Genomic DNA, 72,089 nt, shown 5'->3' with positions numbered 1-72,089 from the left:
AAGCTGCCTGACCTTGATTCTGAGTCTCTGTGTATCCATATGTAGAATGGTGATAATAATTTAGACTTCCAGTGTTATGAGGAGGAGCATAGTCAGGTTAAACACCCTTGATTATGTTATGTAAATGTCTTGGCAGGTAATAAGTATTTACATCTATTTCTTTCCTACAGATTTTTCTCCACAAATACTAAATTGATATGACACCACCATAAATTGCAAAGTTCATCTAGAAAACAAAGGAATAATATAATAAAATATTTGTGAAACATGATACATATTATTTATGAAATATGAATTGAAACTAGAAAGGAATTGGGAGAAGTAAAGAGGAGACTACAGAGATATCTTTGAAGAAATACAGGTATTCATCATCCAACTGTCTGGATTCTAAATCACAGTGTATTAACTGGATAAAGAAAAATAGTATATAGGTCTTTATTCTACTCTGGGAATCTCTGGTTCTGTCTAGAGAAGAGAAACTTGCCAGATTCTCCTTACATTGGTGGCTTTGCTGCAATCAGAACAGAGAACCTCCCATTCCACATCCAGGATCACCTCCATGCAACACTGCATACCTTCCAAACAGAAGGCTGGATTGTTCATTATGGTCTTTTGTTTTTGCTTTTTTGTTTGTTTGTTTGTTTGTCAGTAGTGGGGCTTGAATTCAGGGTCTGGGCACTGTGCCTGAGCTCTTTCACTCAAAGCTAGCACTTTACCACATTGAGACATAGCACTACTTCTGGTTTTTCTGGTGGTTAATTGGACATGAGAATCTCATGGACTTTCCTGCCCAGGTAGCTTTGAACTGGATTCTCAGCTCTAAGCCTCATGAGTAGCTAGGATTACAGGCATAAGCCACTATACCTGGCACATTATGTATTTAATTTCAACATTTTCTTGCCAAGCAATGATGTGATAGGAGCTCTGAATGAATTTGAATTTAGTCTGTGTCACTTAGAAGGAAGGTGATGGTGGCCAACTTTCGGATTATGTTTCTCAATAACTCTGCAGGATAGTACTTACCCCATGAAAAGTTGTTTAGCAGCTAGAATCAGGCCACTGAATCTTTTTTGTTGTTGTTCTTCCAGTCCTAGGGCTCAGGGCCTGGGTACTGTCCTTGAGCTACTTAGAGGTCAAGACTGGCGCTTGACTCCTTGAGCCACAGTGCCACTTCCAGCCTTTTCTGAGGAGTTTATTGGAGATAAAGGGCTCACAGATTTTCCTACTCCAGCTGGCTTCAAACCTCGCTCCTGCCAGGCACCAGTGGCTCATGCCTGTAATCCTAGCTACTCAGGAGGCTGAGACCTGAGGATCACGGTTCAAAGTCAGCCTAGGCAGGAAAGTCCAAGAGACTCTTATCTCCAATAAACCACTAGAAAACTGGAAGTGGCGCTGTGGCTCAAGTGGTAGAGTGCTCGCCTTGAGCTGAAGAGCTGAGGGACAGCACACAAGCCCAGAGTTCAAGCCCCATGGCCGACAAAAAAACTCAAACCAAAAAACCTCGCTCCTCAGATCTTAGTCCTCCAGAGTAGCTAGGATTATAGGCATGAGTCACCAGTGCCCAGCTTAGGCCACTAGATCTTTATTTCAATCAGTTACTATCAAATTCAGCATCTGCCTTGACCTTGCAAATCTGCCCAAATATCAATTTTCCCTTCGGCAAATTTGGTTCTTTACCTGGCTTCAACATTTCCTAGATGAAATTGTGCACTTGGCTTTGTCATTCTTTGCATAATGTTCTAATTAAGTGTCTACGTGTGTGTGTGTGTGTGTGTGTGTGTGTGTGTGTGTGTGTGTGTGTTTGCATTCATGTGTGTGCATGTGAGTACACCCACCCGTCTTGGAGCTTGAACTCAGGGCCTGGATGCTGTCCCTGAGCTTTTGTGCTCAAGGCTAGCACTCTACCACTGAGCCAAAGCTCCACGTCTAGCTTTTTGGTAATAAATTGGAGATAAGAGTCTCATGGACTTTCCTGCCTGGACTGGCTTCAAACTGTGATCTACAGATCTCAGCCTCTTGTGTAGCTAAAATTACAGATGTGAGCCACTAGCACCCAGCAAGTGTACACATTTCATGTCAAGTGTGTGTATATATGAACACACATGTGTGAAGCTGTAAAGGGATTTGACTTGTGATCAAGAATGAAATGTGGCAGTTGTTTGGGAAAACCTGCTTATAACTGTTAGTCAGTGGACCAATGAATTTAATTTAGACAGTTCTAAAAATGTGGACAAATGGCAACTAAATGCATTCATAGCCATAAAGGAAATGCAAATCACAGCCACTATGAGATGCCATCTTTCCCCTCCAGAATGGGAATCATTATAAAACAACAAGTCCAAAAACCAAAAAGGAGTCCTGATATACTGCTGGTGGGGATGTAAACTAGTGCAGGCACTATGGAAGTAAGTATAGAGGTTTCTTAAAAAAAAAACTAAAGATAGAACTATAATGGAATCCCTGTCTTCAACTCCTGGGCATATAACCAAAGGAGTATAAATCGACACAATAGAGATACACCTAAGTTTATTTCCATTCTATTCGTGAGAGCCAAGCCATGAAATCAATCATCGTGCCCAACTACTGAGTGGAGAGCCTTCTAATAATCATATTGAAGTGTTACCCAGATATAAAGAGGAATGAAATTATGTCATTTACAGGAAAGAATGGGAGGAACTGGTCATGGCCATCCTGAGTGAGATAAGTTCAGAAAGACAAATACCATCTTTCCCCTATCTTGGTCTAAATATTATTGCTATTATGGTTAGTAATAATAATACTATACAATTGTCAAAGAGGGAGACTTTAGGGGTGGAAGTAGTTGGTAGGGGAGGGAAAGATGACAGATAAGAATGTGATTGAAGTGTGGCATATATAAAAATAGTATAATAAGGCTGGGGAGGTGGCTCAGTGGTAGAGTGCTTGCCTTGCATGCATGATGCCCTGGGTTCAATTCTTCAGCACCACATAAGCAGAAAAAGCTGGAAGTGGCGCTGTGGATCAAGTGGTAGAGGGCTAACCTTGAGCTGAAGAGCTGAGGGATAGCACCCAGGCCCAGAGTTCAGGCCCACAACCAACCAAAAAAAAAAAATAGTATAATAAAGCCCAGTAGAAACTTCAGAAAAAAGTGGAAGAGAGAGAGGAAAGGGGGTTCAGAGAAAGGGGTACAAATTTGGTCCAAGTGCAATTTATGCATATATGGAAATATCACAAGGAAACCTTCTTGTTCAATTAAGTTATACTAGTTTAAAAGATCAGTGTTGACCAAATGCAAAACAGAATGCAAATCAATCATTATGCAATGTACCTGCAGAATATCATTACTAAAAGTTATTAATTTGTATTGATAATTTTTCATCCAAAATGATCAATTATTCTTATCTAATTGGTAGTCTACATTAAAAAATTCTTCATTTGGATTTTGAGTTTGTTTGTCCATAGCAACCTGCCATGAAATTTGCAGGTGTGTGAACAATAAGAGAATAGGGCTCTGGATTTTAAATATATCTTTGAAGTATAGTCTGCCCTTTTAAGAAAAAAAACTACCTAATTATCTTAAATAGATATCTTTTCTCAACTGTCACACAATTAAAGAGTATTGTGCTTTTTCATCAAAGAAAGAGATGGAATAACTGAAATATAGAAGCAGAAACTAAGCAGGAATCCCTTGAAACTTGAAGAGAACTAAAAGTATGGGACAAGAGAGGAGTGGAGGGGAAAAGAAAATAGCCCTGAATCCACTGCTTCCATGTTGATGAGAAATCAAGTGATGACGTGACAGCACCCTCACTGAGAAAACACGAGGGGCTCTTGCCAAACAGCGAAAAGACCCCATGTGAAATCCTATACAGCTCCCTTGTGCTGAAAAGCAACCTTTAGTGGCAATGTTTCATAGCAGTTTACACAAAATAAACCATGAGTTGACAAGAGGAAAAGAAAGCTCACCTTATTATACCACATCAATAATCCATTTTCCTGAGGCTCCTCATGGCTCATTCCATAAAGGCCAAATAATGCAGCAATATCATCTTTTGTGTCTGCTCTGCCTTCCTGTCCAGGAGGATCCCATTTGTTATTCTGTTGAGGCCCTACCTATAAAATTTCTCAAGGGCACTCGATGCATACAAATCCAATCAATCGATGTAGTCATCTGGAATAATTCAGGAAAAAAAGGAAAATGTATAGTAAATAAATCAGCACTATTTTCCCTCCTAATCCTTTCCCTCATACCTATGTGATTTTGTTTCAATTACCTGGATACTTAGTTTAATTATTCACCCCATCTTTCTTTAGAGAAATGGCCATAGACTAGGTATACACACTATTCCAAAATTTTCAGATTTTTTTGTAGGTCCTGGAATTGAACTCAGGGCCAGGGCACTGTCCTTGAGCTTCTCTGTGCTCAAGGCTAGCACTCTACCTCTTGAGCCACAACACCACTTCCAGCTTTTTCTGTTTATGTGATACCGAGTACGCGAACCCAGGGCTTCATGCATGCTAGGCAAACACTCTACCACTAAGCCACATTCCCAACCCCCAATTATTCAGATTTTTAAACTCTGGATTTTGGTTTCTTCATCTAGAAAAAAGAATAATAACTTTGATTGAAAGAGATAAAGGATATGGGTCACAAAGGAGACTGAGTCTACTTGTTTCTTTCTTGCCTCTATTCACAATTTTTACCACTTTGTATATATAAAATGCATATCTATATGCATTTGCTTATATTTAAAAACCGTTGGGATGTTAAAGCTAACACTAAGAAGAAAGTTTTTCTCTAGGTTGTAGAAAAATATTATGGAAAGGATAAAGTTAGAACATAGACATCTTAGCATGCTTCTTATTGAGCAACTTTGACTTTGGAATCATGCTCATTCTTTACATAATTATAAAACAACATTGACTAAATAATAAAAGGCAAACTTATTTCAATGAGCTTAACTCTAGATCTAGTTATTTTTGTTTTTATTTGTTTTTTGGTTGGTCATGGGGCTTGAACTCTGGGCTTGGGCGCTGTCCCTGTAGCTCTTCAGCTCAAGGTTAGCACTCTACCGCTTGAGCCACAGCGCCACTTCCGGTTCTCTAGTGGTTTATTGGAGATAAGAGTCTCACAGACTTTCCTGCCTGGGCTGAACCACGACTCAGATCTCAGCCTCCTGAGTAGCTAGGATTATAGGCGTGAGCCACCGGCACCCCCCTTCGGTTGATTGTTTTATCAAGTGATTATCTTTTTTCTTAATTAACTTATACCTGCTATTCAAGGGCAGATTTCACTGTTACAACTCCACACATATCGATGCTATATTCCAATCAATTCCATCCCCTCTTGTCACCCCCACCCATCTTTCCCACTAAGAAACAGCATCAGCATCAGCCAAGAAAGATCATCTTAAGAGATTTTAAAATACAGTGAGTTGATAAATGTATTCCTGGTGGAATATAACCTAAGGGCCACCATAACGACAATGTAATTATAGGCTTTTCAGCAATATGGTATTACTGCTATTGAGATTGTTATTTTAAACCAGTATTTGTGTGTGCATATATATATATATATATATATATATATATATATCTGTATGTGTGTGTGCTTACCTATACATATTAGGGTAAAGGAAATTATATTGTGTTAATGCTGTTAGGATTCAATACTTTCAGTGTAGGGAAAAAGAGAAACAAATATGAAGCCAAAGAATTTGCATAAATCAGTGTAGCTTTAAATTTGAATGGTTACATATCAGTGAGATTTTTAAACATCTGATCCTTTTGCTTTAAAAAAAGTGGATGTTTTCTATTTGTCCCCTGAAAGTTTCTAGTAAAATTACAGGCTCAGAGCAAGCAGTGGTCCAAAGTAGCCAGACTATGGGCCCTAAGTCCCAATCTGCATAAAAGAGAGCAGAGCACCTTGGAGAAATTGCTGACTTCAAGCCTGTGGTCACAAATGCACAAAATAAGTCCACATCTTCCATTGGGAAAGTCAGGAAGTCACTGCAAATCACCAGGATTAGACCTAAAGGAATGAGAAGAGAACTGGAAGGGGCCCCCACTTGTCTTCAAAATGGGATAATGGAACTATTGACAAGGGCAATAACTGCAGTGCCTTGAAACCTATGCAACATGTTAAATCCAGGAATGCATAATGATTCTGCTGAAAAGCAAAACAATGCTTAATGAACCCCCATTGGAGGATGCTAAGGAATCATCCTGACCAAGAAACATTAGTTCTGTGACCTTATGCAAACTGTAAGTCAAAGCTCCAAATGTACACATACACACATACCTACACACACATTCCTACATACATATGCACATGTTCCACTTCAGCTCATGAATATGTTCTTTTGTGACAGGACTCCAGGTGGTGAGCGCTGATGACCATTAAAATCACTGGCAAAAGGTTACTGAAATGCTTGAAATGGGTAGTTCAGGTTGGCAGTAATCTGATCAGGGAGAATCTAATTTTTGCAATACATCAAAAAAAGACAATCAGGCTAGGTGTTGGTGGCTTACTCCTATAATCCTAGGTACACTGGAGGCTGAGATCTAAGGATTACAGTTCGAAGCCAGCCTGGGCAGGAAAGTCCATGAAATTGTTATCACCAATTAACTAACAAAAAACAGAAAGTGGAGCTGTGGGTCGTGGTAGATCAATTAGCCTTGAAAATATGTCAGGAACAGTGCCCAGGCCAAGTTCAAGTCCCAGGAATGGCAAATAAACAAGCAGCTATCACTGTCCCAATGAAGGCCTCTATGGAGATGATAGTTTTTTTTTTTTTTTGGTCAACCGTGGGGCTTGAACTCTGGGTCTGGGCGCTGTCTCTCAGCTCTTCAGCTCACAAGGCGAGCGCTCTACCACTTGAGCTACAGCGCCACTTCCGGTTTTCTGGTGGTTTATTGGAGATAGGAGTCTCACTGTCTCTCCTGCCCGGGCTGGCTTTGAACTGCGATCCTCAGATCTCAGCCTCCTGAGTAGCTAGGATTACAGGCGTGAGCCACCAGCGCCCGGCTTGGAGATGATAGTTTTTGTTTTGTTTTGTTGTGTGTGTGTGTGTGTGTGTGTGTGTGTGTGTGTGTGTGTGTGTGTTGCTCATGAGGACTGAACTCGGCCTGGGCACTGTCCTTGAGCTTCCTTTGCTCAAGGCTAGCATTCTACTACTTGAGCCATAGCGCCACTTCTGGCTTTTTCTGTTTATGTGGTGCTAAGGAATCGAACCCAAGGCCTCATGCATGCAAGGCAAGAACTCTACCACTGAGCCACCTTCCCAGCCTGGATATGATTGTTTTAATGAGTCGTTATTACTAAAGCTTTATTCAACAAATGCCCATGAATTTGTACCAGGCATGCCAATTAAATCAGTGATACACTAGAGAGGAAAGAGGACTGTGTTGTTCAAGCAATGCCTTATAGAGATGTAGAAATGGTAACTCTCTGTCAATATCCACTCATAGATATATAGATTCTTTAAGGAAAATGTACAGTTCTTTCACTGAGAATAGCTATTCAGGAAGTCCTTTGCTTAGCATGTGGTAGAGAGCTGGAGGCTGATAGGGTCTTAGCTAAGAGAATAGGACTGGGTGGAGACTGAGGGGTGGCTGGTGTATTGCAGGTGGGTAGACAAGAGCATTGGAGATGAGAAAATAACCAGAGCAAAGGCACTGAGGGGGAGAACAAAGGGCCGTGTCTGGTGACACCATTTCAAAGGTATTGTAGGAAGCAAAGCTAATCTTCTGGGATACATAATCTAACCATACCACAATGCAACCTGCGGAGTTCAGGTGTTAGATATCCAGAGTGAGGCAATCCTTGGAGCTGATCAGGAAATATGGTTACAAGAGAAAGACTGAATTTTCAGAAAGTCAGGCAGAGTCAGGGGAAGGCTTGGCCACTCTAGCCTCATTTTCCTTTTGTGTGTGTTTGTCTCGCAGGTGAGGTGAGCAGCAGTCTTGAGCTTCCAAGCGCTCAGAGCTGACAACGATTCCTAAGCCACCATTCCTCTAGTAGCAGACAGGAGGTGATGAATCCTGTAACCGTTCAAAACACACTTAGAATCCAAATCAAAATGGAAGAGATTTCAAAGCTACCTTAGCATTTGGAGGAAAATGAGGTTGAAATCAAGTAGGAGTATATAGAACAAGAAACCCTAGCATTTATTGTGTTTGAATAAATGAATGGATGCATAAATATTGTGTTAAACGCTTTATGTGCATATTCATATATCATATTTATATACTAATAACTTTTGTACATATTATATTAAACCATATATTGGTACAATATACATATCTTTTTAGGATTGACTGATGGATGGCTGTATATTTAATGCTAGTATGGGGCTTGAACTCAGGGCCTCAAGTTCAAGCCCCAGTACCATGATTAAATTTATGTCTAATTGCTCGGATTTCTCAGTCACAGATAGTGCTCTACCACTTGAGGCACTTGTCTCTTTCCATTCTCTATTTGGAGAGTAAATACAGATGAAGTGTCCTGAGGACTTGTCTGCTTGGGTTGGCTTTAAACCAAGATGCTCAGATCTCAGACTCTTGGTTATGTAGAATAAAAGATGTGAACTGCCAGTGTCTGATGTCTGGGATACTTTACAGGGAGGAAGGGTTTGCTTTGGCTTTTTGTTCCCATCACTTAGCCCCAGAGCTTTGGCTCTGTTGTGTCATGGTGAAAACTGCACATGGAAGACATTTATTTGCCTCAATGTGGCAACAAGAAAAAAGAGAAAGAGAGACTGAGGCAGAGAGGTCCCAGCATCCCCTCCACGGACAAGCTCACGACAACCTAGCTTCCCTCAATTGTGCCACACCTCCTAGCAGATCTGCTGCCTCCTACATCCTGGGGACCATATTTTTAACACAGACCTTCACGGACTTTCCAGATCCAAACTAAAGCACTGTGTATAAAAATATACGGTATCTACATCAGGCATGAGACACACATAGTCAAATATCCCCTTTCAGACACACTTGCAAAGCTCATCATCGTGTCATTATTTTTTAAAATCATTCCTTTATCGAGAACATGTGAGTCAGCATGTGCCACATTGGAACGAGGATGACACAAATGCCCTCAGCTCTTCCACCTCCACAGCCCATGTGGAGGGTTGGCATCTGGTACAGGGAATCGCTCCTACTCTGATGCTCATAACTGCTCGTGATCTCTTCAGCGGAAGCCACACAGTGGTCTTGGGTCGTCACTCTTCTTGCACTGATTTCAGGAGGAGGCAGACTGTGCTCCAGATCTTGCTTTTCCAGGTCCTTCCACTTCCTCTTCTGCCTCACACACCTGCAGGACACGTTCTGCTGTCAGTCTGTTATCATGGATTTTCATCAGAGCTCACTACCCTTTAAGTTGCAGGCTGAAAATTAAACTAAATGAAACCAAAATTAAGATTAAGCAGTCTGCTAAACCCCAAATGCATCTTTGGTTTTGTTTTTAGAAAACATACCCGAACCAAGCAGCCAACCAAACAAAACTCAAGGGAAAAACTTCACACTGCAATCCCCCATGAACTTAAGCCCACATAAGAAGAGAGGTACTCTTTTTTTGTTTTTTCTTTAAGTAGTTGTATAAAGGAATTCCCCTTTAACACATCAATTCATGAATCCAAGGTATTTTGATCAACATCAATTCTTTCATCACAATCCCTCCCCTTGTTTAATTTTGTAGGGTAGATGTTGAATTTTATGACTGCTTTCTCCTGGGCTTCTTCTCTATACTCAACCCTTCTTGACATCTTCCTCTCCACGATCACTTTCCCGGTATTCATTTTGTTGGACTGTGAGTCTTTCTATTTCTATCAAGCAGCATTCTCCCAATCTCCCTGGAGACCATCAGGAAACAAAAAAGCCAGGGTTCATGGAATAACAAAGGCTGAGTGTGGCCTCTTAAGGTGAGGAGAATTCCAGAGAATTCTGAGTCTGCATGACTCAGACCCAGGAGCTATAATTTCCACCTTACCACTCACTGTGAAAGGAGACCTTGAAGATCACTAAGCATTTTGTGATCCAGCTGCCATTTCTAGAAGTTAAAAACAAAAAACAAAACAAAACAGAATAAAAACCCACAAAAGCAAGATAAGATACTCCTGTGTGTGTGTGTTTAACCTACACATTATTAGAACTCTTCAAAGACATCATTTCCCAAATTATTAAATTTGGAAGGTATCCAGGGACCCCAAGGATTTACAGTGGTGAAACCCTGTAAGTCACGAGCATTATTAGGTTATGATTTCTACTTGGAAGTTCTGGTCTTTGAATTTAGGGCCCGGAGCCATCATGCCTAGCTAATAGTTGAACTTCCCAAGCCTCATATACAAAATAATACTTAGCTGAAATGAGACTGTGTATTTGAAACATACACCTTGCCAGGTGCCAGTGACTCATGCTTGTAATCCTAGCTGAGATCTGAGGATTATGGTTTGAAAGTAGCTGGGGCAGGAAAGTACCTGAGACTCCTATCTCCAATTAACTGTCAAAAAGCCAGAAGTGAAGCTGTGGCTCAAGTGGTAGAGTGCTAGCCTGAGCAAAACAGCTCAGAGACAGCACCTAGGGTCTGAGTTCAAGCCCCAGGACTGGCACACACACATTAAAAAAAATAAACCCACCAAATAACATATAGATTAATCAAAGAGTAAACTTATTGGCATCCAGTCATATTTGGTTTAGATTTGAAACTGTAAGACAGAGTATGGTATGATAATGTTTAAAAGCACATGATTTAGAGACAGAGCACCCAGGCTGAATTCCTACTCTGTCCCCTTCTGACCTTGGTGCTATAATCAATCTTGCTCTTCCAACAGTTTTTAAATCCAGGGAAACAGTTCTATTGTGAGGTATAAATTATGCAAAGCAGCACCATGCACATTGTGTGGCAGGTATAAGGACTCAAGAAGTGGCTTCAATCTAGTTCAATATTCACTCACCCACCATGTAGGCATCAGTATCAGCCCTTGTAGCTTGTGTTTTATAATTCCTAAGACTGAATTGCTGGATATATTGACTGGGTGAATTTATAGCACCAACTTCTTCTGAAGAAGGAAATTCAGACAAGGACATACATTAAGAACACCTCCTCTTTTACTTGAAACACTGCCAGTTGGAACATTAAGAATCCCATACATTTGTGGTGCTGTGGGGTGCTTACTCCTAGTGATATTTGTGGGTAATGTATATTATCTCAGGGCTTTGCTATGTATCTGGGAGCTTAATTTTATATTGGTGGTAATTACACCTGAACAATTTTGAAGTTAAACATGTTCTCGCTTTTACTGACAGGACAATGTGGGGGAAAAAAACCTCCAAGTTTCTAGTGCACTAAATGTCTAAAATCCATCTATGGACTTAGGCCCAAGTTCTCACCTAAGCATAAAGTAACTAATAATTGTTCTCTTTCTCCTTCAAATGGATTTGGTTGGCAAGGAAAAACAGTTGAGTCATTTGATCCAGAGCATTGTTATTCAAGAAGACAAGGTTTTATTCCACTCAGTATTAATAGCCTAATGGTGATAATTGGAGGGAGGGAGAGAAAAAGAGGGAGTGGGTAAAAAGACAGAGAGACAGAGAAAGACAGAGAGAGAGAGAGAGAGAGAGAGAGAGAGAGAGAGAGAATAGTATTTGATTTAAAAATTCAGAAGAGAGAGGGGCCTTATACAGATCTATTCCTTTCTTTCTTTATTATCCAGTTCTCCTGAATTTTATTCACCTAGAATTTTATTTACTTTGCTATTTGTATGTTATAAATACAAAACTGTCTGTCTTTTCTTTTTGTGTATGTGGGGGGTCGATTTTGGGACCTGAACTCTGGCCCTGGGTGCTGTCCCTCAGCATTTCAGCTCCAAGTTAGCACTCTACCACTTGAGCCACAGCACCACTTCTGGCTTTTTCTGCTTATGTGTTGCTAAGGAATAGAACCCAGGGCCTCATGCATACAAGGCAAGCACTCTACCACTGAGCCACATTCCCAGCCTCCAAAACTGTCTGTCTTAAAGATACCTGATATTCAGATGCTGACATTTTCTTAAGCACTGGCAGAAATTATTATATTAAAATGGTTGCAATATGTTACTGCTGTTAAATATAAAAATACATTTGCTTTTATGTTAGTATTGAATCCAACACCAACTTAGCAGAACTATTATCACCAAGGGACACAAAGTGTCCCCTGGTAATAACAAAAATAACTGATACAGGGAGCTTTGACTTCCATGAACAGAAAATCTAAGCATTACCACAGATGACTAAAATTCTTAATAACCAGTATCAACTGCCATTGTCAGCACAGGACTTTTTTAAACAATTTTTTTTAAAACTGTTAACTCAGTAAGACATTTTTCCCTTTAGGCTATTCAGTTCTAAAAAACAAACCAAACCAGATGTTAAAATGACATTTGATCAAATGAATTTTAAGCAAGGTAAGTACAAACAATCCAAGTTGGCACATTGCGCAAAGGACTTAATAATTAGAGGGAAACTCACAAATCAAAAGTGGATTTGGGGGGTTGGGACATTGGCTTAGTGGTAGAGTGCTTGCCTTGCATGCATGAGGCCCTGGGTTCAATTCTTCAACACCACATAAGCAGAAAAAAGCCAGAAGTGGTGTTGGCTGTAATAGTAGGGCTCTAGCCTTGAGCTGAAGAGCTAACGGACAGCGCCCAGGCCCAGAGTTCAGCCCCCACGACCAACCAAAAAAACCCAAAAAACAAAAAACAAGTGGATTTTGAAGGTAGAAGAAAATCTGACACCGGAAGTAGAGGATGATAATCTAAAGGTAAAATATACCACTAAAGAGCTTGTGATTAAGTGTACCTCAGGAGATTTGAGTTTACCCCCTGAGCATGAACTTATATCTACAGAAAAATAATGGCATCTCTTCATTTCATTCTTGCCATCTATGCTAGTAGGTTGAAGATGAAACAGAGAGGAAAAAAAACGTGTTTAAAAATTTACACCTCTATTGCAGCACTGTTCGCAATAGCTAGGATATGGAAACAACCTAGATGCCCCACCACAGATGAATGGATCCAAAAATTGTGGTATCTATACACAATGGAATATTATGCAGCCATTAGAAATGACAAAATAATGGCATTTGCAGGGAAATGGATGGAGCTAGAAGGAATCATGTTGAGCGAGGTAAGCCAAGAACGAAGAGACAAACGGTACATGGTCTCCCTGATAAGTGGATGCTAAATCCAAAATGTTAGGTGATATGACAAAACTAATAGGACTTAAGAAACAAAGAACTCCCGCTCATCTGGTTGAACCACTACTAAATATCCCCATGCTGCTGATCACAAATATGGTATATAACATGTGAACACTGTTATATATTACAGACTGTGATAGACAATTTGCTCCAGGAAAGTTAGAATGAACTTGTGACTTTGAAATTATGTAATCACTTAATCACAATCAAAAAAAAAAAAAAAAGAACCTCAGGGAAGGGAGGGAGGGAGGGGATGGTAGGGGGAAAACAATGGAGGGGGTAACAATGTTCAAGAGGAAGTGTACTCATTACCTCACTCATGTAACTGTAACCCTCTGTATAGTATCATTACAATAAAAAAAAAAATTTACAACTCTGTTCATTGAACCCTTTAAGGTAATAATCTAACAGCCTTAAACTGCTATTCTCAAATAACTGGACTGTGACTTGTTATCAAAAGTCTTAAGCATCTATGTGGATTTTTCCTCCTCAAGTCCCTCATAGGGACTCTACTCCCAGGACAGAGATTTTTTCCTCTTCAAGGCCCTCACAGGGACTCTACTTCCGGGTAGGAGATTTTGGAAGAAATGGTGAGACCTGCTGCTTTGTAAGAAAACAATTGACAATTTCCAAGCAGTTGCCAAGAGCAATCAAGAAAATTGTATCATTTTATGCAGAAGACACACTGAATAGTTTTGTGTCTTAGCCACAGAAGCAGAGTCTCATTCTTTATTTAGATTTATCTGGCAGTAATTCTCTGAAGAGCTCATTAGAGGAAATTATTTGGAAAGCATGTCCATTTTCCGATTTCTGTTTCCATTTGCACATTTTCCCCCTGGCCTGTCCCTTGAATGGAGTCTCATCTCTATACTTGCACTGGAGACCCTCAGCATCCTTCCTTAGCTGGGTGGTCTCACCGTGAAACCTGCTTCCCCTCTCCCCAGTCTCCTCCTGCATCTGCTCTCTACTCTGGTCTCCTTGGAGCTTTTTATTGGTCCCAGTCCTGGGGACCTGGAACTCAGGGCCTGGGCACTGTCTCTGAGCTTTTGTATTCAAAGCTGGCCCTCTTCCACTAGAGCCACAGCTTCACATCTAACTTTTTGGTGGTTAATTGAAAATGAGTCTCAAGGACTTTGCTGCTCAGGCTGGCTTTGAACTGTAATCCTCAAATCTCAGTCTCCTGAGTAGCTAAGATTACAGGAATGAGCCACTGGTGCTTGGCTAGGCTTCACTTTTAATTGTCCATTATAATGTTTAAACAACTCTATCATTTGTTTAGAAAAATATAAAAAATACATACAGGTGTATATAGACACATATATTCCATATGATATTATTACAGTTGTAATACAAATTATATAGTATGCATAAAATATGTATACTATATATAGTGTGCATAAAATGTGTACATAGACATAAATTATGTACATCATATACATGATACACATATATATGTATAGATAGATATGAGAATGATAAAGCAAACACACACTTTTTTTTGTTTTCTCTTTTTGGTCTGAGACAGGGACTTGAGCTCACTACCTGATGCTTTTGCTCATTTATTAATGCCATTCCAACTGAGTCATGCCTCTAACCGCTTGAAGTTTGATTATTTCTTTGCTTTCAAGTATAGTCTTCTGTTAAAAAGGCTAAGTTGGGTGGAAATGTGGCTTAGTGATAGAGTTTTTGCCTAGCATGCATGAGGCCCTAGGTTTGATTCTTCTGTACCACACAAACAAACAAATAAATAAATAAAAATTTAAAAGAGAACCTGCTTAGGTTCTTGAAATTTCTAAGTGGGAAGATACAGCACTTCATACATATTTTCTCTTCTGTCCCAGAAGTCTTCAAACTATATCAGATAATTATGAAAAGCTAGTCATTGGAGCAGAAATCTGGAAGTGCTGCAAACCTGGAGGCATAAGAGCTTTGGGAACACAGCACACATACAAGTTGGAGAAAAGCTATCTCATGTGGGAATCTTTCTTCCTTGAAGACTTGTAGGGAAATGGAAAGGAGTTAGAGATAGAATAACAGCAGACTCCAGCTCATCACTTCCCCAGTCAGGCTTGGGAAACTCTAGTCGCTGGGTCATATAGGCCCTCACAATCACTTGGTCTAGGATGAGGTGGCCCCGTTTGCTTCTTGCTGGGTTTGTGCCCTTTCTGTACATACTGATAATTTTGCATAGCTTGTCAATGATGTAATGATATCCAAATAGTTCTTAGCAAAAGAAAGATTCCCCACTCCCGAGTGAAAGCCAGAGTGTGAGTTCATGCAGAGCAGGCCCCGTGTGGACACTCCTAGACAAACATTTGGTCTGTAGGAAAAATGGAGAATCCTCTGCTCATGGGGCCTCTTGTGTACTCTGCCCAGGCTCACCTTGACTCCTCCTCTCAAAAACACAACCTGCTCCAAGTAAAGACTTCCATTCACAAGCAAGTGAAATGGAATTGTCTTTTGAATAATAAAAATAATAAAATGTAATAATTAAATAATACAAATAATGTTGGTTTGTGACCAACATTATTTTAATCTATCAATTTAAGAAGAGGGCATGGGGCTCCTGGATGGGGAGGATCAACTTCGTGAAAATGGCAATACTTCCCAAAGCTATCTACAAATTCAATGTGATACCTATTAATATTCCAAGCTCATTCTTCAAGGAAATAGAAGAGGCAATCCAAAAATTCATATGGAACAAAGAAAGATCCCGAATAGCAAAAATGACCCTTAACGTAAAGAACAATGCTGGAGGAATATCAATACCAAATTTCAAACTCTACTACAAAGCCATCAAAACAGCTTGGTACTGGCACAAGAAGAGACCTCAGGACCAATGGAATAGAATTGAAAACCCAGAAATGAACCCACAGACCTATAGCCACCTAATCTTCAATAAGGGAGCTAAAAAAAATAGAATGGAAGAAAAACAGCCTCTTCAGTAGATGGTGCTGGAAAAATTGGTTAATCACTTGTAGAAAACTAAAGCTAGATCCTTATATATCACCCTGCACCAGAATCAACTCCAAATGGATCAAAGACCTTGGAGTCAAACTAGACACTGTGAAAACATTACAGGATGGGATAGGAGAAACCCTAGGTCTCCTTGGCACAGACTGAAATTTTCTTAATAGAGACCCAGAAACACAACAAATCAAAGAAAGGTTGGACAAATGGGATTGCATGAAATTGCAGAGCTTCTGCATGGCAAAGGACATAGCTAGCAAGACCAATAGAAAGCCCACGGACTGGGAGAAGATCTTCACTAGCCATACAACAGACAAGGGTCTCATATCTAAAATATACCTGGAACTCAAAAAATTAAATCCCTCAACAACAAATCCTCAAAGAAACAACTGCCCAATAAATAAGTGGGCTAAAGACTTAAAGAGAAACTTCTCTGAAGATGAAATAAGAATGGCCAATAGACACATGAAAAAATGCTCAACCTCCCTAGCCATAAAAGAAATGCAAATCAAAACAACATTGAGATACCACTCATCCCAGTTAGAATGGCTAGAATCAAGAACTCTAATAAACAACAGATGCTGGAACGGATGTGGCCAGAAGGAAACCTTACTGCATTGTTGGTAGGAGTGTAAACTTGTTCAACCACTTTGGAAAGTAGTATGGAGGTTCCTCAAAAGACTCCACATAGAGCTCCCCTATGACCCAGCAATCCCACTTTTGGGCATTTACCCGAATGATCAAAAACAAGACCATACTAAAGCTACCAGCTCAACTATGTTTATTGCACATTATTTACCATAGCTAAGATATGGAACCAACCCAGATGCCCCTCAGTAGATGAATGGATCAGGAAAATGTGGTATATATGCATAATGGAATTCTGTGCTTCCATCAGAAAGAATGACATTGCCCCATTTGTTAGGAAATGGAAAGACTTGGAAAAAATTATACTAAGTGAAGTAAGTCAGGCCCAAAGAAACATAGGTCCCATGGTTTCCCTTATTTTCAATAACTAGTATATATCTGAGACAAGCAGAAAAGGTCAGATAAGATGATGTTAAGTGAAATGAACCCCAAGATAAGGATTCAAATGTTTTTTTTTTCTTTCTTGCTATTGTTTCAAACATATTTATAAGGTACCATGTGATTTTTTTTGATGCTTTGTATGTCCCTCCTCCTCAGTATAACCCCTGTTTTCACTGTATTTGATGTTAGTATAATTTGGGGAGGGGAGGGGAAAAAACAAATTGTTTAAATAGGGATATAGGTTGACCCATTGCAACAATGAGATATACAAGACGTTATGTCGAAAAACAAAACGAACTTTACAATTTAGGTGCCGGGAGGGGGGGCGGAGGGAGGGAGGAGAGGAGTGTAGTTGAGGAGATGGGAGGGAAGAGATGGGAGGGGAAAAACAAAGGAGGAGGCAACAATGCTTGATAAGAAATGTACTCATGACCTTGCTCATGTAACTGTAACCCTCTGTACAGTATTTTCACAATAAAAAACTTAATTTAAAAAAAAATAAAAGGGAGCATGGGGGCTGGGAAGGTGGCTCAGTGGTAGAGTGCTTGCCTTGCATGCATGAGGCCCTGGGTTTGATTCCTCTGTACCACAAAAGCAGAAAAAGCCGGAAGGGCGCTGTGGCTCAAGTGGTAGAGCACTAGCTTTGAGCTGAAGAGCTGAGGGACAGCGCCCAGGCCCAGAGTTCAGGCCCCATGACCAATGACAAAAAGAGAGAGAAAGAGAGAGAGAGAGCATGGGATTCTAAATGCTCAGGAATTTTAAGAAAATGACAACATGAAACAGAGACAGCAATATTACAGAAACTCAAGAACTGGGTGAGGAAACATTGCTAATAGGGGAGGACAGAGAAAATTTCACATTCTGGATAATTCAGCAGATGCTAAGAGTATGTTCTGCCAGATTATCAGAGCCGAGCTGGGCAGGAGTGTGTTCTGGGAGCTACCTGCCAAACGCAGCTACGTTAGGGGCCTGTTTGGGCCTGACCCCAAGATAGAATTTATGCAAGAGAACTTTCTCTAAAATGACAAATAGGAGCATTCTTTCTAAACTTTGACAATGTGGATAAAAGAGATGGTTTATATTGAAAACTATTGAATTACTGTGAAAGAAATATTTTTGAAAGAAACTTCCTATTTAAGGAATGCCAAAATGGGAATCATTTTTATTTTAGGTTAATTTGAGGAAAAGGATGAAAAATTGGTCAATTTATCAGGGAATGGGTTTTAAACCTTCTAAAAGTATCCTTTTTTTTTTTTTTATTTTTCCGGTCCTGGGGCTTGAACTCGAGGCTTGGGTACTGTCCATTACCTTTTTTGCTCAAGGCTATTGCTCTACCACTTGAGCCTCAGTGCCATTTCTGGCTTTTTCTGAGTAGTTTATTAATGGTAAGAGTCTCATGGACTTTCTTGCCTGAGCTAACTTCAAAATGCCATTTTCAGATCTCAGCCTCCAAAATAGACAGGATTATAAATCTGAGTCACCGGAGCCCAGCATTTTATTTTATTTTTTAAGGCATTGAGTGAGATCATTTTGTCTGATTCAGTTAAGTTAGGAGTTGCTGAATTGTTTAACAAAAGTCTAAAACTTAAAATGAGTGAGTTTTTAAGTGTCCTTCAGGATTTTATGACTGGTTAGCTGAGCATCTCAGTGGCTCATGCTTGTAATCCTAGCTACTCAGGAGGCTGAGATCTCAGAATTACAGTTCCAGGCCAGCCTATACAGGAAAAGTGTGTTTGACTCTTAATTCCAATTAACACCAAAAAACCTGGAAGTGGAACTGTGGCTCAGGTAGTAGAGCACCAGTCTTGAACTAAAAAGCTCAAGGATGGGGCTGGGAAGGTGGCTCAGTGGTAGAGTGCTTGCCTTGCATGCTCAAGGCCCTGGGTTCGATTCCTCAGCACCACATAAGCAGAAAAAAAAAGCTGGAAGTGGCGCTGTGGCTCAAGTGGTAGAAGGCTAGCCTTGAGCTGAAGAGCTGAGGGACAGCGCCCAGGCCCAGTGTTCAGGCCCCACAACCAGACCCCCCAAAAAATAAATAAATAAAAATAAAAAGCTCAAGGACATCACCCAGGCCCTGAGTTCAAGCCTTATGACTGAAACAACAAAAATAAAATAAAGATTTTATGACTGGTTGCAGACATTCATCTTCCCTGAGGACTAGGAGAAGGCTTCATGTGTCCTGAGGAAAATACCTTGAGAGATTTGGGAGGTTTTATGCATCATAGCAGGAGTGAACCTTAGTTGAATCCTAAACCTTAGCTGAATTGTGAATACCCCTTGAATAAATTAGTGTCATTACATTGAAGGAGAAGCTGGAGAAGTCTTAGGAGCAACATTCAGATGGGGTTAATTATTGGGGCAAAAGTTTCACTATGGGCTCTGTCAAATTTATATTCAAAGAGTGCAGACTTTTTTCATATAACATTTCTTTCTTTCTTTCCTTCCTTCCTTCCTTTCTTTCTTTCTCTCTCTATTCTCCCTCATTCTACTTTACTTTGTTAAGAATAATAGTGTTGTATTGAAGTATACTTTTACAACATTGTATATTTCCAAAATGGTTCTTTTTTAGGGAAGTGGTAACTGCATTTCCTCGGCAGATGTGTTCTTCATTTTCTACTATTTCTACAACCATCTTTCAGGGACTGGAAGAGATACTGAGCTGGATGACAACTCTCTAGGACTAAGAAAAAACTTCCTTACCCCTAGCAGACTCCTGGAGATGTTGAGGTCTCCCTTTCCCACTCAAGTCTTGATCATTGCAGATTTGCACACTGATGAACCCTTGAGGACACATCCCTTTCGAGAGTTGAAGGTGGTCTCCAGGGCTGTGGAAATGAGACCATCAGGGATATCTGTCTGAGTGTTTTTTCTCCTTTCTTTAGGTGTTTGCAGGAGTCATCTCAAAGGTCCTGGCTTTCCATCATGCCCAAGACACACCCGGGCTACCTGGGTTTGGGAGGGGCTGGGGCAGCTCTGTGCAGGAATGTTCTCTTTTTAGTGAAAATATCCATGCCTCCTAAGGGAGGAACAAAGGAGTCTGCTTGTAATTACTGTACAGTGTAATCATGGATCCATGTTTATGTCTATTGTGGTAAGTCCAATGGTGGCTGCCAAAAAAAGCTATGTTTGCCCAGAACCACCAAATGTGAGCTCATTGGCAATAAGTTCTGCAGATGGAATAACAGCTAAAAGTCTTGAGATGAAGTCATCCTGCAATGCTGTCACTCTAACAGACTGAAGAAGAGTCACAGGGGTCAGGCAGCATCTGATGATGGCAGGGGAAGATTCAGGCCATGTCCACAAGCCAAGGATATCCGGATTGTCCCCAAAGTTGGAAGCGACAAAGGATTCTCCTTGAGTTCCAGAGGAGCATGCTGGTCCTTCCAGCAGAGAGTGGGGTCTGACTTCTGGCCTCTAGAAATGGGAGAAAATGCATTATTGCTTTTTTTAAAAAGTCATCTAGTTTTTGATGATTTGATATGGATACCCATGAAATGAATACACCTTCAGAAAGTGCCTTTTGAGGCTTTGGTACATTATGAATAGGTATCAACAGTAATAACAAAGGTGCTTGGGTCATGGATGTCTGGAGACTACCCCTATTTAGCCCCAAGAGTTTTGAAATTTAGCCAGGACTTTTCCTTCTCATTGATGGGGTACTTTTCCTTGTCCTGGCAATAAACCTTGTAAGCAGTGTTAAAAACAGGGATGATGAAGTTTTTTTTGTTCTATTGTCATGAGCTCTGTTGATGCAAACATTTGCAATGACAGTGTGTATGCACATGCAGGCAGAAGTTTATCACTAAATGCTATAAGAAGTCCTCCCAGAGAAGGCTCCTGACAGTTCCCCTGCCACTAGATGTACTGGCCAACTAGAGGATCATTTTCTCAGATGCTCCTGATAAAAATCACCTGATATTAATTTACCAGATGAATCAGGTGACTTATTTATCAGTTAATCAGATGATTTTTCTTTGAAATTCCCGGTAATATCTCATTTCTGGATTTTTTTTCTCTCTTCCATAGCTTATCGCAAAATAGCCTTGTCACCCTCCTAAATTAGGGGAGAGTTAAGAAACCAGTTTTATGTAAGGACCAGTTGTCTTGGTGTGGGGGTAGCAAAGACGGCTCTGAGAGGAAGTTGAGTGGACAGAGCCGGATTTGTTCAGTTTCAGTGTGTAAACAACTCATGGAAGCTTAGGTGCATGTTAAGGTGTGGCCTTTCAGTGATTGGTTGATCCCATTTCCTCTCCTCCCACGCAGTCTTTTGCTTTAAAAAGGGGATGCTCCCTGTTAATAAACGAGCTCCTGCTTGACTTGACTCCCTGCTGTGTCTGCTTGTCTCCTGGGCTAAGGGAGGCTGGGGAACTGGGGAGCGGCTGGCCGCACTTACCTCTCCTCGGACCCGTCTGTCCAAAGACGGACAAAGACCCAACATCTTGGAATACCAAAAGCTCAGGGCGAGAATGTGTTTGAAAGCCATGAGCCCCCATGCGCTGTTGACATTCCTCTGCCTATTTTTCCATATAGGTCATCTCCCAAACATGCGGGCAGATGTACACGCCCGTTTGGTGAGGTAAACAAACACAACTTTTCCAACCATCATTTGGGTGTGTTCTTCAGCTTTGTGCAATGGTTTTGAGCTCAGGTACAATGCTAACTTTAGTGGACTAGACGCCCTGATGAGTTGAGCCACCAAGAATCAGTCTCTGCAATGTATTCTGGGTACCAACTCACGAGCTACTTCACGGAGCAAGTCAGCTCCAGGGTGGCCTCAAGTCTCTGCTGCAGACTTTTGTAGATGCATGCTGAGTTAAAGCAGGCAATGCTAGTTTAAATGCTCTCATTAAGTAAGTAATTAAAAGGAAACTCACCCTTCCCACAAATCATAGCAGTGCAGTCATCTGTGAACTAGCAGCACGATTCAGCACACACAGAGAGAAACAGGAAGTGGCCGTGCTCTGTACACATCCTCACTGAGCGATGTTGGAAATACTGAACTGTAGGGCAAATTTCCAACTGAGGGAGATGAGAAATCACTTGGCAATCTGCCTCCCATGGGTTCTAATACATCTGTTGGGGATTTAAAACAAATCCCCTACAGGGTGATAATCCTGGGGACATTAAGTGTTCTGGCATAGGCTCTCAAGCCTCTGGGGACACCAGAAGTCTCTTGTTCATAGCTTTGGAGCAGTTACTGAAGAGCTAGATGGAAGTTTCTGAATAAGATCAAACTTGGCAAATCTCAGCACCTCATTCTGTGGCCCTCTGTGTCAGGTTCTGTGTCAGCCATTTTTCCTATTTGTGGGTTATACTCACTGTCAGAGGACCTCAACACAGTTGACCACAGGTGACCACCAACTTCCCACAACCCTGCGGTATGCTATTTGAACCTTAATGTTTGAATTCAGTGATATCTGCATTTATTCACCAATCCACTCAGAGTCATTTGATAGCTCAATAGGAAAAGTTGTCTTCACCTGGGCACCAGTGGCTCATGCCTATATTCCTTGCTACTCAGAAGGCTGAGGATCTGAGGATCATGGTTCAAAGCTAGCCGGGGCAAGAAAGCCTGTGAAACTCATATCTCCAATAAACTACTCAGAAAGAGCCAGAAGTAGCACTGTGGCTCAGTGGTAGAACACTAGTACAAAGAGGCTCAGGGACAGTGCCCAGGCACTGAGTTCAAGCCCCAGTAATTAAATAAATAAATAAAAAGTTGTCTTGAGCATTTTTCACTTTTCTCTCAAATGAAATTTTTTTATTTCACTTGTCAAGTTCCAAGGAAAGAAAATGTTAGGAGTTTGATTTGAATTGCTTTTAATTTACAGAATTAACAACTTTGCCGCATTTATTCTCTGTATGAAGGATCACAGTATGTCAGGTTTTCCTCTATTTGAAAAGTTGCTTTCCAATAACTTTGAATAGGTCTTCAAGTCTTTGTATTTCTAGGTGCATTTGTTTCTGGGCCTCTTAAGGTTTTAATTTAGTTTTGAATGGGAATGTTTTGTATTCTACTTTCAAAGAGGGCTTTCTCTTATGCTCAAAGCTATAATTCTATAGCTCCTTTTTCAGAACCATTACTTTTATTAACTTGCAAGGTAATTTTCTGAGATTTTTCTCCATGCATCCATTCATCCATGTCACGAGAAAATAATAACTTAAAAAATTCTTTTTCAATCTTTATACTCCTTATTTTTTAAATCCATTTTTCTTCTTCATTTCCTAGCAACAAAACAATAGTATCCTTGTATTTTTACAACTTTGATAAGAATTCTCCCAATATTTAAGCATTGTAACTCTCTAAAAGCAAATTCTATTTTTAAGTTAAGGACATTCATTATTTTTATTCCTTGTTTCCTGAGAATTTTCACTGAAAGGCTGATTTTTTTTTCCTTTTAGGATTGATCTAGCAAATGTTCCCTTCTTTAGTAATTTATGAATATTGTGACTACCTACACAAAATTCTAGATGTGGTACTATCCTTGTATCTTTTTGTATGTGAATGTGTGTGCCAATCCTGGGGCTTGAATTCAGGGCCTGAGTACTGTCTCTGAGCTTTTTTGCTCAAAGATAATCTTCTATCACTTGAACCACAGTTCTTTGGTAGTTAATTAGAGTTTTTAAACCATTACATTTGAAATCCTTAGTTTAAAGAGTTTATGATTGGCCAGTTGGTTTGTGTGATACTAAACCAAGAAGCTGTGATAACTCCTCTCTTTTTGCCACATCTGATGCTGGGGTTATGCATATATTCTTTGTCCTATAAGTGAAATGTGAAATTTTTACGTTTTCCCCCTCATTTTCTAAGAGGAACAGTTTAGGTATCAAGATATATGTCTTCCTGAAGGTCTAATAGAATGTGCTAGAAGCTTACATGTTCTTAAATGTCATATCATGTTTGACATCCATTTGAACTGAATGAAAACATGTGCAGAGTCAGCATTGTGTGGTGGTAATAACAAAGATGGTGGCAGTATTAAAGCAGCAACAACAACCCTACTGAGGGATGTTCAGGTTTTGGTTTGGGTGAAGGTTTGTACTCAGGCTCTCACACTCACGAGGCTGACCCTCCTCCAACCACCGAGTCAGGCCTGCAGCCTTTTCTGTGCTGGCCATGGTTGAGAAAGGGACTTGCGTCTGCTCTAGGCATGAGCCAGAGCCTCCATCCTCCTATTTTTCACTTCCTGTCTCCTCTGGATGGCAGCCATGCCTTCCTATGCCCTCTCCTCCCCTTGACAAGGACTCTCGTGCACTCTTTGCCCAGGCTGGCTTCAACCTTCACAAATGGCTAGGAAGACAGACAAAAGCATTGTACCCAGACTAGATCATAACCCATAAAAATATGAAATAGCAATCAGTCCACACAATGCACACAAGAAACACTTTTGGCATAACACACACACACACACACACACACACACAGTAAAGTTAAAGTCAAGTAATGAGTACCTTTCTTTTTGAACAGTGTCAACTCTTCCTCCTCTCTCACTCTTAGTTTTTTCCTCTCATGTACTTTTTTATTATTACTAAAAGTGTCTTTTAAGCCTTGGCTTAAGTCCTGAAAACCTACCTCTCCAGGAGGCTGAGACCTAAGGATGGTAATTCAAAGCCAGTCTGGGCTGGAAAGTCCCTGAGACTCTTTTATCTCCCACTGAGCACTCAAAAGACAGAAGTGGAACTGTGCTTTAAGTGGTAGATCACCAGCCTCGAGGGAAAAAACTAGGCATACATGTGAAATAAATGTCCTTGATGTCAGACACTGACATGATCACTATGATCACTATGGCTCTGAGTTCAAGCCCAGGACTGGCACAAAAAAAAAAAAAAAGCCCTAGCTACTCAGGAAGCTGATCTATCTGGAAGAGCACAGTTGTATTCTAGCCTGCACAGAAAAGTCACTAGCCTCTATCTCCAAAATAGTTAGCAAAAAGCAGGTCTGGAGGCATGAGTTACGTGGTAGAGCACTAGCTTAGCAAGCAAGTTGAGCAAGTGGCCCTGTGTTCAAAATCTAAATAAATAAATAAATGTAAAATAATGTATCAAATTCATGTAGTTTACAAGTCAAGGATGTAAAAGCAGCTGGAATATTTGAGAGTGGAGACAATGAAGTTTCAACTGATAAAATAGTTGCAAATATTTTAATATTCGTGCCAATGAACTGAATTGTACCTGTCTTTTTGTGGGGGGGGGGGGCTGTCAGTCATGGGGCTTGAACTCTGGTCCTGGGCATTGTCCCTCAGCTCATCAGCTCAAGGCAAGTGCTCTACCACTTGAGCCAGCGCCACTTCCGGTTTTCTGGTGGTTTATTGGAGATAAGAGTCTCACAGCCTTTCCTGTGCAGGCTGGCTTTGAACCATGATCCTCAGATCTCAGCCTCCTGAGTAGCTAGGATTACAGACGTGAGCCACTGGCACTTGGCCTAACTTCTTTTTTGACCTATAACATTTTAAAAATGTATTTGGAACAATTTTGTCACTTCAATTTGTAGTAAGTAATTCTTTTTTCAAGCAACTTTCTGAAGTAGCAAGTAGATGGCATTTTATCACTGTTCTTACTACAAAAAGATTGTGCCATAAACAAATTTTCCTTTTGAGTTATCAGAATGCAAAGATTTATTCTAACTAAGGAGAACTCATGATGATGCTGGTTCAAGGAGATAATGTGGCTTGTGATTTCCTAAAATAATAATAATAATAATAATGGCTAAAATAAAACACTGTGCATACTAGCATAAGAAGCTGCAATTAGCAACATAGAAGAATCGCATGGAGTATAAAAGAAGGATGGTTTCTTGTGGTTGGGGTGACTGGAGACTGGTTTTCATTTTCTTTCCCTTTCCTCATATTGATATATGACTGTTCAGAAGTTCTTCCGTGGAAGCGAAGCTATGGCCCAAGTAGTAGAGCATCAGTCTTGAGGAAAAAAAGCCAAGTGAGAGTTTGAGGCCTTAAGTTCAAGTCCCAGTACTGGCACCAAACCACCAAACAAAAGATTGTTACAGAATAAGAAAACAGTGAGTTTGTTTGATTGTTTGTTTATATATCCTTAAGAAGGTTACTGGTCTAAAGAGAAACCTCAGAGACAGATGCCCCAGATTTAGGCTTTTTCCAGGCTTGGAGAGAGTAAAAGAAAGAGGTTCATGGTTGTGACACAGCAGATCTCCTATGTTGTCCTGGGGGGGCAAGGTACAAAAGGAAAACATTGCTCCTTGCTTATGAGCACATGGGGTTGTGGGAAACCTGTTGACACTGTGTTTCTTGTCAGGCTCCAGTGATGGAAACTGGGATATTTTATTAAATCCACTCAGGTGTAAGTGCCGCTGGATAGCAGCTTGACCTAGGCAGCACTGAGACCTTAGCAAGAGTCACTAAGGCAGAGATGGGCTCTCGAGAGGTTTTTCATCTCAGTGTTTTCATCAGCCTGCTGGCATGTGGTCTTGACATCAGAAAGTACTCGACTGGAAAACAGAACACGTTTCAGAGCCCGAGGTGTGAATTGAGAGTCCTCTATGTTCTATGACTCTCTCTTTTCTTGAGCATTCTTTGTTGTTGTTTTTTCCAAGTGCATTTGAAAGGTTATTCTCAAACACTATTCAACAATTTTTCAATCCTGTGAGTAATTTCCTCTACGTTCAGCAAAAGCGATTTTTAGTTTGATAGGCCACTGTTGGTTCACATTGAAGAATATGTGATTGTCAGACTATACCACAGAGACAGATAAGGCAAAGGAATCCTTAGGGAGTTCCAACGAAAACTCCAGACTTGGTTCTCCTAATATCCTCTTGGGGTAGCAAAGATTCCCTTCCTCCAGCCTCCTCCCATCTCTTATCCCTTTCTCTCCCTCTCTTCTCCTCCTCCCTCCCCTTTCCTCCTTCTTGTCCCTCCTCCTCCCTCCTCCTCCTCCTCCTCTTGGTATTCTCCCTCCTTCCCTTCTGCTCCTTACTCAGCCCTTCTCCCGCCCTCCCTCCTCCTCTCTGTTGCCCCTCTCCCTCCCTTTCTCTTGCTCCTTGTCTGTCATTTTTCTTCTTTCCTGTGTTTTCAACCTGACACAAGTTTATGAAATCACAGGGAATAGAAGCACAGGGGTTCTGTTCAAGAATCTCAGGAATAGCTTCCTGTTGATAATGGTTCGTGGTAGGAAATGATTTAGGATATACTTACTGTACATTTTCAGGGACAAATACAATGTGGATACTGATAGGAAGTGAGAGAAGGCATAATAAGTGTTTAAGATGCAGAGAGAAAGGAACAAGCAACTGGTTAGCATGTAAGATATTGAAATAACAGGGAAAGCTAACTGCTCCCATCTCTTTTATTATCTCCCCATGACTGGATTTATAGAGACAAAAGATCCCAGGAGAGGGAAGGGAGATGATCACCAGTAGAAAGCTGATTGGAGACAGTGTATGCGAGCCAAATGGATGCTCTGATTTCATGGCCACTATACCATATCAGCAGGAAGGATTCCGGATCGCAGATGCCCATCTTTGGCACCTGGTAGAAGAACAGGACTATATCTTCCATATGTCTGGGGCTTTAGATGAACTCGTTAGCTCCATCCTAAATAGAAATGTCAGCCACCTAGTATTCGCCTAATTCACCTAATTATTCGCACCTCTGTGGGCAGGACTGGGATGAAAACTCATCTTTAGACACTGTCTCATATTTCTCTGGTGTTTCTTGTCTTCATTTAGCAGGTTTTGTGCTGTTTCTCATCTTCACACAGGGGAGATGATAATCCACCAGCACAGTTCTGCTTCTACCTCTAAGAGGCTGCTCCTCTGACAGCCACCATTGCTTGCCTGGTGCTTCTCTAGAATATCTTGTAACAAGACTTTGAAAAGTGTCAGAAAAAATTAGATAAATTAACCCACACCCAGTCAATTTTCAAAACCCATCATTGTGCTTGCTGGATTACCCTGCAGACAATGTAGTGTCCAGTAACATTATTAGATAAAGGCTTTCTGAACTGAGAACAAATGATACCTTCAGAATGCTGATTTGGAATATAAGTATCGTCCAATATGATAACCCAGGAGTGAAAATTCAGTCCAAAGATTAGATTCTCTTGCAAGTTAAAATCCAAGCACAAGTAAAGATGCAAAGAGACAAGGAACGAAATTCAACTCATTTGGCTCAAAAAGCTTAAGGAAAAGTTCCAAATTTATCTTACTCATTTAAAAAATATATTTCATTCCAGCTGGATGGGCTTTTGATATGAGGTAGAATTCGTGTATTTTGTCTGAAGTCTTGAGCCTCAGAGTCCTTTCTAAGTTATTAGTTCAAAGTTAAATATGGATTGTTTTATATGATTAAAGGTTGTGCTACTACTTACTCCTCTACCACCAAGGCATTTAGGAAAATAATCTTTCCAAAATTTACTTCTCAAACTTACTCTGGGTAAAGTATGTTTCTATAAAGTATTACGTGTGTGAAAAATCAAAACAAAGCAGAGGATATGAGGTTTGGATCACATGAGTGCAAAGCTGCCTACCGTGTCTGCCATATCTTGCAAGTTTAACAGGTTCAAAGTATGCAGTCAGAGAACTGCAGTCACAATGAATATTCTTCATTCAATTCTCCCCAGATGACTTCCTGAAGCTCCCAGTTCCCTAGGGAAAAAATGATGAGAGAAAAAAAAATCAAACCAAACGTGAACACCTGGAATTGTCACGAACACCTATCTACCACACATGCCTTGTGGTCTTGTGGTGTATTCAGTTTTCCAGTAGAATTAGCCTGATGTTAGAAGTCCTGGTATTGGTTGGGCATTTTTGTTTAGAGGTAGAAGGCCTTGTCCATGAATTAGGACAGCAGAAGTTGAAATAATAAATGACATCCATGATAAAGACTTTTGAAAGTTCTTGGGAAGGTCCTTCAGAGATGTTTCTGGGAACAGAAATATGATTTACCTGCATGTCATATCATTTTTATCATACAATGAAAATTCACGTTAAGGACAACGGAACAAGTGGTTGTCCAGAAAATACCTTGCCTATCTTCTGGAGAGACAAATCTAAAGAAATTAAGGAAATTAGCACACATTAGCTGCCTGACGTGACATATCAGACACTGTGTGTGTGAAACACATCTCCTTTCACAGTCCTCTTGTGAAGATACGTGAAATGTTACGTTCTTGCTTTTTCCTGAAGACATTTCGGCCCCATTGGAAGAGGACAGAGGCAGTCTAACACTTTACCTTTCACGGGGCCCTGACTACTGTGGGCCAAACCTGAACTCAAGCTGCCTCCAAAGAATGCTCACTCTGTCTTCTTTTTCCTTCAGTTGCCAGTAGCAATGCATATTGATTAAAGTTAGGGCTTACTTTGAACTTAAAGAAACCGGAAGTATCCAGGCATAGTGGCTTAAGCCAGGGGTCAGGGATCATGGTCATGGGATCATATCTAAGTCCATGGCTGGGTGTGGTGGCGCATACCTGTCATCTCAGTGCCAGAAAGGAATACAAGTAAGAGAATTACAATCCGGCCTTGGCTAGGCATAAAGCAAGAACCTAACCTTGAAAATCACCGATGCAAAAAGGGGTTAGAGGAGTGGTTCAACAGGCAGAACATCTGCTTATCCGGAGTGAGGCCTTGAGTTCAAACTTGAGTATAATCCCCCCTCCTCACCCCTGAAAAAAATGAAACAGAACATATAATTGAAAGAAATAGGAAAACAGGAATCAGAATCAAAGTGTGTCTTTCATTGGAAGAATTCCTGAGGCAGGGTTGTGGTAGAACAGCAGGTTTATGTAGCAACTGCATGGTTATCAAAAATCAGCTTCCAAATGATCTGATGTATCAAACCCAGAGAGTTGGCTACTTATTCTTAGACTTGTTTCTGTATAGTTAAATCCATGGATGCTGTTCTCATTCATCTTAGTTTCTCAGCAGAGAACCAATACTCTCTGTTGTCTTTTATTTCTTTCCTAAATAGAAAACAGGAACTTCCACCGGCCATGCCTGGCTTGTTTTGCCATCCTTAGACCAATCCCAAGCAAAGAGGATGTATGTCACCAAGCTTGGATAAGAACTTATTGGCTCAGAATGCATCTTTGACAACAAAATTGACATTCCTTTTGAAAGGGAAGTTTCTGGGGAGGAATTGAAGGTCAGCTCATGATGATTGGCCATACTTTAATTTGTGCAGTCAAATAAGAAGAAATCAAAGACTAAACTTCAATCTCTGGAAACATTCAATAGAGATTTTGATCTTGATGTATTTATAGCAGGAATGATGAAGTCCGATGTTTCTGATTTGTAGCTGCATTCTCCTATCATAAAAACATTCTGGTTTAATTATAAGGGAAAACCAAAATATATTTACTACTATCCTAGTTGTTAAAACATTGTGGTCCTTTCCCAATGTGTCAGGGAGGTTTGAAATGAGCTGATGATGCAATTTAACTTTACCAGAAAGAGTTCTCTTTCTGGTAATGGAGAAGTAGTGGAGATATAAGAGATTGTGTGTGATTAATCGTATTTCCAGGAAAAACAGAAGTTTTCTTTGCTTGCTTCACTTTGTCAGCAGGCCCAGGAGAGGGAAGTGTAAATTAGTGAAATGATAATCTTGAGTGTATCTCAGTGAGATTGTCACGCACTTAAAGGATGCATTTGAGTGTGTCACTAGTGAATGCATCTAATGGGACTTTGATGAAAATACTTACTGAGGACATAAGTATTCAATAAATGTTAGGTATTATGACTGTGAATATCATCAATACAAATCTGACAATCAAGCATAACACCAAGTTACAATACCATGCGTTAATGTTGTTAGTAAATTCCTATAACACTTCTAGTTTATTTTCCCATCTGTAAAACAAGACTAATCATAAATACCCGTACAGTTGTTGTGGGGAAAATACAAAATTCTTAAAGTCTGCCTCTCACATAGCATCTATCTATCTACACATTCATTAAGCATACAGTGTATTTGGTGTTCTTGTGCTAAGTATTGGTGAATCAGTCCCAAATTGATTACCTCTGGGCTGTTGATTGATAAATCAGAGTCCTTACTTTCATAAGCCCCCTTCTTTTCTTGGACTAGAAACATAGCATGAATGTGAAATCCAGAGCTGGGGATGAAACCCAAAGCCTTGTGTATGTGAGGCAAGCACCATATTACTAAGCTACTTTCCCAGCCAACCCCGCCCCCATGCTTATTATGGTAACTACATTCGTTAAAGATGGAGTGATAAGAGTGTGCAAGAGCAAAAATTGGTGTTCAGAGGGTGGGGGAATTTAGAGATGGAGACTCATTGGTACTCAGAGATAGGGGAATTTAGAGAAAGATACCCTACTTTGAAGAGTGCTAGAGCATAAAATGAGGCTTAGAGCAGAATCTAACAAGCAGCTCTGGGTCCATGTTGCTAACTGCCATGATCATTCACTGAATTAATTAATTCATCTTTGGAAGAATTTCACTCTGGAATCCAGCACCCCAAAATAGACTATCATACAGTGTTATATAAACTATACATGTAACCTTTACATTATATATTATACATATTATAATATATAATTATACTTAAATATTACAGATATTTTCTATATTCTCACTGTTACATATTATCTCTTCTATATGTTAAATTATCTCTCTATATATTCTATATAATATCTCTATTTTATATATTCTACATATTATCTCTATTCTATAAATAAATTCAATATCTTCTCTATTAGACACCTAACTTTACATAATATAAATGATAAAGGGATAAAAGATTACCTCAATTGTCTCAATTAGTACAAAGCTCAAAGTTTATATAGTCTTTCTAAGTATACTCAGCTATTGAATAAGGAGGGTTTTAGGTGTGGATGAACTTCCAAATCTCTGTGTGTTGGTACAACTGCAAAGTCCACTCCTAATTCTTATGGCTGGTAAGTTAGGTAGCAATGACAATATCTTAGGAAGGTGACTAGACAGAAAATGGATCTTATTCATTAGTTACAGCTCCTGTGGGTTTCAGTCAGGAATTTGTGAGGTCCCTGCAGGCCCTGTTGACATTATGAATGAATGACTTTCGGGGAATGGTTCCATGCAAAAAACACTCACAAACCGATTGGTGCCCAACTGGATACTTTTTGTTTTTATTGTCAGTTGTGGGGCTTGAACTCTGGGCTTGGGCACTGTCCCTCAGCTCTTCAGCTTGAGGCGAATGCTCTACCGCTTGAGCTACAGTGTCACTTCCGGTTTTCTAGTGGTTTATTGGAGATAAGAGTCTCACGGACTTTCCTGCCTGGGCTGGCTTTCAACCATGATCCTCAAATCTCAGCCTCTTGAATAGCTAGGATTACAGGCATGAGCCACCAGTGCCTGGCCCAACTGGACACTTTTGGAACTTTGAGCCTGAGTTATAGTTTTTTTTGACAATTTTTCATTTTAAATGAAAGTGCAATGGTCAGAGTTAAGATCGAAAAAGTAATAAAAATTTTTTTTGTGAAAATCAGTTCAAGGGTCTTATAGATCCAAAATGTGAATATTGGAAGAAAGGCTGTTAGGTAATGCTTAAAGAAAGCACTACAGAGCAAGAAAGCACTACAGAGCAAGAGCCAAGACTTCATTTCCTTGGGGCTGGGAAGGTGGCTCAGTGGTAGAGTGCTTGCCTTCCATGCCTGAGGCCCTGGGTTCAATTCCTCAGCACCACATAAGCAAAAAGAAGAAAGCCAGAAGTGGTGCTGTGGCTCAAGTGGTAGAGTGCTAGCCTTGGGCTGAAGAGCTGAGGGACAGTGCCAGGCCCAGAGTTCAGGCCCCATGACCATACCCAAAAACAAAACAAACTTCATTTCCTGAGTTACTGCACAGGGTGCAGCTCTGAATGAATTGCAAGAAGGAGGAACTTGAGTAAAACCAAAGGATATGGGAAGCGAACTGGCCAGGAGGGTAGAGGAACTCAAAACCATAGCACATTGTTTACAAAAGATTACAGCTCCAGAAATGGAGAAGACTTGTAGCCAGATAAAGCCAATGCCACCTGGGGTGTACAGGGCTGTACTGTGGAGAAGAGATTAAACTTTTTCTCTGGTGCTATTAAGCAGAAATTGAATGTGAGGGTAGGTAGGAGAGGAAAGGACAAGTTTCAACTTGTAACTACTGAGTAACTTTTTGTTTTGTTTGTTTGTTGGATTCAGGGTCTTGTTGCATAGCTCAAGTTGGCATCAAACTCATGAATCATCCTGCCTCACCCTCCCAAATACTGGCATTACAGGAATGAAAAGGCTGTCATGCCAGGAGTAGGAAAAAGTTTAAATGCTAGAGCTGTCAGTAGATGAGGAAGTAGAACCCAATGATTCCTTTAAGGCTGTTTCTGTCTTCAAGGAGAATCTTCCAATACTGACATTTTCCACTTTACAGATCTTTCTCCTATTCTTTAATACACACTGTATAACCAGAGCCTCTCTCAATTTTCTAGAGGACCCCAATATATAATCAAGATGATGGTGAAGATCTGCAGCAGAGTTCTCCCAGAGTTTACTTTGCAGATTGATTTCATAGGTGAGAGCTGGAGGCTTACAAATGCCATATGCAAATTTGTTCCAGATGAGCTCTAAATATAGGACCTGGCTCTAGTTGTTCTGGCTCCATTTCACTAGAGAGGAAAACATTGGCCAAACATACTTCAGAATGAGGGAAGAGGTGTTTTAGCATCACTCAGGACAATGAACAGTGCCATAGAAGTCATTTAGAAAAGGAAGACAGTCAGTCCAAAATCTAAAGGGAGACTGGAGAACATGGGCTAAGTCTCTATTTGCAGGTAATTAAGCCCGACAAAAAAACAGTGTTTTAAATCACTTATTGCACTGAATTTTCAAGGTATGACTTCCCTTCCTCAATGGGAAAGTCTTATGTGTTTTCCTAGGAGGTCTTACCTCCCTTAATTTTGTTCATGCAGAGAAACTTCATGCACCCTACATGCACCTATGATCTATATCTGTGATGTTGTTACAATGGATTAATATATTCTGTTACAGACATATTTGTAACTTTCTATGTCTAAGTACACACATGTATATGTGCATTTTCAGTTGGTTACCAATCTAAGAAGGGAGAAGCCGGATCACACTGTGTGGCTATGTTCAGCAATTTGTGCTTTCTTTACCTTCTCCAATATTTGGCATTGTGTGCCCCATGCTTTTTTTTTCTTTTTTTGGTCAGTTGTGGGGCTTGAACTCAGGGCCTTGGTGCTGTCTCTGAGTTGTTGTTTTTTTTTTTTCTCAACGTGAGAGCTCTACTACTTTAAGCCACAGTGCTGCTTCCAGTTTTCTGGTAGTTAATTGGAGATAAGAGTCACAAAGACTTTTCTGACCAGGCTGGCTTCAATTATTGATCCTCAGATCTCAGCCTCCTGAGCTGCTAAGATTCAGGCATGAGCCACTGACCCCAGGGTGGTGGGCCTTTTGAATTTGGAATTCCTGGTGTGTGTATTGAGTGCTAGTCTTTGACAACTTATGGTCATTTACTAAATGACTAATTTGGACAAGCAATATTTCATGTATTGTTTAACAAATCTTGTTCCAACAGCAAATTGCTATTTCATATATTTTGTATGTCCTAATTTTATTATATTAGTTCTGTTTGTTTTCTAGTTTGTATATATTTCATATGACTCCTTTGTCAGTTATATGCCCTGTAAATATCTGCCTTCACTCCATGGCTTGCTCATTTAGTATTAAATTAAATGGATGACAAGTTAGACAGTTTTAGGGAACTTACTTTTCTTGCTAGCTCTGTACTCTTTGACCCATGGCATCACTTCCAGCTTTTTTTTTTTTAATGTATGTGGTTAATTGGAGATAAGTCTCATGGACTTTCCGGCCTGTGCCAGCTTCAAATTGCAATCTTCAGATTTCAGACTTCTGAGTAGCTAGGATTACAGGCATGAGCCATCAGCACCCAACTGCATATACATTTTTGAGATTATGTTGATTGTAAAAAGAAGTTATGGATCATTCTTTCCTCTCCTTCATTCTGATACTTGTTTGTTTGTTTGTTTGGTCGGTTATGTCAATCATGGGACTTGAACTCAGGTTCAAGTGCTGTCCCTGAGCTTTTTTGCTCTACCACTTTGAGCCACAACGCCATTTCCACTTTCCTGGTGGTCATAAGTCTCCAATGCAATATATAATAATTTTGTGAATATTGCTTATATATTGATAGAATTTCTCATATCCTCTTCACAATCTTCTGTGAATACCACTATCTTTCCCTCTATTCTCTACAACATTTAGCTCAAATGAAGCTAAAATTACCAAGCTCCTAGAAATCATAAGACCTGACAGTTTGGCTTTCTTGTCATTTTTACAACTTAAGAGTGTTCATCTTTAGGAGCCGAGCTTTTCAGTGCTGTCATGCTTGAAATGGTTTTGAGGTTTTGTGGTCTGTTGACACCCAGAGGAACTTAGACAACTTCAGTTTCCTTTTCTTTGTGAGCTGAACAGGGGCTTGAACAGGGGAGCATGGCAGGGCTACAGCAATCTGGATGGTACAGAGGCATCCCTCGGGGCAAGTCAGACTTGTAGCTCATCCCTGCACCCACCCTGAAAAGCATGGCTCTTCAAGGTAAGTCCAGAGGGCTGGGGGTGAGGGCCTGTGATGCTGAACAAAGGTGATCTGAGATTGTCTATCTGGTTCTGATTCACAAGCTTCATCTGTGCTTGTCCTAGACAGAAATCATCTTTGCAGTACCCACCTACCCTCCATTATTAGAAGAATATTTCTATTCTTTCTTTGTGTGGGGGATACTCTGCCCTGGGTGAAGCCTGGTCTGTATTCAGAATTAGATATAGACAACAACTTGTCTTTACTAGGGGAATCTGTTCCTCTTCCCTCCAAATTTAGCGAAAAGTATCACAGAAGATCTGGTATTGTGGGGCTGGGAAGGTGGCTCAGTGGTAGAGCGCTTGCCTTGCATGCATGAGGCCCTGGGTTCGATTCCTCAGCACCACATAAGCAGAAAAAAAAGCCGGAAGTGGCGCTGTGGCTCAAGTGGTAGAGCGCTAGCCGTGTGCTGAAGAGCTGAGGGACAGCGCCCAGGCCCAGAGTTCAGGCCCCACGACCGGACCCAAAAAAAAAAAAAAAAAAAGATCTAGTATTGTGTTTATATATACACAACTGATTCAATGCTTATCTTTTAAATGATATGTTTCTTTTTTTAATTATCAAAATCTTTAAAGCCTGTCATTGGCACTATGGTCAGATGTAGTTTGAAGCCACCTGAATATCCCCAGTCAATTCAAAGAATTAATAATAACGGCTATCAGATGCTTAGGATTTTCTAAAGAAACACATACAAAATACTGTGTGAATAATGGTTAATTCATAATAATTATAATTATTTGTTATTACTATTTTTGCCATGCTAGAGGCTGCACAGGGGTCATATATGTACTAAACTGTCTACCACTGAGCTATATCACCCAACTGTTGTAATTCTTGTTACACTTTCAAAGTACTGCATGACTCTGAAAATAAATAAATAAATCATGTAAGTAGTAATTATGAATAATATCTGCTCATTTGATAGGTAAATTCCTTTATCATTATTTCCACATAGGAGCAAAGTGGTTCAAATATGTGATATGAAATATAATGCAGAGTTAAACGAATAAGTCAGTAACACATAAACACATGTTTAGCTAGCTTCTCTAAGGTATGATTTTCATCAATAGGAATAATGAGATGATAAATGGATGGGAAGTCAGATGATATGAATTTGATCCTCTGTTCTCTGGCAATCAGATGATTGCTTTGGGAAACATTATCTAAACATTCTAGGTGAGGATTCTGGCAAACTTTTCCTATAAAGAGCTAAGTAGTAAATATTTTGAGATTTGTAGGCCAGAGGTAAAATTAAGGATAACCGACATGCACGCACGTGTGCACACGCGTGTGCGTGCGCACAAACACACACATAACCATTAAAATATAACAATTAAAAAACCAAAAAGGCCTTATTTCACAGATTGTAAAAATGAAATATGAGCCATGAGCCAGATTTGGTTTGGGGTTTTTTGCTTTCTAACCCCTGTTCTAGATAAGAATTCCCAGGAATTATAAGAAAACAGAGACTAGATCAGAAATTTTTAGCTTGATCTCATGGGATGATAGCAGAATTCACAGATAGCGTTAGAGTGGTCCACCAATCCCATAATTAGTATCCAGAAACTTGATTGTATATAAATTTGTGGGATTTTTTTAATTGGAAAAAAACAAATTTTATCAGGTTCGCAATGTTCCAAATTTCGATTTAAGTGAAGAGCCACAGGAGTGGGTCATTTCTATAAGTGCTTTCCAAATCTAAAATGCAACAAACCTATGAAAGAATATATTGGTATATATTTTATATAACCCATTGTGCTGGAACTATAAGAAATGTAGCCTGTGGTGACTAAAATAATGTGTCAAAAATATCTTTTCTTTTTTGTGCTAGTACCAGCCTTGAACTCCAGGCCTTAGGCTCTCACTCAGCTTTCTTGTCTAAGCCTGAAGCTCTGTCAGTTGAGCTATATGCCCAGTCCAGCATTTAGTAGGTTAATTGGAGAGGGAGTCTCATAGATTTTTCCTTGTCTGGCTTCAAATGATGATACTTTGGGTCTCAGACTCAAGAGTAGCTGAGATTACTAGCATGAGCTACGTTTCTCAGCTTAAAAAATACTTTAAAATGATTTTTAAGTAATTTCCCAAAGGAATTTCAATTGAACAAATCAGTTTATAAATGCAATGCATCTTGATCAATATCACCCCTTCCATCATTCTCCCCTCTCTCAATTCCATCCATATAAAAAATACTTATAAAAATTAGGACATTTTCTTTTTTCTTTTTCTTTTTTTGTCAGTCATGGGGCTTGAACTCTGGGCCTGGGCGCTGTCCCTATGCTCTTCAGCTCAAGGCGAGTGCTCTACTGCTTGAGCCACAGCACCACTTCCGGTTTTCTAGCAGTTTATTGGAGATAAGAGTCTCACGAACTTTCCTGCCCAGGCTGGCTTTGAACTGCGATCCTCAGATCTCAGCCTCCTGAGTAGCTAGGATTACAGGCATGAGCCACTGGCGCCCGGCTAATTAGGACATTTTCAATGTCCTGAACTCAGGGCCTGGGCACTGTCCCTGAACTTCTTTTGTTCAAGGCTAGCACTCTACCACTTGAGCCACAGTGACACTTCTGGCTTTTTCTGGATACATGGTACGGAGGAATCAAATCCAGGGCTTCATGCATGCTAGGCAAGCACTTTACCACTAAGCCAGATTCCCATCCCTAGATGTGCTCATTAGATGAGTTTGAGAAAAGATTCATTTTAGCTCCAATACTCCTAAAACATTATTTTATAAATTATATTCAATGCCAGATTAATTACTGGGCCTTATTGTCCTCCCTTATTTTGGGTGTCAGTGGCATTCATGACCATCTTAACCAAATGTAATCTAATAAATCTCTTTCATAAACATCTGATTTACTTCAAGGTAAAACCTGTGCTTTTCTCACTCTGGTGCAGAACAAATAGCCAGCATCCATGAGCATCTGTGTGAATTTCTGAACAGAATGATAAAAGGTATGAGTATTGAGATGTTGTGCTATCAATACTCAATTCTTGGGACTCCTAATAGTAGCTTTTAACCCCAAAGATTGCTTCTCTTTTCATTTGGCTGTAACCATGATTTCAAAATACTTGATTAACTAAAAGATTGCAGTTCCTGAGAGTTAAGTCATTTGGTAAACAAGAATAACGATGGTGATATGTTCCCCACATGGCAGAGAGGAGTAGACTGACAAAGGTGCTTGCAACCTGCTCTGAGAGGAGGTGAGTGGAGAGTGAAGTATTGTTAATGGTCATCGGCATCTGAGCTCTTCCTGCTCAGAGTTTGGCTCTCTTGGGTAAAGCATTATACATGGCTGGAAGGTAATCCAAAAGTCAGATCAAACAGAATGAGGGTACCTCTAGGCTCCTGGCATTCTGACTGAGCTCCATCCTCTGACAATCAATAATGCAAAAGGAATCCCAGAACACCACCGAGCAGGGCAGTGATTTGTGACACATAATCCTCTACTTTCTGGGAATAATTTTATTTTCTTTATAAAGAAACTTCATCTGCCATCGCTACAGCAATTCATTTCTACGAGAACATTAAAATCAGAAGATTTTTAAACCTTTACAACATATTGACAAAAGGTGCACTGAGTTATGTAAATAACTGGGGTTGTTCTTGAAATATCAACCTATGTGGAGATGGCAAATAATGCAAGAAAGTTGTTGAAGGGGACAAACAAAAAAGCATTGTGCCAGGGACTTTGGACTGAAGTTATGTTAGTCTGAGCACATTTCTCTGTCAGGGGATGGAGATGCACTGAAGGGAGGAGGTGGTAGCTCTGTTCAAACACTGTGAAAAGTAATAGAGCACTGTAAGCAGGATCTGTGTGTGAGCTGGGGTTGGCTTGGAGCAAACTGGCTTTGTGAGATGGAGCTGCACTGATGGATTGATGCATGAGAAGATGGATGTTGCTCAAACAGCATTGATCTGTAGCACCTGGTCAGAGTCATTCTGAATTCATTCCTCTTTAAGGAATATTTTTACTTGGTGCCCCAATGTCAATACCTACATTGATAACACCTCCTATACATACACCAAATAGTATTCATCACCCAGAGTCACATGTAGATGAGGGCAGGTATGTAAGCCCCTTTTAAAGATTTGGAGGACTTCTTGTTCCTCCCACTCTGATGTTGCCTTAACCTCTGTCTCCTTCCAGTCAAACCCTTACCTCTCCATTAAGCATTACTCCAAATGCTTGGCGAAGCCCCTTGTGTTTCCATTTCAGTACAACTGACTTAAACCTATGACAGCTACTTTTATTTGGTGGGGTGAGCAAAGGCCTAAGAGGGACCTATACTAAATACTTCAGGTTTGTAAGCCACACATTAACAGCTGGAGCTAGTTGGCAGGATGGCTGTAGTGTGCAAACTCCCAAGAGCACTGGCTGTAATAAAATAAAGCTCTAACTTAGAACAAGTTGACTCCTGTACAGTACTAAAGACTAGATGACAACTTTAAAAACTGCAGAGCTGACATACCTGTGGCTCATACCTGAAATCCTAGCTACTCGGGAGGCTGAGATCTGAGGACTGCGGTTCAAAGCCAGCCCACATAGAAAGTTTTGTGAGACTCTTATCTCTAATTAACCACTACAAAAACAAGCCAGAAGTGGAACTGTGGCTCAAGTGATAGAGCACTAGCCTTAAGCCAAAGAGCTCAGAAACAGCACCCAGGATTCGAGTTCCAGGATTGGCATCAAAAACAAAACAACAAAACATACCAAAACAACTAATTGCAGTATAATAGAGGGAAATACACACCTGGGTTTGAAAAAATTCTGGAGGTACCAGCACTTCTCCCCTAGAGTTTTCATTTAAAATTTAGCCTTAGGGGCTGGGAAGGTGGTTCAGTGGTAGAGTGCTTGCCTTGCATGCCTGAGGCCCTGGGTTCGATTCCCCAGCACCACATAAGCAATAAGAAAAAAGCTGGAAGTGGCGCTATGGCTCAAGTGGTAGAGCGCTAGCCTTGAGCTGAAGAGCTGAGGGACAGCGCCCAGGCGCAGAGTTCAGGCCTCATGACCGGACACAAAAAATAAAATAAAATAAAATAAAATTTAGTCCTAAACTCCTGAGACCAGGCTGCTAGGACTTCTTCAACATCTCTGGGCAGAAGTCCTTTCTCTTCTTTGCTTCACTCAATCCCATTATCTCCTTCCTGAGCCCCAGGTCAGTATTCTTCTGTGTTCAATCTCTATAAATCTGGCCATGTTGGAGCCTTTGCATAAATGAGTTTGTGGAATATTTGTTCTTCATATAAAGACAATATTTTTGCTTCTGTTCTTGGAGTCATGTGAAAGAAGCATTGTCTCCTGTTATCCTCCAATTTCTTGGAACACACACAATCTCTGCAGCATACACACCACACAGCCTTTCCTTTAGAATGTCTTGATAGATGCCTGGAATGCAAGGGCCACATCTTTCTCTGTGGGGCTCATGGCCAGGTCACTCAGCACAAAGACCACTGATGTGAACAGAGGAATCATTCACACCTCTCAGAAAGCCACGCAGTATACTGGTACTCACATGCCAAATCTACACTGCCTTACACTAAAGAGCATTTGAAAGCGAATCTTATCATTCCACCGTAATCTTCTTGCAGAGGAGAGGGTAGAGCTGCAGGGTACATTCTTCATGCAGTGGCTTAGTGTAGAGATTCAGACATGACATGAAAAAAAAGATTAATTTATTTAATTCTCTTTCCCTTTCCTTCCCTCCTTCTCCTTAGTTCTTCTTCCTCTCTCTCCCTCCTCCTCCCTCTCTTCCTCTCCCTTTCTTTCTCCCTCCCTTTCTTTTTTCCTTTTTCTTCCTTCCTCTCCATCTCTTTTCCTCTCTTTCATCCATCCCCTATCTCAATTTCCATGTATATATAATTTATCCTATGAACACATATACCAAGAAAAAATTGTTGAATTCTTCCATTTCAGATCTACTTCCATGAAGAAAGTTGACACCAAAATATTTACAATCTCTTAATTAAGATTTCTGTAAAAAGTAATATTTAATAGTAAAAAGGAGGGCTATTATCTAATTCATTCTTTATGTTGAAGATAATATATAGGTAGGTAGGTAGGTTTAGATAGATAGATAGATAGATCTTTAAAGTGATTTGTAACTGAGGAACTCCAGAAGACTAAAATGTTTTAGAAGGACACAATTTATATATATAAAACAAACACACAATGTAATGTGTCATAAAAATTATGTACTATCAAATGCTTTACATATTATAAAGAATAGAATAGACATGGCCATTCTCATTTTTATTCCTAGGAATTTTAATGATGAGAAATTACAAGTTTAGTATCAAAATTTTTCATTGGAAGAAACCACTGAACCAGGTCAACTCAAATCTTCCCATCATAAAGACATTGATACAAACAACAGAGTGGTGAGATCATCTTTGTCAGGCTAATATTGGTTAGCATAATCTTGGTTGGCATAATTATGAAGAATATGGCATGAATGTCATGAGCCAAATGACTGAGTGGGTAGTTAGTTTTATAACTCATTTTTCAAGTTTAGGTCTTAATACCTTAAGCTACCTACCCATATAGGTGAAGCTTTTTATAAAAACAAATTAGAAGCTGATTCAGTGATTCAAGCCTATAACCTCAGCTACTTAGAAGGCAGAGATCAGGAGGATTGAGGTTCCAAGTCAGCTGGGGGAAATGGTTAGTGAGACCTCTCTACCTCAATCAAGAAGACTGGTTTGGTGGTGCATGTGTATAGTCACTGATATGCTAGAGGTCATAGGTAGGAGAATGTGGTCTAAAGCCAGGTCCCAGCAAAAACTTGAGACCCTACCTGAAAAATAATTAGCATGAAAAAGAGCCAGAGATATCACTCAAGTGGTAGCATATCTGCCTGTCAAGCACAAGACTTTGAGTTCAAACCCCAGTACTACAAATTAAAACTATGAAAGGATGCTCCCCTGGAAGAACTAAGTTGGGGAGTTTGATTATATAAGTAACCTAGATTTAAGAACTTTTTTCCTTCACATCCAAGTGAGGGGATCAAGACTCACGGCCCCTGACTTGGCCAGTCCTGGAGATCAGGAGAGTCAATTTGCGCTCCAACTCCTGCCTATCCCCTAATAGCCACTGTATTCATAAGTTACCCAATGCAGACCCTTTAGAAGGAAGAAAATCATCAACAGTGGAGCAATCAGGAGGAGAAAGCTGAGTCTTGATACATAGAAAAACTTTTGAGAAACAATGAGGAATCAGATGGTGAAGTACATGAAAACAGTCTCAAGATGAGTTTGAATCCGTCACCTACACCACTTGTTATCAAGGTCTTCTCATGGATTAGAGTACAGTGGTCTGAAGAAACTCTGATCTCCTTGGGAGGATTATGAAGGTCAGTGATATATGGCTGGTTCTTTTCCTTTCCATACAATTATAAAGAACCGCGGCTCCCCGTTGGCATCTAGGATGAGAAGAAATAGGGATTTCCTCCCACCCCCAAAGCATCCAGTAAAACAGACTTTGCTTCCTGCCCCAGCAACCACCAGTTCATGGTATATACAGGAGACATACACTTTGGTGGAGACAAGGCCAGTCACTTTATTCTGGTTTGCCTAGACTTTGTATATATTGAAGGGAGAGCAGTGGGGATTCTGCCCTTGTACAGTTACTTCAACAAACAAAAAGTTCAGTTGTGTCCCAAATGTGTGTGTTGGTAAGCTTGATAATTCTTCAGTGTTTTGTGTAAGCGAAAGAACACCACAGTATCTGACTCACGAGGATCCAAAGGAATAACGTTTGAAAACTGCCCAAGACAATTAGTATTCAGTCATAGCTGATTTTCTTCCCTTTTTTCACCATTGTGCATTTATTCATTGTTTTAGCATCCACAAATTGGATCAAGTTGAAACTACCGATCTCGATCTTCTACCCATCAAAGACTTTTTCCTGAAGACCATAGTGAGAACTTACTTCGTATTGGATGCTGTCAGAAAGTATGCACAAATCGACACGTTAAACTAAAACCCTCTTATACACATAGTTGAAGACAATAATAATAATGTTAGTAATAATGAAGAAATTGCAGACAAATTTATGACTAGAACAGTCATTAATTTTACCCTTAAGGAGCATCTGGTGTATTATGGATAGCCCAGAGACAAAGACTTTGTCTGAGATGAAATATAATGGCCTTATTTTGTCTCATGGCCTCAATCATTTTGCTTTTTCTTTCTCATATCTGAATGGAAACAGAGTGTTAGGGGAAAGCAGATGTTTATTTAAATTTTTAGAAGTAGGGTAAAATGACCAGGTAGAGTGTTTACTACTATGTCCAACATCAAGTTAAGCCTTAATCTTCTCAACAATCACGCAAGGATGGTGTCTATGTAAAGTGAGGTTTGAAGTCAGATCCAGCTAACATTTGACAATGAAGCTTCTAGTCTGGCATGCTCTTGCCTTGATGCCTTGTGCTTTGGAAACCATTTGGATTTGTGAATGAATCCCTACCCCTCTCAAAAATGCTTTGCTTTTGTTGTTATTGTTTTTTTTTCAACCATCAAAGCATCAAGGACTGACACTTTTGTCTGTAGAGTCAGACAGAAGACAAGTTTGGCTTTGTAGGGCCTACAATCACACTCACAACGACTCCAATGCCTCTGTAGCAAGAAAGCAGCAGATCTTATGTAAACGAGTGGATGCGGCTTTGTTGCAATGAAACTTTCTAAGATTAGGTGGCAGTTGGGATTTGGCCCTTAGGCTGTACTTTGCAAATTGTTGATATAAGTTTTAAGTAAGCAGAAATCCCAAATCACCATGGATTTAAATACATGTGATGCTTTGCATAATTAAATATGCATAAAAGTTAAAATGAATAATAATGCACATAAATACTAACTTTTACAGGCTTTTATTTGTTCAATAGTCTGTTTATTTATTTTAAATAAACTGCTTATCTCCCAGCATGACAGGAAATTCAGATGGCACCTCATACCATTTACCTCTCCACCCTGAGCCAGCCAGAGCTCAAGAGGCCAAAGTGCTTACCGAATGGGTCCCTCTGGCCTTCAATAAATCAGGTACCATACTTGACCTCTTGCCATCAGTATTCTCTAAAGGATAATAAAGTGAAACCGAAGCTCTCAGAGGTTGAACAACTTGGCCTCTGTCGTTCACATATTGTGAGTTAAGCTCTGCCTCCTCTCTGCTGTTCCAAACAAGAATTACTAAGCTGATGGATGCTCTGGGGGTGTAAGAAGGCCTTGGCTTGCTTTCCCAATCATCGAAGAAAGATGAGATGATCAGGATGCATTTTAATGCAGAGTGCACTTTTTTCACATTGTATGTTTTACACACAATAAAAGTATTATGAGTTAGTAAAAAAGCAATCAGGGAATTATGGCCTATACAACTTACAGAGGGCAGGGTAAAATGATAAACCAAAACCAACTTGGCATGGAAACGGGGGTGGGGAGCTCCAAAAGAATGAAGTAAAAAAAAAAAAAAACCAAGAATGAAGAAGTAAGGACAGGACCCCAAAGCTTTGGCAGCATGACCTCACAGGAAATAGAAAGGAGACCCACCAATCAGAAAGTCGTTCTCAAAGACCCCAATGCTCCCTATGTATCAAGGCCAAGTTCTGTAACCTAGAAAATGGCTCAAGAGGTGTGAGATGGGCTGAAGTGCTGGCCTCCTGGGGCATGTCTGTGCCATGTGCTCTCTTTCTCTGTGTATTTCCTTCCTAATACACTTTCCCATCACCTTTTCTATGTTCTCGTCTTGCCTAAATTTTCTTGCCAGATACAAGAACTGAGATCCACTTAGCTACCTGAAGTGTTCTGTAACATGTTTGGGTGTTGGCCAGTAATTCGGGTATGTCTTTCTCTGACTTGGACTTAGTGAGTGAATGGTAACAAGAGGAGGAAAGGAAGGTAGAAGTTGAGGTATGCCTCTCCATAGGTTCCTCTCTCACAAACCGCAGCATAATCTCCAACCCAAAAGCAGCTCAGATAGCTGGCCTGTGGCCTGAGGGTAGACGGATGGGGTGTGGCATACTGGGGAGATGCTGGCTCTGAATGCCTCTGGCCACCAGCTGTGCCTCTGCTTCCTATTCTGCTTTCTAGTCTGTCTAATGGAGCTCTCTGCTAGACTCTCAGCTGTGGAAACAAATACAGTTGTATATGGGTGACTGATACATGTGTGTTTCTACGATTTGCAGTTTGCTATAGCACACTGATATTTTTCATGTTGAATTAACTTCCTAGTCTTACTATGTATCCATTACCTTCTACTGTGTGTAGAGACCAGAGTTTATAGATGGCAGTGCAGACTTAGTAAACTGCCAGGGAGCTGGTTTGTGGATAGTTGTTTGGAAAGAAGTTTCTTTCCCATCCATAGTTAAAACAAAGGCAAGCAATTGTGTCTATCTCCAGAGTGGAATTATTTTTTTAAGGCTTCTCTTTCTCCTTCCCTCTCCCCACCCCCCCCACAAAGTCTCAAGCCATTTCATGTGGCAGAGTCTCATTTGACTTGTTCATATCAAAGTTCTTTGAACAAATGAAAAATAACAATGAGGAAGCCACTGATTTTAAGTATCTACTTACTACCCTATGTTCCTTTGTTGTGCTTTATAAATCTAATTTTTTTCTCATTGAGATTTCTATTTATTTCTGCCTCATCCATGAATGTTAAGGAAAGATGCATAAATACTGGGATAGAAGTAGAGTGCAAAAGGCTCAATTCCCAACACCTCCCTCGAAGGAAATAAAAAGATGTTTATTTATAAAAATAATATTTGAATCATTATGTAATGTTCCTTTTTGCATAAAGCATAATGGCTAACCACAGACCTGGTCTAGGAGGCTGAGCACAAACCAAAGGAAGCGAGAAGCGCTCCTTCTCACGTGGGTAGCTGTCTACCTGTTCCCACTCACCCACCTGGCATTCTCTTCACTTCCTTCAGAATCCCAGCACTTCCTCCTTTTCTTCTTTTCTCCCTGTGTCTCCCTAACCATGTCTCCTCCTCCTGCCTTTACCTCCTTCCTGCTGCAGGTTCTGGTGGTGGAGCCAGGCAGACTGTGGTCAGACCTGTGTGGGACTTCCCTTGGAGAAGGGGTAACCACAGATGCTGGGCCCACAGGATCATCATAGCCAGCTACTCTTGAAGCTTCCAGAACTTTTCCTGACATAGATTGAATGCTAATTGCTTGCCAAGATGATTGTAAGTGTTCAAAAATATGATGTTAAGAATTAGGATTTACACATATTTACTAAGACACTGAAGTCTTTCAGAGGCCAAATAACACAGTCAATTTCAGTTAGATTAATTGATAAGCATGCTGGTGCATTCTGAGTTTTCCTAGCTGTAATATTTTATGCCTTTCATTTGGGCATTAAAACTTACGAAAATGGGGCTAGGAAGGTGGCTCAGTGGTAGAGTGCTTGCTTTGTATGCATGAGGCCCTGGGTTCAATTCCTCAGCACCACATAAACAGAAAAAGCCAGAAGTGGCGCTGTGGCGCAAGTGGTAGATTGCTTGCCTTGAGCTGAAGAGCTAAGGGACAGCACCCAGGCCCAGAGTTCAGGCCCTACGACCCACACACACACACACACACACACACACACACACACACACACAAAACAAAAACAAAAAACAAAAAAAAATACTTATGAAGGTGATTGCCAAGCTAGGTTGTCCAAACAGCCTGGTGACATGAGGAAGAGACTAGAGATCACATCACTTTATCACTCATCAACAATAAACATTTGTCAATTCATTAGTATGATCTCTCTGCCAGCTTCCTTGGTATGCTTTAGATAGATCACCTACATGCATGTAAAATCTGTGATGCAACAATTCTATGAACCAGTTAACAATGCTAGAAATCTTTGTCATTTGCCAAATTTGGGGAGATAGATAGATAGATAGATAGATAGATAGATAGATAGATAGACAGACAGACAGACAGACAGACAGACAGACAGACAGACAGACAGATAGATAGACAGATAGATAGACAGATAGATAGATAGATAGATAGATAGACAGATAGATAGATAGATATAGTATGTGGTAGAGAGAACAAAAAAGCTCGGGGGCAATGCTCTGGCCATGAGTTCAATCCCCAGGATAAGAAAGAGAGGAAGAAAGAGAGGAAGAAGGAAGGAAGGAAGGAAAAGAAAGAGAGACAGAGAGAGATGGATTGTGGAGTACAAGGAAGCAAAGAAGGTTGAGAGCAAAGTGAGAAGAGTATTCAGTAGCTGGGCGCCGGTGGCTCACACCTGTAATGGTAACTACTCAGTAGACTGAGATCTGAGGATAGCGTTTCAAAGACAGCACTGGGAAGGAAAGTCTGTGAGATTCTTATCTCCCAGAAAACTAGAAGTGGTGCTGTGGTCCAAAGTGGTAGAGTGCTAGCCTTGAGCAAAAACGTTCTGGGATAGTACCCAAGCCCTAAGTTCAAGCCTCACAACCAAGAAAAAAAATCAAACAAATAACAACAACAACAAAAGAATATTTAGTGGATGAGGAATCCCCATTTGGAAAGGTCACCTATTTATATTATAAATTTCCGAAACCAGAGCTGTAACTACAACCAGGTTGTTATGCGAAAGACAAATGTTTCCTTGCCCACCAGGGTCACAGACAATCTGAGAACAGAGTGTGACTTCCCCAGCATTGGAAGCTTGCAGATTCTAAAAGAATGCCTCAAACTGAAGAGAATATTAAAGTATAGATGGCCTCAAAGCTAATATGTAACCTCTAAGTTGCATCGGTAGACATTTGCTTATTTGAATTTTCACAGGGGCAGCCCAACAGATTTAAGGATAATGTTTTCTTTTTTTAAATATAAATTCCTTGGTTTATTTCCAGTGGCTTGTTTTGTGAAGGTGCTGTACAGAAAGGCTACAGTTACATAAGTAATAAGTATATTTCCTGTTGAACATTGTTACCCACTCCATTTTTCTCCCACTCTCCCTTCCCTTTCCCCCAATCCTCTCCCCCCAAAGTTGTAAAGTTCCTTTCAAACCTAATGTCTTGTAAGAATAATGTTTTCTAAGCATCTGGATTGAAGCTTAATGAGGATGAATGGTTGAACACAAGGAAAAACTAATTTAGTCATTGAACCGAGATCCAATCCAGGCTCTGATGCTGTTGGCATTTCTTTGAATCTGTGTGCTGACAAATTCCTTGGAGAGAAAGCTGACCCAGAACAGCCGTGTTCTAATTAAATATAGAGTTGTTGTTCTTGAATTTAATTTTGTACTTAGAAGACCCGTTTCTTCCTCTATGGTTTAATGGAAGTCCTAGCAAGGTGGTGGCAACGTGAGATGCTATTCTCAGGGATTAGCAAAAACTAAAGCTGACCTTGGAACACCTGGAAAAATGAGCAACTGCTTTGTGTCTGAGAATATTGCTAATAGTACCCTGTGCATGCATAAAAGTCCTGAATTTCTCCTGGGAGAAGGTAGATTACCCCAGGATACTAGTTGGAGGGCAGAAAGGATCAGCAGAATAGTGACCCCAAATAGACTGGGTTCTTCCCTCTTACATAATCATCAGTATAATTATACAAGAGAAGCCAGAAATGGCAGGAGTGTAACAACAAAATATAAAATCTCAGATGCTTAGTTTAAAGAGCCCATTCAAAGTCATACTAAGTGATCTTTATAATATCCTATGTGTTACAATGCATATTAGCCACAATTTCTCAACATTTAAGGACCTGGTGGAAGGTCTTGCATAGGTAGTCCCTCTTTATCCACTGAGATGGAGAGGTTATTAAATTATAAATTTAACAGCATCAAGAAAAACTATACAGACCCACAGTGTGTACCTGAAACTATTGTCTTGTTTTGATCACCAAAGCCATTATCATCAATGAAGAAATGAAAGACAATTGTGGAGTGGAAAACAATGCATTAGAAGAACTAACAATATAAAACAGTTTTATGATTTTTGAGAATAGTTTTCTTATGACAACAGAAAATTTAGAACACGTAAAAACAGCCCTACAGAAAGTAATAAAAATCATGCTTCAATAGCCCAAAGAAGCCATGGACAATTTTTTGGTGTACTTTCTTTGAGTAAATATGTGCACTCAGATTATTTCATGGTAAGCAGAGTATGTACACATTACTAGCTATAGATTTCTCACGGAGATTTCATATTTTATTTAAAATTTTTGGTAAGCATAATTTAAACAAATAGTACATTGTGTGAATATAGCATAATTTTCCTTTTTTTTTTTTTTTTTTGGTCGATCATGGGGCTTGAACTCTGGGCTTGGGCACTGTCCCTGTAGCTCTTCAGCTCAAGGCGAGCACTCTACTACTTGAACCACAGCACCACTTCTGGTTTTCTAGTGGTTTTTATTGGAGATAAGAGTCTCATGAACTTTCCTGCCTGAGCTGACTTTGAACTGTCAACCTCAGATCTCAGCCTCCTGAGTAGCTAGGATTACAGGCATGAGCCACCAGCGCCCAGCTAATTTTTCTATTTTATTGATTAAAAACCTCTTTGCATATAGTGAATATACGTTCTAAATATTACCGGACTTACTCTCTTTTTCTGGTCCTGGGGCTTAAATCCAGTATCTGGGCTCTGTCCACTGGAGCTCTACCACTTTAGCCATAGTTCTATATTGGCTTTTCATAGCTAATTAGATATGAGTGTCACGGACTTTCCTGCCCAGGCTGGCTTTGGACTATAATCTTGATATCTCAGCCTCTTGACTATCTAGGATTACAGGCATGAGCCACCAGCATCCAGCTTGGTCTTTCATAATACTTAGAAGGGGCATTTCGGTCCAAAAGAACATATCATGAACTTGACAGACATTGCCAAATTGATTTGTAGAAACTGGGTCCCAATTTCAATTCCAATGAACAGTGTTATGTCCTCTTTGCAAACACTGAGGATTTTCATCATTTTAATTCACTAATTTTCCAGATGAGAAAGATCTCGTGACTTTAAAATGTTTTTTGCAAATTCTTTATTGTGATTAAGTGATTACATAATTTCCCAAATTTCACAGTATTGTGGGATAGTCATGCTTAGTTCAAGTCACAACCACATTCTAACTTTCATAGAGCAAATTGTCTATCATGGTCTAGATCTCGTAACTTTTAATTTTCATCTATTTGGTGACCACTGATGGCTGTCACTTAACCTTGTCAATGCAGTTCCTGGAAGACATGCATAAAGAAAACACCTGCAATGAACAGTCTTCCTAGATATTTCTCTCCAAGAGGAAAGATCAAATAATCGCAAGTAACTTCAGATTGTCTAGGTGAGTACTGAACTGGGAAGTGTACTTAGATGTTGAAGTCAAGAACACAGAGTAGCAGAGACTCTTGTATGTCTGTCTTGTGTCAACTTACTTTTCTTCCACTTTGAGTATTCCATTTTATTTAACAGTCACTGAGTGCCTGTTGTGTGCCCCTCATGCCTGCACTGTGTCCTCTCAGAATTTGTTTCTTGAAGTGAATGGCATTCTAGATTCTTTATGATGAGAGTGGGGAAGGACTCACCACTTGATCTGACACCCAAGCCCTTCCTTTACATTCTGTTACCCCTCAAAGAGAAATCGACAAAATAAGGAAATAAATGGAGTGAAATAATAGAATAGAGCTACTCCAGGTACCTGCTGCAGGTATCTAAGTTGCCCACTCTGTGCATAGATGCACCTTTGCTAACTGTAACTGGCTCACAGCGGTTCTCAGATTCTAACATGGTCAGGACTCATTGCAGGACTTGCTGACTCCTAATTGCTGAGCCTCACCACAGAGGGACCGATTTAGCAGGTTTGGTGAGGCTGCTAAAGACTGCCAGTGTACTGGATGAGTAGAACTCATCCACTGTTGCCTCATAAACAGACGTGGTGAGCTTCTACAGCTCCAGTCTTGCAAGACACATATGGATTCATTTTGAGCAAGATGAAAGCAGATACAGGGACAATGAAGCTGTAGGATCTTGATCAGGTAATTTGTGGGAAACTGTGGCCACCTATTTGGTAGCATGTATGGAGAAGTCGCCAAAGCCTCTCTGAATCTATTTCAGGAGTCTTTGTGAATTTCTTTTTCCTTGCCACACATTGATTCCTTGATTCTTTTCTTAAAAGTCAAATCTTTAAGAAACTCTACCTCTCCTGCAGATTTAAACCATAGATTCAACTGTAGTGTGTTTCAGCCACCACATGGAAGCTTCATGAATATCCTAGCTGGGAGCAGGGGGTCATTTTTCTGTGAAATCCACAGCTTTTCTGCTTTTTCTCTGTTTCTTGGTCCTGAATAATCCAAAAGGATTTGTTTAGATATTTTTGGTCAGGGACTTGATCTGACAAAGTAGATATGTCAGGAATGCAATTTGTGTGTATGTGTGTGTGTGTGCGTGCGTGCACACATGCCAGTCCCGGGTGGGGCTTGAACTCAGAGCTTAGGTGCTGTCCCTGAGTTCTTTTGCTCAAGACCAGGACTCTACCATTCAAGCCATGGCTCCACTTCCAGCTTTTTGGTGGTTAAATGGAGATGAGAGCCTCACAGACTTTCTTGCCTGGGCTGGCTTTGAACCATGAGTCTCAGATCTCCTGAGTAGCTGGGATTACGGGTATGAGTCACTGGTTCTTAACTCGGATGCAAATTTTAACTCCAGACAAAAGACTATACTGACTAGATAGAATGATAGCCTCAAGGTTTGAGTATAGCCAGACGTGCTATAGGTTTAAAAAAACTAAGTCTGGGGCTGGGCATGTGGCTTCATGGTAAAGTGTATGAAGCCCTGGGTTCGATTCCTCAGTACCACATAAACAGAAAAAGCCAGAAGTGGCACTGTGGCTCAAGTGGTAGAGTGTTAGCCTTGAGCAAAAGAAGCTCAGGAACAGTTCCCAGTGCTTAAGTCCAAGCCCCAGGACTGGCAAAAACACCCTAACTCTTCTCTATATGGCTAAAATAGATTGGCATAAGCTCCCAAGTCAAAGCACATGCTTTCATTTTATACAATTTTGAGAATCTCCATCTAAGACCACTCTGGTGACTTTAAAGTATCTAGAAGTTGTAATACTTGCTGGAGACCTGTCTTCTTCATCTCTCATCTGTTCCTCGACTGGTGGAAAATCAAATAGGCATGTAGGTCTTGGCAGACAAAAATCTGTCCTGCAGTGAAGTCCCAATGCAAAGAATGGCCAGGGACATCATTGGGGACGAAGACACTGGCTGGCCTTTGTTCTGGTACTTGGGTTTCAATTCATGGCCTCTCACTTTCACTTAGCTTTTCTGTTCAAGAAGGGTGCTCTACCACTTGGGCACACCTCCATTTCCTGGCTGGCCTTTGAGACACAAGAAAATGGGGATTTCACAGGATCCTGCCTGTGATCTTCTTAAGAACAGAGATTGAAGTCTGTCCGCCTTCCCCTTTCCTCCTCCTCCTCCCCCTCCTCCTCCTTCTCTTCCTCTTCCTCCACCACCTCCACTAACCTGCACAAACACAGCCAGAAATACATTCTGCTTTTTCAGTGAGAGGAACTGCAAAGTCACAGCTGGGGTTGTAGATATAAGGGTAGGTAAAGAATTGGGTAAATAATACCCTTAATCCAAATATAGACAGTGCTTACTAGTTCAGTTCAATAGACATATAAGAAAACTAAGGGCCCAAGTGGCTTGGTTCTGTAATCCTAGCTATTCAAAAGGCTGAGATCTGAGGACAGTAGTTCAAAGCCAGCCTGGGCTGGAAAGGCTATGAGACTATTATCTCCCATTAAACACTAAAAAAAAAAATCCAGAAGTGGAGCTGTGGCTCAAGTGGTAGAGTACTAGTCTTGAGCACAAAAACTCAGAAGAGTACACAGTGCCTGAGTTCAAGCCCTCGTACTAGCACAAAAAACAAAAAACAAAACAAACAACAAAAAAAGAAAATCCAGGTAGAGTACCAGTGTACCATTGTATATGGATGGCACTTTATAATTGCCTTCTTATAGGTAAGTACAGCTTTTAGCCAATGTGCCCCTATCTGTTTGGTATTGTGGCCTGGTTCAGACTTCTTTTCCTATTTAGATTACTTTTCTATATTCTACATGGTTTCAATGCTATACTTAACTGCATTAAGCCTTATTAGCCAGCTAATAACATGACTTCATTTCTATATTTAATATGCCCAGTCTTCAAGTAGCTGATAAAGAACTTCATTTTATTCTGCCAAATGCCAACCATTAGTATCATTAAGGGACTGAAGCCTTATTTTGCTCTGCGACGGTCCTGTGAAATTTTAGTAGGTTATTAAGAATCTCTTGATGCAAGGTTCTAAGTTAGATGCCTTATACCTATCTCTTGGCTGTCTCTTCAATGAATATAACAATTCTGCAATTAATACAGTAATAGAATTTTGTGTGATGTAAACATTGTTCGAAGAGATCAAATGAATTATTTAAGACAAATTTGATGATGGCACCAGAATGAAAAAATATTGAGGAGGGGGGGCTGCAATGTTCTCCAATGCTCACCTTGACAGGTATGCTTTTAATTTCCAGGTGCTTCTCTAAAACACAATGCAAGGCAGATTTTATGCCACATCATTTGGTGGCAAGTGTTGGTCCCACCAACACTTAGAGGATTACTTTCTGTGATACTGAGGGAACTAACACCTTACAGTTCAGAGATTTACATGGCCATTTAATGGTCAGGCTACAATGCAGGCTCAGTATATTTTTTCTACTCTATCCTTTAAGTGATTATATTTAATCCTGGTCATTGAAAGTATGATCATCTGTAAATTTGCTAATGAAATCCATTTGTTAACTTGGACTCCAAAGGACTGAGTTTTTCTTGAAGGTTCTAGAAGAATTCAGAAATAGTGAAAGAATAGGCATTCCTCACATTTAATCAATGTCAAAACAAATAGCAGAGGGGACTTACGAGGAGGCCTTATCATGTACTAGATTCTAGAACGTTTGCTTTATTTATAACAGGAATTTTTAGTATCTGGGGACTTCTTGGTAACTAGTTCCTGGTTTGCAATTTCCTGAGCAATTTAAGTTAAAGAACAATCCTAAAAGCAGTCGAGCTAATTTACATTGATCTAAGAAACCTTGAAGGGAGAAAAGGTGGGCTTTATTCATTCAGCAATCTTCATGTTCCAAGGAACGTATTTTATTTTAAATAGGTAAGTAATGAAGAGTTTCTCTTGGTGTTGTTTTAAGCTTCCACATGGTGTGGCAAGGTCTGCTAGGCCAGGCTCTGCCACTCTGCTGTGTGGAAACAGGATGCCAGCCATTAGTTCTCTGCAATGACTTCCATTAGTCTGCGTCTTCCATTTCAGGCATTTCTGAAAAGCCAGTGAGTCTCCTTTGGGTTAGTTTTGCCCTGTGAACCTTGGGAGATGTTTATTCTGGATTCTTAAAAATAGATATTATAAGAATTACTGGTGGTTGTTGTTTGTTTGTTTGTTTAAAAAATATGAGAAAGATCCCTAGATATAGAAGAAAAGGAAAGAAACATTTATGTAGTAGCTGCTCACCTATCTTATGACTAGGCCCATATGACAAAGGAGGAAATCATCACAATGCCAACAGAGTAGAATTGTCATTTATCTTGTTTGTGGTTGTTGTTACCAGACTTTGACAGGTTAAAACTTTAAGTAGACTATTTTCCTCTCCTGTGTACCTTCATATTAAAAATCAGTTCTTATATATGGTATTTAAATATCTGATGCCAAAATATATTAGGCATCAAACAGTATTTGTTGAACATGTTGACCTCTGACCTCTGTAGAGCAGTGACCTATTGCAGCAATGCTAGGTCTCCAGTATCTAGACTCTACTACTTTAACAGGAGTGTTTGCCTTTGCAAACCCAGAAAGAGTCTTACAATCCATTCTGATCTGACCATGTTAAACCGCATGTCCATCGTGAGCCAGCAGTTGTGACTAAGGGTGCGTTATGTGGGGGGATAAACTTCTCTGTTTAGTTCAGCTCAAGTTCAGAGCTCATCAGTGGAGCTGAGACAGGGAGTCAACATCTTCCAGGTGCTATGGATCTGAAAATGAAAATGCATCTCAAGGAAGGTAAAAAAGGAGACCAAGGAGACAGGCAAACACAAACACAGCCCTTGTCAACATTATTCATTCTAACAAACCTGATAGCTAGAAGTATGCTTAAGGAATGTGAAGGAGAAGGAACAAATTAGACACAGTTCTAGCCCTGGGTGTCTACATTTTGTTGCGGAGAGAAAAGTAATTTAACAGCTATAGAAAGAACTTGAGATGATAGGATATGAAAGTAGAATGACTAACTAGTAGGCAGCAGGATAGAGTGAGCAGTAAGAAATAATGGCTCATTCTTGAGGAAGTGAAATGAGTATTGAGTTGGCCAAGAAAGATTTTGGGTCATGTGTGATAAGTTGCTGAGAGAAACAGAAACATGGGGAGGGGCGGTGAAAAAACCAAGCCATTTTAGGGGACAGAATGAACAGAAAGATTAGAAGAATATGTAATGCTAAGGGATTTAGTGGCAAATACAGTGTTCTAACTAGAAACATTGTCCCATTTCACAGTCTTATTCAGAGATGTTTCTTCCCACATGGATAATCAAATAATTAGGAGAGGGTAGCTGGAATATGATTCTGTGCTACATGGCAGTGGTTTGCATCTACAATCGTAGCTACTCAGGAGGCTGAGACCTAGAGGGTTATGATTCAAAACCTGCCTACACGGAAAAGTCAGTGAGACCTCCATCTTCGAAATGACCAGCAGAGAATTAGGCTGAAGGCGTGGTTCAAGTGGTAGAACAGCAGCCATTCAAACTAGCAGAGCAAGCATGAGGCCATGAGAGTTCAAACACTGTTCAGTGGGGCAAGGAGGTGTATAAGATTTCTTGCTGGATGAAAGCAGTAACATCTATATTCACTGGTGAGTTAACTCTCTTTGCTCAGGAAAGCAGTATACTCCAAAAGATATTGCCTTCAATGGATATGATTTCCTCTTAAGAATTTCTCATGTTTGATCACTTGTATCATTTTTGTTCTAAAGAGAACAGAAAGTAGCTGAGCTTTTAGCCATATTTTTACCTCAAATTATTTTCCATAAATATTCAAGAAGCAGGGACAGTAAACTTTACTGTTTATACATGAGAAATCTCTGCAATTTGGAATATAAATATAAAGCATATATTTATAATGCTTTATAATATATATAATATAAATATAAGCATTATCAATACTTTCTTTAAAAGATTCACCTAGATCTCAGTGGTTCTGATGTTTTAGAACCAGAGGAGTGGCTCTAAGACACATGCCTCTGACTGCCTAGTAATCAGTACTATTACAGGATGTTGACTTGAGTGAGGAGATAGAGCAAGACAAAACTGTAAAACCCAGGGCTCTGTCAAGTACTAGAATCTCAGGATTGGCCATTTTATCTGACAATCAACTTACTGATGAGTTTTCTATACACACATCTGCCATGTTTGGATGTCTGTGCCTCTTGTTTTTCCTGCATTGATAATTAGTAGAATCTGCTAACCAATTCTAATTTGAAACATGGATCTCACTTTGTGTTTAACGCTGGAAAAACAGGCCTTTACCTGCTTGTGTGGAAGACCAAATTGTTCTTAGCATCTTGGTGCTTTTATCCAAAAGTGTTGGCACTTGCCATTTGTTGCACACATCTGTAATCTGTGACTTGCTGCTTCGAGAAGGAACTGAGCTCTCTAATCTGAGAGGTCACTTTAGCCATGTTTAGAATGTACAGCTCAGAAGCAGCTGGGTAGAAAAACCAGAAAGAAAAAAAAAACCAGGGCTGAGAATCAGATGGAAACCTGAAGAAATCAATGACACAATCACTCTCCTTTCCCAAGATTCGTGTAGGAAATAACTCTCACCTCTGTGATGTGGTATAAAGGATACGTGTTTCGAGGCCAGAGAAGAGGAAAGGCGAGTACAATACGGAGCTTGATGGAGGGTTCCTGGTCCATTTTAGGCAAAGTTGTAGAAAAGCAGGATCAACCTGGGCTACAAAGTCCAGCAGAAATAACCAAGCAGTTTCCAGACAGCATCACAGCCAGGCTGGAAACAGTATCTGGGGGACATCTGGTCTGGGGCAGTCATTGATTAATAAGGAACACCCAAATATGGAAGCCATGACATCAGAGAAAGGAGAGGAGAGGGGAGTGGGGGTATGGGAGGATTCAGGGGTGCTCAAGACATAGGAAGAGCCAGGAGGTAAACCATGATCCAAGAAGAAGGCAAGAACAGGACAGTCATGACCCTGGCACTTCTAGAAGGTCACATCTGGTCCCTGATGCTGGGCACAGGGCAGAAGGCACGTATACATACCAGCCCTGTGAGCTTTGATGGGTCAGCTGTGGCTCTCCTGAGTCTTTACCATCTAAGCTGGACCATTGACTAGATCTAACCCTGACCACCTCTCAGCCAGATCTTCCATCTCTGTCAGAGCGAGGTAAGGACTTCAAGTCCAAAAAAAAAAAAAAAAGTGAAAAGAAATGAAGAAAGGGCTCACGATTTTCTCCAGGACAAATTAAATTTTGGTGATTAAATTGTGAATGCAGTTTTTAATTTTTCTCTTACAAGGCAGTCTGATGAATTCCTTTTCCAACAGCTATTGACTTTAGAGAATACAGAAAGGACCTTTGTAAATTACTTCTCCAAATCTCCCACTAGTGTTCAAAGTAATTGCCTTTCAATATCCCAATAACTGGTCATGGAGGTATTAAGAGTATGTTGGATAAACCTAGGAGCATTCTCAGTTCAGGAGGACAGGGAATGAATATCTGTGGTGTTGTGAGCCTGTGACACATCCCAGGGTTCAAGACCACTGTTGGGGTCATGGCTAGACTTCTCTGAACCTCAATTTCTTCCTATAACATCTGGAACAAAAATATTCATGGTCAAGACTGCCTTGGAGGATTGTAAATAGTGTATATGAAATATTTACCCCAGTGCCAGGATTGGAGAAAGGTATTGAGGACCCAGAATAGGAATTGTCAACCAATTGTGCCTCAAAAGATGCGCAGTACTAGGAGACTCAAGAAGGAATAATTGTAGACATGAACAAGTATTTCTGTCTACTTGCTCAGTAGCTGGGGTTTAAGGAAAGTGTTGCAGCTCTGGTAGAGCTTATATGTCAACACCACCGTGGACATGTGGTGTTTCCAAAAGAGGTGCTGGGTAATTTCCAAATGAGAGCCCATTTTCCCCTCAGTAGGGACTGGGCATTTCTACAAGAACTGTGAGTAACAATAGCTGGTTGAGTGAAGTCATCTGGATTAAATCTTAGATCTCCTTACTAGAAATAACTTGGCTTAGAGAGCGGAACAATCTTTTTGACTTAAGCTATATTTTGTGTTTTGCACTTACTATAAATCTAAGGCCATAAATAGTTGTGTATTTATGATCACTCTGTTTTTGGATATTACCTTCTGGAAATTGCCCAACATTTATAAACTTCTTAATTCACAAAAATGTCTATCATAGTTATTTATAACATAGAAACATAATGCCACTGACAATTTGATTGGTAACTTGTTGGAGATATCTACTTAATAAGATATTATAGTCATTTTTTTTAAAAAGCAGAAACAAGCAGGATACTGTAAATCCTAGCTATTAAGGAGATTGAGATACAGAGAATCACAATTCAAAGCCAGTCTGGGCAGAAAAGTCCATGAAACTCCATCTCCAAAACGTCCAGCAAAAAAAGACCTGGAGGTACGGCTCAAGTGGTAAAGCACCAACCAGTCGAGCAAGCAGAGCAACATCCTGAGTTCTACTCACAGTACTGCCAGAATAACTAAGTAACTAATAAATATACATGCATATATACATATGTACATACACATTAATACTTTGATAAATTGCTAATGCAAATATGGGTTGGAAATGGCTATATATAATGTGATTATAATGATCTAAGTAACACAGATACATAGAAAGATAACAACAATAAACATGCTAAAGTATTGAAATGAATACAAAAAATAATTCTACTTACCTCATTTTTCTTAGGCTTCATTAATGTAGTTGCCTCTTATTTTGTAATAAGATTAAAAGACAAAAATCACAGACAAAAAAACAATCCTGGTAGTTACAGGAGCAAATGTTGAGCTAAGGGTGAGCATGTGGGCAGATGGATGATGGCAGTGGGGGACAGGGAAGAATGCCCCTGCCGGTGTGCCAGAGGAAACACTTGAGTGAATGGCTGCAAGCAAACAGCCTTCTCCAGTGATTTCTTGTTATGTTTTGGTGTTTGCTGGAACATAAAAAACAAACAAACAAACCAACAAACTTGAAGGTGAAGAAGTTACTAGCAATTCTGAGTGCAGTCTTATTCCAAGATCCCTCCTTAATAGCTGAAATTGAAGATAACCCTACATCCCATAACTTCATGTCTCTTCTACCTCAATTAAGTTCTTGGTATGGCCCTCACGTTTGCATTTGTAAGTCTGAAAGCAAAGTTAGCTTATTTCTTTCGCTTTTTTTAGGATTGCATGCTCAGAGGACACTTTCGTGTCTTAAGATGTTAGAAACCTTGACCTTAGCAAAAGATATTTTTCTAACCTAAGTTGAGAACTTTCCCCTTGTCACTTTGAGGAAGCACAGTACTCTGCAGCTTCTCTTTGGCTTTTTCAAATCGCGAGTATCATGATGCTTGTGCTTTGGGACCATTATTAAGTAAAGTTAGGACTGCTGCAATACCATGGCTCTGACACCAACACAGACAAGCTGAAAATCCAGATGGCTTCTTGGTGACCAGGTGTGGAAGGCATGTAGTGTGGCCACACCAGACACTAGGAGAGATGAAACAGCGTGGTGTGAAATTTCTTCACACTATGCAAAATAGCCTGCAATTGAAAACTGATTGGGGTATTTTGAAAATTTGCATTGAATACTTTTGGATGAAACTGGACAGACAAAGCACAGAGAAGAGAGAACTATTGTACCGGATTTTTGCCTGCCTGAATTCCTCCTCCCTGAAAGTTTATATCAGTATGTTTACTTAACACCTTGTGTTTTAGGGCTGGGGATTCAGTAGGTTCAATGATGTGGTGGCAGGCAGGCAGGCTGGAGCATTCAGGAATTCCACAAGCTCCATCTCATCCCACAGACTTATGTCTTGAGAGCAAAGTGTAACCCTCAGATCACAAGGAGAGACTCTTTGAAGCAACACTTGTAGGATCCGCATTCACCTCAGATTCCGATTCCATATCTCCAGAATGACACAAACTATTGCAAAGTTGGTTGGTTGGTTGGTTGGTTCCTTGTGGAGAATCAGGTGGTAGAATGAGAGCCTGACAGGTGTGATGGATCTATGTGGATCTCACCCTGAACAAACAAACGGAAAGACCTGGGACTTTCAACATCTTGAGCCTACATAGTATGAGGCAGTGTACACCGGCCTGGTAGGTGACCAGAGGTCCTTGCCCTCCCAGGCATAACTCCTAAAGCAATAGAAGAAATTACAACTCAAACTGCACCACCACTCTGGCTCAAACAGAATGCTTTGATCACTGAAGCTCACTTGCTCCAAGCTATCCAGACAAACATTTTTTACATTGTACAGAACAGAAAAAAAATGATTGTCAGACAGTGAAAAACCTGACACTGAGTGTGGGGATCATTCTCTATTCTACTCAGGCATAGCATTCTCACAAATGGATTTCTACAGAGCTGATTTTTTTGTTATTATTGTTTTTCACCTGTTTCCGGTTATTTTTAGACAGTCCCCCCTCCTTTTCTTCCTTGTGGTTTGTGTTTTTGTTTTCGGCTCACTCCGAGAGGATGTTTAATATGGGAGCTGTCATTCCCCCGGTCTTTTCTCAATGCATATTGGCTAAATTGCTGCTTGACTTTCCCAGGGTGAGTGATTAAATTGGCTGCGCCTAGTTCTTTTCAACAAACACAATAAAATGGAATTGGTTGGAAGGATATCTCAAAGGCAAGGAAGTCATTTGTCTGTCTTCAACCTCTCCTTAGAAACCCTGTTCTGTCTCTTGTAATTATGCTTGAGCAGCCATCCAGCTTCCCAGCCATGTTCTAGAGATGAGGGCCTCCTTGTGGGCTTACAACAGACCTCCACCTCGTGGGGGCTTCCCTCCACCTCTCTAGGTTTCTGGAGTCTGCTTGTGGCAGTGATGTGCCATAACACTGTTCTGGAAGGGAACTCAGGCCCTGAGCATAAGTCAGTGACTTTATGTGCTCATTTGTGAAGGCCCTATGTGGGCCTCAGTGTCTCCACAATAGAATGTGTGCATTGGATGCTGTGGTTTTTACGATTCCCTCAACACTGAGATCTCATGCTTTTTGGCTTGTGATCCATGAGTCAGGAGTTTCTTAAACTCTGCAGCTACAACAGAGACAGGAGCCGGTATGGACAAGGAAAGAAAGGGGACAGAGAGGAATGCTGTTAAGACATGACACATCAGGGCTGTTTCCTCACTTTGCATCATCAGGAAGCTGAGCTCAAGGGGGCCATTTGTTGAGGATGCAGCAGGAGGAAGTGAAGCCAAGATGGATGAAGAGCAAAAGGAGATAAGCAGGGGCAGGGCCTGGCCACCCAGAGCCCTTGAATACTGCCATTGTCCCCACTGAGCTGCCTAGGCAGAGAAGCCATGAGTCATACACTTCCCTGTTCTGTCCACATGAAGGCAATCAGTCCCCAGCTCCATTGACTCCCTGTCTTGATTTGGGCTTGGGGTACTGGGGATTACACTCAAGGATTTAAGCATGCTAAGCACACACTCTACCACCAAGTACATTCTCAGCCAGTATCTCTTCTTTTCCTTTCTCATGATCAAAGGTCAGGTTAGCCAGAGCCAGTGGCTCATGCCTGTAATCCTAGCTACTCAGGAGGCTGAGATCTGAGGATCAAGGTTCAAAGCCATTTTTCAAGGTTTTCAGCACAGGCAGAAATGTCTCCATAAGACTCTTATCTCTAATTAACCGCTCAAAAACGTAAAGTAGAGTTATAGTTTAAAGTGGTAGGATGCTAACTTTGAGCAAAAGAGCTCAGGGACAGTACCCAAGCCCTGAATTCAAGCCCCATAATTGACTAAAAAAAAACCGAAAACAATATTCAGGTTAGTCTTCCTCTCCCCTCTCCCTCCCTCTCTCCCTCTTTCTCTCTTGCTCAATAATATTGAGATGTTTCGTTTTCTTTTACAAGTAGAAGGAACAACTTATAAATAATTTATATTAAGCAAACTATAACTATTCTGTTAGTTCTAACATGGCATTGGTTTTCCTAAGCCAATCCAAGAAGACTTCTTCTCGTTTTAAGACTGCATCTGATAGGAAGACGATGTTATTGCTGGTGGGATGCCTGAAGCACATCCCTTCCTCTCTCACCTGTGGCTTCCGTGACTTTGGTTATGTTGGGGCACATTCTCCCAGGCAGGCACTGACTTCACACCAGCCCTGACACTATTTAAACGTGACCAACATAATTACCAATTCATGATAGCACTTAACCACTCTTCATCCTACTGCAAAAATTAGCCTGTGCACTGGGACATTAAAATGTTGTTTGGTAATCTAAAATTCTCTTCGTCACTCATAATCTCTAGCAGGGCCCCACACAGTGTATTTGTAGGTAAGCCGTGCCTGCACATTCTCACCTGTGCTCTCCTCATTCATCTCTTAGTCCCCACAGACAGTTGGTAACTTCCTGCATGTGCACCCAAGTCCTTTCTCAGAGCCTGGTCTCTCCCTAGAGTGCTTTATCTCCCTCCTCTCTCCATCCAGCATTTGAATGCATCCTTTAAGATCCCGTCCCCGATGCAAACCTGAAACCAACATCTGCTACTCCATTTTCATACCTTTCCTCTTGAGTACATCTTAAAATAACTACTGCCCTTCTTGAGTTCTTGAAGCATGTTCACCAACTCATTGGAGTGCCTATAAATAATATAGATATTTCTCTCGAGCCAAACAGAACGAGATGTAAACACAAGGAGATGCTTTATTCATTTCAGAGTCTTTACTACACAAGAAACCCTTAAGATGAATTATTTGTTTACTAAATGATAGGAGAAGTCCACAAGGTTATAGCTGCTCATCTTTTTATACAAGGAGAAAGGCCTTGGCACCTGAGGTCTACATACCCATGAGGGTGTGACTGTCACAAACTTGGCAAGACTCTTATTTTTTAAGACTCTTATTTTGCAGGACTCTTGTTTTGTAGACTATTCTCTGAGAGTGGGTCTGTGGCAGGTTCTTTTTGAAGCAGCCACAGAAGTCACTTCCACCTGTAACTGCTGACATTGTGGTAGTCCTGAAGTCCTGGGCAGTGACCATCAAAGCCCAAAATAAGTCAGCCATTGGGAGGGGCTCTGTCAAGACACAAGAACATTGCCCCCAGCTGAGCCTCATGCAAAGCTACTGCCTGTGGGTTGTGGTTATGGCAGAATAAGAAGCAATATGCAGGCAGGACCGGAGAACCAGAGTTCAGTGGAATGAGGACAGGCTGACTTAGCACAAACTAGTGGACTCTGGTTTTACACAGGGGACTCAGAAGGGGGTCTACCTTCCATACACTATGAGGGTCCAGGGAGAGGTTTTCAGAGGAATGACATCATTTAAGATGCAATGTGAACTTCTGTCTAGTGTTTAGCTGTGCAGTTGAAGAGTATAGAGAGAAGAAACAAGCTGGGAACATGAAAGAACATTCTAGGAATGGTGAGTCTGGAGCTTGGGTGGGTGGGTGAAGCTAGGACTGGAGAGAGAGGAAGTATGCCCTGAAATGTAAAGGGCTAACAGCACAAAAGCTATTCAGACTTCATTCTTCTCATGGAAATAAACCAAGTAGGGAAAATGGAGTAACAATGCTTGGTTTCAGGTTTGCAATGGGTACCGGATCTCGAAGGATGTACAGGAAAATTGGAGTTGGAGGCAATGCGTCATACTGGCTCTCTCAGGTCAATCCAAGAGATCAGGAAAGGCCTCTTGCACAGGACTTGGTGGTTCATAGGCAACTAGAAAGGCAGCCATGCTCCCTGGGGACAGCTTGCACAGGGTCTGTTGATGATTTTGGAAATCCTGACATCAGTTAGTGGTCTACCAGTTATGACTCTGTCAAAGAAAGGTTTCACAATTCAATATGGTTTCCACCATTATTTTACCTATCTAGTTAACAACCCGTTGAAAACAAATACGATAGTGTTGAAAGAAATCTGAAGCACAAATGCACAAGCCCAGGGCTGGTGGCTCATGCCTATAATCCTAGCTACTCAGGTGGCTGAGATCTGAGGATATGGGTTTGAAGCCAGCCTGGGCAAGCAAACCTCAGAGACTCTTATCTTCAATTAACCAGCAAAACATCCAGAAGTGAAGGTATGGCTCAAGAAATAGAGCACTAGCCCTGAGCAAAAAAGCTCAGGGACAGCCCCCAGGCCCTGAGTTCAAGCCCTAGGAGGAGAAAAATAGAGCACACATAACTTCAATGTGGAATTAATGAAATAAAGAAGGAAGGAATGACATGCCTATGCAGATTCTTTTGTGAAGATATCTGGGGATGTCTGGGAAGACCAGCAGACTCTTTGAGCAGTAGAATCTGAGCTGAGACCTCAAGCTGAGAGTGTTTGAACATGGTGAATGTATTTAGGGGAAGAGAAAAATGATGAGATTTGTGTGAGTAGCCAAAATAGCACCAACAAATAACTGTTGTTAATGTGTGGTTTTTTTTAAAGAATTCTCAGACTCCCTGTTTCCATGGAAACAGAAATGGTATCCCATACCCTCTTTCAGGCTGTACCTGGATGGACTGCTCTGCCTGGCAGACAGTATGTATTATATTAGATAACCAGCTGGGTTTGTAATTAAAGACCTGAGTTCATACTAACATCCCAGTCAGCTTCAAGCCAAAAAGGGAAAGAAGCAGTGCTGGCTGGGACTCTCAAAGCCTAATTTACTCTTTTCCCTTTCTGTCTCCTTTCTCTTCTTTTTCTTTTCCTTCATTTTTAATTTTGTTCTGATTTCTTTCTCCTCCCCTTCTTTGTTCCATGTTCCTGATGAATCTTTTTTTTCATAAGTTTATTAAATCATTATAGGTATAACTCTGTACCAAATACCAGCTACCACATGTTATTTTAGTGTGTGTGTATGCGTGTGTGCGTGCGTGGACACATGCGTGTGCCAGTCCTGGGGCTCAAACTCAGGGCCTGGGCCCTGTCTCTGAGCTTCTTTTGCTCAAGGCTCACACTCTACCACTTGAGCCATAGAGCCACTTTTCTGAATATGTGGTACTGAGGAGTAGAACCTACAGCTTTTTCTGTGTATGTGGTACTGAAAAATAGAACCTAGAGCTTCATGCATGCTAAGCAAGCATTCTACCACTAAGCCACATTCTCAGCCCTTTTTGATTTTTAAAGCAATATAGAGTCTTTATATCATAATAGTATGCCTGAAATATTTTATTTGAGTACCTTCTGGGTTTGTTCTTGATTCATTCTTCAAAGTATCTGTGATCCAGACCTCAGGGAAAACTTCAAACCTGGAGCTTCAATATTGAACAGTCCAAACACATATCACATACACTTAGTATTCAAGAAAAAAAGAACTTCTCACTTGATAAAAGCACATTTATTTGACCATGCTTGCCAGGCACAAAGTTCAAGATTCCACATAGAACACACTTAAAAGTTACCAATGATCCTTGTTCTTAAGCACAGTCGCTCTCCCTGGGTATCTCCAGTGCTCCAGGTCCCAGGTCTTGGCCATGCATTTATGACCCTGGCCTGTCTGTCAATACTTCATATCCCACTGCTTCTCCCAGACATTTTAGCTTTCCCAGTCTGGGGGCTATTCTCATCTCTGGATAGCATTTATTCTTTTTAAAAAAATATTATCTTTTAACTTTATTTAGTTTTTGTTTATGTGGTACCAAGGAATTAAACCCAGGGTCTCATGCCCGCCAGGCAAGCACTCTACCACTGAGCCACCTTCCCCCCCAGTATCTATTCTTATGTGTGTGCTGAGGTGTTTTGCAATGAGGACACTTTTTTCCAAGATTTTAATCTTTGAACTTTTTATTTGTGCAGAATTATTTTTTGTAGTCGTAGGGCCTGAACTCTGGGCCTGGGCGCTGTCCCTCAGCTCTTCAGCTCAAGGCTAGCGCTCTACCACTTGAGCCACAGTGCCACCTTGGCTTTTTCTGCTTATGTAATGGTGAGGACTCGAACCCAGGACTCATGCATGCAAAGCAAGCACTCTATCACTGAGCCACCTTCCCAGCCCCTTGTGCAGCCATTTTAATCTTCTACATTCTTTTTCCTTTCTTGGTGGATGCTCAACTCTTCCAGACCCACAAAGTAACAGATTAGAAAATCTTTAGTAGTCTAGGTTTAAATAAACAAATTTGCTCTGATGGAATTGATGTTGCTATGAATGGTTGTAGAAAGAAACCTCTATACAAAGATATCTGATCTGTAAGATGTATAGGACACCATTAAATGCAAGTGAGAATTGTTTCAGATTGCAATGTTTCAACTTCAGTACTGGGAATATAATTCTTTAATGTAATATTAACAGAATAATGTCCATTTTTTCTTATGCATCAGAGCAGAAGCTTTTGTATTTCGTCTGTGTGTGTGTGTGTGTGTGTGTGTGTGTGTGTGTGTGTGTGTCCTAGGGCTTGAACTCAGGACCTGGGCACTGTCCCTGAGCTCTTTTGCTCAAGGCTAGTGCTCTGCCACTTGAGCTACAGTTCCTCTTCTGGCTTTTGGGTGTTAATGTGAGCTAAAGAGTCTCACAGACTTTTCTTCCTGGGCTGGCTTTGAACTGAGATCCTTAGATCTCAGCCTCCTGAGTAGCTAGGATTACAGGTGTGAGCCACTGGCTTACCTGAAGAGGCTTTTGTTAAATTAGCATGCATTGGTAGTACAAAAGTTCTTCACTTCCATATATACAGATAATGTACTTGGCTTGCATTCACCCTCTCTATTGCTCTTTTCTTAAATCCTGGTTTTATTTTTTACTTACAGTTTTTATTGGCTTTCCTCATCTCTTTCCATAGGTGCATATGATATACTGAGATCATATCACCCCCATCTTTACCCTCACCACCCTCTTCTTTCTCCATTCTCTCCTCCTAGTGCCCCCACCCAAAATCCCCCTTTCACATTCATGTCCTATTTGTTTTCTAGGCCTAAATTCCACAGATGAAGTAAGACATGAACTATTTATCTTTCTGAGCTTGGCTTTTCAAATGTGGGGGGTCTCATATATATGTTATATTTTACATATTTTTTCCCCTGGTGCCAGACTCAGATCAAGATCTTTCTGCTTACAACCTATCCCATAGCTGGGATTATGGCTATGCACCGCATGGTTTATTAACTGAGATGAGGTCCTGTTAACTTCCTTTCTAGACTGGCCTCAAACTGCAATCCTCCCAACCTCCACCACCTATATTCTGGATTAAAGGTAAACCACTATACCCAGACATAGATAGTTCCTTGGATCTGGTTTTAAGATAATTGCCACTATAACACAGAATATCCTAGACATGCAAGACTATTCATCTTTATCTTAAAAGAAGTGAGAAGCCATTGAAAGAATTTAAATGTGACATGATTTATTTAGTGAAATTTAAAGGATTTGGTGCCTTAAATCATAAATTAGAATGTGGAATGAGAATCAGGGGGGACTGAGTACTTTGGAGGAAAAATGACAGTTGCTTTGTTATGGAATTGCCAGCATCTAGAGGTAAAATGTGGAAATATGGAGCCATGTCACCTTTCCAATGAGGAGAACTTAGCCAAAGCCTCACTGGATGACAACGGACCCATGATAAGGAAGCCAGTTAAACCCTTATTTTGCTTGCCTACTGATTTGACTTAACTGAGTTTTTTGTCAAGTTAATTGGCACAAGATAGTTCCTGGTGGCTCACACCTGTAATCCTGCTCCTCAGGAGGCTGAGATCTGAGGATCACAGTTCAAAACCAACCTGGGTAGGCAAGGCTGTGAGACTCTTATCTCCAATTAATGACTAAAAAGCCAAAAGTGGAGCTGTGGCTGTAGGGGTAGAACACTAGCCTTGAGCAAAAAATCTCAGGCCCCAAGTTCAAGCCCAGGACAGGTTAAAGAAAAAGGGTTGCCAGCTATGATGGTTTGGTTCAAAACGACACCAAAGTGTGGTCCTCAACATGAAATACAACTCCCATAATGAAATATTAGACACCAATGATGGTACTTTTAGGTGGGATCGTCCACAGGTGATGAGGATTAGCTGACATCATTAAGGTAGCACCCCTGTGGCCCAATCACAGAGGCTTCTATTGAAAGAAGGCAGGACCAGAGGAGATGCAGACACAGCGGGCACATTTCTGCTACCCTACCCGCAAGGAGGTTATCACCAAGGTTGCCCTTGGCCTTACAGAACTATGAGCCAAAATTAATTGCTTTTCTTTATAAAGTCACCAGTCTGAGGGGTTGTGTGTTAGCAATCTAACATGAACTACTTATCAGGATGGCTTACTCCATTCTCAGTCTCTGATGGACACACAGGTGAAGTCATCTTTACTCTTAAGGCACATAAAGTTTATGTCGTGACCAAAGACAAATCCCACAGCCTTTCAGCGCCCAGTGGGAACTCAGCACAAGGCTCTGGGGGCTGGCGGGGCACACACCTGCCTTTTGTCTTTCAGGCGACATCTGGAAGATGGCTGAGCACAATACTTCTGGGAATTCCTCCTGCGATCCTCTTCTGACGCCCCATCTCACCAGACTCTACTCTGTCGTGCTCCTGGGGGGCCTGACAGGTATCATAGCTATCTTGTTCTGGCTGGTGAAGATGAACTCCCGCTCAGTGACCACCACAGCCGTGGTTAACCTGGTGGTGGTCCATGGAGTCTTCCTGCTGACCGTGCCGTTCCGCCTGGCCTACCTCATCCAGGGCACCTGGGCATTCGGTCTGCCCTTCTGCAAATTCGTGAGTGCCATGCTGCACGTGCATATGTACCTCACCTTCCTCTTCTACCTGGTCATCCTGGTCATCAGGTACCTCACCTTCTTCAAGGGCAAGGACAAGGTGGAATTCTACCGCAAGTTGCACGCTGTGGCTGCCAGCGCAGCCCTGTGGATCTTGGTCATCGTGATTGTGGTACCTGTGGTAGTTTCTCAGTATGGGAATCGAGAAGAGTATGACGAACACCACTGTTTCAGATTCCATAAGGAGCTTTCCCGTGACTATGTGCAGATTCTCAACTATCTGATAGTCGTGTTTGTCATCGCCACAGCGGCCCTTCTCCTGGGATTCCAAGTCTTCCTCACCGTCTCCATGGCCAGGAGGCTCCGCCACTCTTTACTGTCCCATCAGGAGTTCTGGGCTCAACTGAAAAGCCTAGTTTTCATAGCTATCATCCTGGTTTGTTTTCTGCCCTATCAGATCTTCCGGATCTATTACCTGTATGTGGTCGGCCACTCCAAGGGTTGTAACCACAGCTTTGCCTTTTACAACGAAATCTTCTTGAGTGTGACAGCAATCAGCTGCTGTGACCTGCTGCTCTTTGTTTTAGGGGGGAGCCGGTGGTTTAAACAGAGGATCACTGACCTGTGGAACTGCCTTCTGTGCTGTTAGCTAACACCAGAGTATTTACTTCTTTATAGGCAGGGCCCGGGGGAAGGCTGGATCAAAACCTTGCTAAAGGATTATAAAATATCAGAGCACTTGTCCCTGCTCATACTTGGTCCCTGTGGTCTCTGAAGGAGAAGACCCAGGAAGCTATAGTTGTACAGTGCTGGCCAGGACACAATGTCTACATGCCCCATCCAGGCAACATGGTCCAACAGGTGCTAGAGATTCATTAAGACTTCTTTAATTTTGAGGTTTAAAACATGATCTTTTTTTGGTGGTGGAGGTTATGTTCAACTACTTTTTTATTTTTTACTTCACTTTGATTAGGTCAATCCTAATCAGAAGCTAGCTCCAAAGGCACAAAACCACACTTGGATAACCAGACAAGAAAGTCCATTCTGTTCACGGCCTGGCAAAACGCAGATAAGGAGATGAATAGAACAAAACATTTATAGATTATCTTAATTTATCCAGATCAAAGAGAAAGTCAGGACTAACACAGGTTTTCTTGATTTGTGTTTAGAAAGATTGAGTTCGACATGGGGAAATAACTGCTCAAAACCACCAATTTTGTTCTGTTTTTGAAAAAGTTCTAAATATGCTGAACACACCTAAATAGTGGTAAAACTACCCACAGAACATTCTGCTGAGCACAGGTGCCTCACGCCTGTAATCCTAGCTAATCAGAAGGCTAAGATCTCAGATCTTGGATCAAAGCCAGCCCCATCAGGAAACTCCATGAGATTCTCCTCCAAGAAACCACTAAGAAATGGGAAGTGGTGCTGTGGCTCAAGTGGTAGAGCACTAGCCTTTAGCTGAAGAGCTGAAGGACAGTGCCCAGGTCCAGAGTTCAAGCTCCACAAACAACCAACCAATCAACAAACAAACAAAAAAAATTCTGGACCAATGGGCTGCTGACAGTCAAATGAATTCCTAAGGGAGATAATCTCTCCCTTCCTTACCTTTTCTCTTTGTGTGTGTGTGTGTGTGTGTGTGTGTGTGTGTGTGTTCACGCACATGTGTGTGTTTGATTTCTGGTCAACTTTGGCCACAGTTTAGTAGAAGGGTTTTTTCGGGGGTAGGGGTGGGAAGGGGACATGAAGTTTTACTAAAATCTTTAGAGTTCAGTCACTCTTAAGGTTATATAGCTTTTTGTTTGCTTGCTTTTGTTTTTGTGTTGGTCATAGGGCTCGAACTCAGGGCCTGGGTGCTGTCCCTGAGCTTTTTTTCCTCAAGGCTAGTGTTCTACCACTTGAGCCACAGCTCTACTTCTAGTTTTTTTGGTAGTTAATTGAAGTAAGAGTCTCACAGACTTTTCTGCCCAGGCTGGCTTTGAACTGTAATCCTCAGATGTCAGCCTCTTGAGTAGCTAGAATTACAGGTGTGAGCCACCAGTACCCAGTTAAACTATGTGTTCTTATATAAGTGAAAACTACGTTATTAAAAAAGAAAAGAAAAAGTTTTCAGAAACACTTGGAATAACCATTGTTTTAGACTCTATGAAATTATCCTGCATTTAGAAGTTTTCTGAATATTTAAAGAATGAATGAATAAATGTACTTCAAAGTAATAAAAAAATTGTAGCCTTTAAAAATATTGAATCATGTGGGTTTTCTTACCACAGTCTGAGTAATATGTTGTAAGTTGATTCATAACTTACAACATATGCCACATTGAACTATATTAAATGATTATCTTTAGAGCTTCTATAAACATTTGTTTGTTCCTTTGTTTTCTTTTCCTCCTA

General features: G+C 40.7%; 1 protein-coding gene across 1 annotated transcript; it reads left to right on the top strand.

Moving 5' to 3' along the window:
* Nucleotides 1–35,671: 35,671 nt before the first annotated feature.
* On the top strand, nucleotides 35,672–71,016 carry Gpr141 (G protein-coupled receptor 141). The gene is made up of 3 exons (XM_042695085.1): nucleotides 35,672–35,775; nucleotides 50,952–51,058; nucleotides 69,414–71,016. Exon 3 carries the CDS (start codon nucleotides 69,428–69,430, stop codon nucleotides 70,343–70,345), a length of 918 nt encoding a protein of 305 aa, XP_042551019.1. The 5' UTR covers nucleotides 35,672–35,775; nucleotides 50,952–51,058; nucleotides 69,414–69,427; the 3' UTR covers nucleotides 70,346–71,016.
* Nucleotides 71,017–72,089: the final 1,073 nt, after the last annotated feature.

This window comes from Dipodomys spectabilis, unplaced genomic scaffold (genome assembly GCF_019054845.1).
Source record: "Dipodomys spectabilis isolate Male_0828 unplaced genomic scaffold, ASM1905484v1 ptg000178l, whole genome shotgun sequence".
Taxonomy (NCBI): domain Eukaryota; kingdom Metazoa; phylum Chordata; class Mammalia; order Rodentia; family Heteromyidae; genus Dipodomys; species Dipodomys spectabilis.
This window is presented reverse-complemented; position numbering and strand designations above follow the sequence as displayed.

Excerpts from the sequence above, each read along its gene's own strand:
- Gpr141 (XM_042695085.1), top strand. The coding sequence starts at position 69,428 with ATGGCTGAGCACAATACTTCTGGGAATTCCTCCTGCGATCCTCTTCTG.